Raw genomic sequence first — 70,805 nt, 5'->3', positions numbered from 1 at the left:
AAATTATTGCTTTAAAATGTTCTTGCAAATGCTGGTTGGGATTTGACATAACCATGGAAAGAAAAGAGTAGGGAAGAACCCTGGTAAGTGGGAAGTGCGCCCACAAAACAAACTCCTCTCCCTCAGTCAACACATTATGCCAGAGGGACTGTAACCACAGAGGCTGTTCTTTACCAGGCCCCATGAGCACGTAACTCTTGCAACCAGACTGCGGTTCCCACCTGAGACCTAGTTGCCTGCAGACAACACTGGCATCCCAGTCAGTCCAGTGGTCAGCACAGATGGTGCCCCAGAGTCCACTGAAGTACAGCTCCACACTGCTATCTTCGGCCAACCGCACAGCACCTTCCGAAAGGAAAAAAAAGCTGCCATCTTCTGATGGAGGTTTCAGATCAGCAAGTCTTGGGTTTGAACTGCACCTGGCTTTTCTCATCCCTGTTTTGCTGGTGCTGTCAGTGAAGTGACTTGTATGAAGGAGTGTGGCATGTGGCACCTTCCCAGTTCCAGCAGTGGCTGGTTGGGAGGATGGTTGATCCTATGTTCATTTCAAAGCCATGGCAATACTGGCAGGAAACTTGGCTTCTGACACAGCTCCAGGATTTTCCTCTTGTGAAATGGGTGTGATTTTACATGCCACTTTGAAAAGGTGTATGGAAATGTCAGTCTAATTCCTATGACACTCCACTGATTTATTTTCCATCAATCATCTCACCTATGGGAGTCACTGTTGTTACAGCTAGATGTTCAGGAACAGCAGGTGAATACTCTTTAATTTCTCTAAGAAAACAGAAAGCCAATGTAAATGCACTTTCAGTTCCCACTGCACTACAAATATCTAGCACTGTTTAGAAAGCATATATCCTTGCTCATTTATGTACTAGGAGAAGGGTACACCTCTGTCTGTAGTATAATACCTCAATGCAGGCACACAGCACAACTACACTTGCTGTATCCTTCCGTTTAATGGCACTGGTTTTGAGAGCGCTTCCACTGACAAGGGAAAAGACTTTGTAGTATCATTTGTTAAACTAGTGCTTTAACTGCTTCGAAAAATGCAGGAAAAGGCAGGAAAGTCAGAAAACAGGAGGACAAAGAGAACATTTTCAAGATTGCTGCACTGGAGTCAGGGTACAGCTCTCTTGCATGTCTCAAAATAAGCAGAAGTCCTTGCGTCGGCACTGTGAGGAGTTTTAAAGTAAGCCCATGACCTACATTGGCACAGAAGGTTTACAAACCCAGCCACGGAACATTTTTCTCTGTTACATTTGAACTGCTATAATTACATGAGGAAAGCTCTGATATGGACACTTAAGGAGCAGGAGTGGGTTGTTTTCCACATAACTTGAACTGTTTTCAGAGTGGCATATGTTAACAGTAAAAAAAAGAAGTCTCCTTGTATGAGAATAAAAACGTCTATACAAGGCATTATGGCTACAGCAGCCTAAATCCACCCCCTACTATATACAGACGTTCTTCTCCCACACAGGCTAGCCTCTGGTCCTGATTATTTTGACAACTGAGGACAGTTACTGTACTGTGCTTCTTTCACAGGGTTTCCCACCTGCTGCCTGCAAGTCTGTGCAGCACACGTTCCTGGCCGAGCTCCCCGAGACAGCGCAGCCCAGGCGCTGGCAGGGACACGCAGCAGCCCTCACCTTGGTTACAGTCGCAGTTGGCCCAGCCGATGGCCCCTGACGTGAGCCGGTAGAAGCACCAGGGTGTGGTTCCCCCATCTGGGTTCCTGCAGTGGTTGTGGTCTCCCAAGCCACGGTCTGGGTACTGCTGCACATAATCAGGGAACTCTGCCCAGCTGAGGCACTCTGCCCCAGTCTCCGTGACCGCCAGCGAGCCGCTGTAATACCCAAGAGGTCCGTCACCACACACGCTGGGCACTGGGCAGAGAAGGGAGCTGTTAGCTTCGCTTAAGGCATCACATATGGAGGCTCAGGTAATGTGGGAGATACCAGCCAATCTCCTGGAACACCTCCTGCATCTGCAGTCTTGATTGCCACTTGCTTGATTTTAATTCTATCACTCTTCAAGCTAGCTGCTCAAAAAATGTTTATAATACACACTATCTAAAAACCAAATTGATAGGAAAATTATGAACTTCCCAGACCTTTGAAATGTGTTAACTCTGGGCACAAACATGGACAATTTGATCTGGTTTTTATTACCATTCATTTCAACAGATGTATTCACTTACTCTGGAACAGCACTTCGGCCTGGCACACACTCCTCCACTTCCTTCTCCACCTGCTTTGGCACCTGAATAAGATGTTCTTAAATTTGATCCTAGGCTCTTTAGAAGATTAATAGCCTGTCTAAATTGATTGAAACTGAGAAGAGTTTAAAAATAGCTATAATTCCATTCTGTAAAGCAGGAAGGTGGGAAATGACATTGTATTTCATTGTATGTATGTTCCCTATACGCATTAGCATATCACCTGCCTTATCTGAACCTGGCTAATGTACAGGAAGGGAAAAGGAACCTATTTTGAGGAAAGTGCAGGTGCCAATGTTCTAGGCCAGTGCCCATGTGAATTATCTCATGTAAAGAAACCCCAACAATTAATTTAATATGGTCTTTAACGTAAGAAAAAAACCTCTCCATTCGTGACCCTGAAATAAGAAAAAGGCAAACAGAACAAGACTGTGCGAGGGTGGGCTTTCTAGAATCCATAACATGGGGAAAGCAGACTCAGAGATGGATGATATTTATAGCTCTAGTCAATGAATAAACAAAAAAGAAGCCAACACTTTCAGAAAACCCTTCTGCCTTAAAGGCACGTAGGGCAAACAGCAGGGGTACAAAGAAATTGCCTCATGCCATTTGCCTTCAAGCCACTGCCAAGCCCAGAGTGGGTCGGTGACAGCTGAAGGTTAACTGCAAGGTACAAAAAGAGAAGCAGTTACAGGTAGGTGTCTAGAAAACACACCATGCACTTTGCACCGACTGGAACCCTCAGAGGGGGACGTATGAGAATTCAATAGTTATTACAGAGGAGGAAAGGTGAGCATGCAAAAAAGTCTGAGGCAGAGAAAGAGATGAAAGAACATATGGGAGGAATAGAGTATCAGATAGTATCAGCAAGAGTATCAGACATGAAGAAAAGAAAGCAGTCTGGCCATTTTGGGGAAGGAGATAAACAGACATTGAGGCATGAGAAAAGACTGAAGAAGTAATGGAAAGAAAGGAAGAATGCCAAGAATGCCAGGCAGCAGTGGTTCATCGTACCTATGGTCTCAGATCACCACTGCAGGAAAGGATCTGCCCGATGACTGAACTAACAACTTCTTGTTCTTACCTGCACTCTGCAGATGGTTTTGGTTAGGCTTGGATCCCAGGAAAGCCTGGGAAAAGAAACAGAGCAAAAGCTGAGAGATGATTATCCGATGAAATAAACACGAGCATGTCCTAAAAGCAGCTCGGCCTTTTGCTGCTTTAGGCAAACACACCCTAGTAACCAGCCTCTTCCCCGCTCTGCCCATAGCTCCTCTTCAAATCCAATCACAGCTCTGCCCACTAACAACAAAATGAATAATTTCTGGCCTGCAGAGATTTACCCCTGATCTAAGCATTACATTACAGGGCTCTGCTTGTTCTTTTCCCATAAAATTGGAAGCCTGAGTGAGATACCTAGAAAAAAGTCATTGTTACCAGAAAGAAAAATAATGAATAACCACTCTTTCTCTCTCCATGTAGAGGGTAAGCCATCTAAGGCCACAGCGGTGAACAGAGATGTATCTACATGATGGGATGACGCCTAGGGGTTCCTGTTAAAATAGTAATAAACGTGCATATACAAAGTGAGAAACACCTAAAGAAGAAAATCCAACAAGGCTTTTGAAGGATTTTGTTTTTAATACATGAGAGTGTGCTATGGCCCATGGTATTATTATCCAAATAGGGTTAAATAGCTAAGAACAAAAAACATGAATCAAAGCCCTCAGATTCCCAGCATCCTACCAACTCCAAACCTGCATTTCCTCTTGTAGGCAGCATTTTTGTTGTTTATAACTTGACTTCTGAATGAGAGATAGGGATCTCTGCTTCAACATCATTACGTGATGTGTAGGCAGGTGCAAGATCTTCACAGACTCAGAGTGAAAAGAAGAAACTGTACATGCTTCTGCTAGCTCCATGTAGTTTAATTCATGTTTAAAAACTTTTAGATGAAACCTTATATTTAAGGGTTTCTAATTCAAAGAGCAGACTTGTGCATATAAAGAAAACTAGCTATTGGAACTGCTTCTATTTTTCTTCAAAATATAGTGATTTTGATTCTCTCAGCTTCACCTCTCCCTGGAAAAGGGCAAGAGTAAAACTTGGAATTAAACCAAATCCACCTCTGGAATAAGCAGGGATAGTTCCCATAGACACCTGACAAGAATGACACCTTTTCATAGCAGATGTCATTTTCCAATCAAGCTTATGAATATGGTCCAGCAGGTGTTGATAACCATGGCCCAGCTCCAGCATCACTCTCCAGAAGTCAGAATGTGAATTGCATACTGAAGATTAATTTCTGACATGGTTCAGAAACAGCAGATCAAATCTCAAATGCATATGCACAAGAGGATGCACAGATAAAACAGCATTTAACTGAAAAACACCCTTTTCAGCCAAAATCCATCTATCTACATGCATCAGGCTATTTGGAGCCCACAGAATGGTCTGTGAATCAACAGGGCTGAAGGACTGAGCTAAGGACCTCAAAGTTCTTTGCAAAGAGAGGAAAGTGAGATAAGTTACACTTTTGTGACTGCACCAAACACGTGACTGAGCCACAATCCAGGTCTTTCAACTCTTATAGCTGTCAGTGTGCACCTGCACACACATGTCAGCCTGCAGGCGATAGAGGGATGCGTTGGACTAATAACAGACTATACGTGAAAGCCTGAACCTGCTCTTCTTGGAGACCAACCATAAAGGAAAGAACTGCAGTCCAAGTAATATGCTTCCCTTCTAATGAAAAATTACTTGCTGCCAGTTACGGTAGCAGTTTCCAAAATCCCTCAATGCCGACCATCGCCACCACTAAATTTTAGTGCAAACAGTCTGTACTGCAGTCACTGCCTCAGGTCCATGTGGCTATAAATCATCTGTCCACAACAGCAATAGGGGTAATCAGACAATCAGCAAAGAACAGAAACAAAGGATCTTTCCTGCCAAAGTCACTGCAGCACTTAAGAAAAATAGGAAGCCAGAGCCAAAGCATCTGCAAGCCCTTGTGCATCCTCCTTTCCTGCTTTGTTTCCTTTTCTGAATTTCATATGCATAATGAAATGAATCCCTCCCCAAGCTCCCAACCTTTCCCAGCCACTACAGCTGCCTGGATGCTTTAGAAAACATATTCAAGTAATATCAAGATCCACTTGCAGCAAGGATACTAAAAAAGCCATGTGGCTTCTTACAAGCAGACAGAAGAATAACAATTTCTTACCTCCGTGCATCTGAAACAGGATAACAGACTCGAGAGCTCTACCAGCAGCCCAAGTGCTGCGAAGATCTCCATCCTTCCTGTACAAAGTGGGCAGAAGCTTCTTCAAGCATCACGTTCTCGCTCGGCTGGCGGGCTCAGGAGCTGCCCTCTCCCCGGGCTCTGCAGCTGGCTTTTCCCGGGAGCAGGGCACTAGCCGCTCCGCATCGGAGGCAGCGGGGTGCCGCTTCCATTTCTCTGCAGGGAAAGAGATGTCAGGGAAGGGATGAAAGTTCCCAGCAGCACCCTAGAATTTCACTTTCCCCTCCCTCGCCTCATCTCTTCTCCTTGACTCTTTTCGGAAAGGGGAAAATCAGAGGAGAGAAGGGAGGAGAACATGCCCCAGAATTTCTCTCGCACCCTTACGGAGTGGAGGAGGCAGGGGCAGGCGGCGGGGCGCGGTCCCAGCCCGCCCCCCGCCCTCCCCGGCTCTAGGTAGCGCCGCTCCCGCTGCCGGCGCCGCCGCCCCCGCCCCTCCGGCGGTGCCTCCTGCCCGCGGCTCCGCGTCCTCCGCTCCCCGGGACACACAGGCTACGGCGGGGGCTGGGGCTGGGTCCTGCTGCGAAACCTCCTGCAGCGAAACTGGAAAAGGAAGCGGCTTGTGCGCGCACGCTTGCCAGAGATTAGGGCTGCTGGAAGGAATCTGGACTTTATCCCCCACCGCTGCCTCGGTTAGCTGCCTGCGGCTTCCTGAGGTCAAACGCTCCTCAGGTTTGTACCCAGGTAAACGGGACCCTGAAAACTTTACATTAAGCAGCTTCCAGCGCTCCCCGTAGAGAACCCACAGGTGGCACAGCCCTCTTCAGGGTGCATTCCCAATTTTCAGCCCTGCAACTTGCCCTCATGGCTATTGCCTCCAGAGATCTTTTAAATCGAGTGTCTCCTTGACCTTGAGCTGTAAAGTTATTTTACTCGATTGGCTAGGGCGCTTTCCAGAGGGTTGATCATTATTGCATTATTATGAACAATCCTATGGGGTTCTTTCAGTGTTTTCAGCTTAATGCTCCTCCATATAAACCAGGGTTAGAGGCTACAACAAAAGCTTTAAATATGATTAAATCTAAGAAGGGAATTGGTCAATTTGAAGCTGTTCAATCTTGGATTTTTTTTTACATGTTCCCTGTGCTGCTCCTCAGCATTTCCTATACTTACATTCTGATTTTGGAGGGATTAACTCCTGGTGTTCTGCAGCATGAAGCATGAGGGTCACCTTGAGAAATGAGCTCACTTCTGGCCAAGTCTGCTGAGCAGCAGTTCCAGAGACACCTTCAGCATAAAAACAAGGAATGGGATGATAAAAATCCATTGGCTTGACAAAAAGCGTCTTTATTTCTTCCCTCACTTAATGCCCATTACTCACTTCACATGACAGTTTTGTGTTGCCTCATCTTCAGTCACTCATCAAATGCAGGGAAATTCCACTACATACTAGATCTTTTACAGGAGTCGCTGAATGGTAAGAGAGAGCCCTTTCTTGAGTGGATTTGTACCACAGTGCCTTCTGGAAATGGTGGATTTGGCCAAGAATTACTCAGTTAATTAGGAGCAAATCTCCTATATCCTCCTAGCAAAGGAGGCAGATGATCAGGGCAAGAGAGGATGGAAATAGCTTAGATGCTACAGCACGCTGTAACTCTCAGGCAGCACTGGCAAAAAGGAGCAAGACAAAATTAAAAGATGGGAATCTGTTGGAATTTAGAACCACTTACTCCAGTGAAAACATGAGGAAAGCATATATTGGAGGCAGAAAAAAATCAGAAAAAAACAGAAAATCTACCAGCATTCAGAGATATCTGCTCCTTAGTCAGGAGTAGACAGGTTGTTGATGCCCCTTGAGAACTCCTGTAAGACACTCACCTATTCAGCCCTTTAGACCTGGAAAGAAACAGCCTCTGGCATATACTAACAGGGTTTAAAACCTCTTGCAAAAGCCTGTACCAGATTTCTCTCACAGTAGCTTTAGTTGCTTCCCTCTCAAGGCAAGGCTTTCCTAGATGAAGTGATTTTAAAGGAAACACAGACCAGTGCACCAAAACCAACCGAAGTCCAAGTCCAGTACTCGGTTTCTGGAGGAATGATGAACTGTGTATATATATATGATACAGCATATATATATCTATATATATGTATGTGCCTATATGTATAAGATAGAGCAAGTTTTGCAGTTGTCTCCTCTGTGGTGAATCCTCTTTTGGAACTATTTCTTTCTTGCCAAGACTCCTTGTTTTTCTGGCACATGTAATGACATTTTCTTGAGAGAGGTTCATCTCAAATTCTCAAAAGCTTCTCACCTCTACACAGCCCTCTCCAAGGTGGAGAGGAAGACCAAGAAGGAAATGATAGCAATATAACTATGGTAGTTTAGATAGGCAACATATCTAAAGATAAGGTAAAACAGATCTTGAACTTTCTTGTGTGGGCAAGTTTGAAGTAGTTGCAAATACCCCAGTCCACTGTTTAACACAAATCACCTTCTCACCCCTATACAAGTACAGTTTTATAATAACTCTATGATTCCCAACAGTCTTTCTGCCTTGATTTTTCCAGATTATTCTGTATTGACCCTTCTGAACAAGAAGAACCATCTTCTAAAATGCTCTTGGCTCTCTGGAATTCAACCTATTTCTCCTGAACTGGCAGGAATACTATTTGTCAAAACCAGCTGAAATATCAATGCTTCCTCCATAGAGATCTTCTGTGAAAGCCTCAAAAGAAAGGTAGTTAATAGCAATCATAGCCAGAGCTGGTATAATACTCAAGCTGTTTAAGGAACAGGAGTAAGATCAAGGAATTCCAGCAGATTTGCTTAAATCCTGTAAATCCGATTTAGGAGGGGAGAACAACTAGTCAGCTTTTGTTTAATTCCCCACCACGCAATCACATACAAGCCTCTGCAGCAACGTTCTTAACTAGTGGGCTCAGCACCAGAACCCAGTTTTCTTTTATTCCCCAGCAACAGCATCGTGGGGTGGTACAGACCCTGAACTCAGAGAGGACAATATCATTCACTGCACTTACACACGTGAACTATTAATGGAATGACCCCCAGTACATCACAGAATGCATTTAAACACCCAGTGTAAGCTTAACATGTTAGTGAGATACGGGGAACGGCAACAGCTCAAATTGCCAAGGACAATCAGTAACTGGAAGTTTTTTGGTTACAGCATGTGATCCTGAGCCAAAAGAACCACTAGCCTACTGTTGAAAGAAGCACTATAAGACCTGAGTGCATCTGAAAAGCATTCTGTTTCCTTCCTTCAAATAATTCATTCCTTCAAGGACTGGAGAACCTTAGCATGGTAATTTTAAGCTTACTGTAGACATGTAAAAGGTCAGAAAAAATCCCAAACTACTGAACCTGTGAAGCTCACTGTGAAGAAGTAAAATCCAAAAACTGATGTCCAGATTAGTGGGAGCTGCACAAAATTTAAAAAGCAAAAATAGAACAAAAAAGTATTAGTTTCTCTGTTACAGCCTCTTATATAAGACAGTTCTTCAGACGCTAAAATTTGGTACATTTAGCAGAGCCGCTAGCTTAAGAGGCACAAAATATACTTGTACTGTACATTTTAATACAAAGAAAGAAAAACCATCAACAGAAGTGAATTTAGAATTCATCAGTTCCTCACTCCCAGCTTAGCTTGTCACCTTCAGAAACAAAGAATTAGCATGTAGCTCTCCTTCTCAGAGAGCATCTTTTTGACTGAAAATGCAAAACATCACAGAACTAAAGTGTTTTCCCACACATGTGAAAACCATGTTCTTACTGACCCCAAATCCTCTGAAGGGCCCGTTTATGCCGTAATAGCAACAATAGAATAAGCTACCCTAGGGGATAAGCCACTAATGAGCCACTGTAAGAAACTGTTAAATGAAAATTGCTTCAATAACTTGAAAGCATACACTTGAGCAATATTTATGTGATGAGCAGGAATCAGCCTGGAGCTCCAGATGAGTCGGCTCCAGCTCCATGCAAACTCTATACTCCCACAGTCTGTGTGTGCCTGACTCCCCTCTTACTCTTTGCTTTTTCTTTACGCCCCTAAGAATTACTGATATAAATGGCTATATCCTTAGTTCTCTGAGGCACTCTTGTTTTCTTATGAATTATGTACTGGTCTTAAAACAAGAGGGACCTGCCTATAGTCTTGTGATACTCTAGTGAAAAAATAACATATCAAAACTAATAATTAATTACATTACTTCTGTATCAGTCCATGTTTGAACTGTCTCTCCCCCTTTCAGTTTTTGTTACCAAAACAATGGAATGTTTTGTTGTAGATTGAGTCAACCAAGCCAAACAACAGTCTTGCATTATTTTATTATACTACAGACAACACAATTGATCTGACATGAAACCGTACCTGTCCCACCTGCAAATCAGAGGGCCTAAATCACAAGCTTCTGCACTGAAGTTGTATTTGATCCTTACCAATGTATTGTGTATTAATAAGGTATTTTGCTGGAGATTTCTTCCTCATTCTACAGCCTTCTTGCACAGCAGCAGGAATTGAAAAAATTTCAAGAGGAACCAAATTGTGTATACACAATGTAGGAATACAAGTAATGAGATTACTATCAATTTAAGTTGGCTCAACATCTGGGCCTGAGCACTTTTTGATAGCAGCCCGGAAGTTAGGCAGGAAGCCTGTACATGAGGAAAATTCACCCTCTAACTGCTAGAAAATGCACTTACATGCATTCCTAGAAGTGTTTATCTCACAGTGAGGACGTGACTCCATGATGTGGCTAGCTGAACAACAGATTGCAGAAATCCTAAGACCGCAAGATCCAAGAACCTCCTGAACAAAGGCAGCTGATGGTCAGGATGGGTGTTTTTCACTCTGGAAAGAAGGGTGTGTTCAAGATCTGTACAGCAGTCCTGACAGATACCACTTGACACTGAACACTCACTGAAGTCTGCTTTTCACTTTTTTTTTTTCCAAAACTCCAACTTTCATTGCTTGTCCACAGTCCCTTTGGTAAAGCACATTATACGTAACGTGTGATCTGAGGAAACCTCCTCAGGAGCTTGTTCACTTTGGCTGAAGTGAAGTTTCCCCTGGGTGACAGGGTGTCCTCGTTTTGAGCCTTACGCTCCTTCTGAAACAGAAAAAGAAACCTCACAATATTAACTCTGTTTATTTCCCCATTTGACTCTCACCCACCAAAGGCTACTACTAATTGCACTGGGATGTTTCTTTCAGAAGAATGCTGTTTTTTTAAGGAACACTTGCAATACCACTCAGCTCAATAGTCACAAGGCTTTCAAAAGCTGATGACCTTAAAATGGTGAAGTTAATGAACAACTGACAATTTTCTAAGACAATATTCTTCCATATTCTTAGTTAACAACATTACAAACTTACAGTAACAACAAAGAAGATTTTTTTCTTTTTACTTTCTATTATTCGTTTGTTCACTTTATAATCTACAAAATAAATTGTAGATAATTTTTTATTTATGCTGTCAAACAGCAACAGTAAATAATTCTTTATTAAATGATGGTAGTATTACTGAAAAAAATGAAAACCTGGTATCAGTTTAAGGACAAGTTTAGTCCATGTACTTACCTTTAGTCTGCTTTTGAAACTAACTTGATTTCAAGTTTATCTTATAACTGGAAACCTCTAATTTCCAAACAATATGAAATTTATTTTTCAAGAAAATGACTAGCCTTTTTGTCGGAAACAGCCTAAAAGAACTCCTAATTTTCATGTATCCTGAAAATCCTGTTTGTTATGAGGATTACTGAAACCACTGGTTATTTCTCTACCACCTTGGCTCCATCCTCAGCCCTGCAGGCACAGAACTATTTGTAGATTCATGACAGATTGGAATTTGGGAATCCTAACTTACCACCCCCCCAGTGTCAAGATAATGCAGGTATTGGATCGATAGCTGATTCAGCTATTTCTTAATTTCATGAATCACAGCAGTTGTGGAAACTTACCTACATTCTAAGTCTCCCCAATTACAACATAATCCACAACTCTCACCATACAAATCAATGCTCTACTTAACAGCTCCAAACTGTACTCTCTCTCACTCAGAACTAAAATGGAACATGGAGAACAGCAGTGACTGTTACTGCTTAATTAGTGCTGAAACTTTAGAGATTAAAAACTGGAAGAAATAAAAAGAAATGGCCTAGGTTAGGGCCAATTGACAGCAACTGAGCTCTACTTCAAGAATCTGACAACACAAAAAGGACTGGATGTGACCATAGTTTTATCCTTCGTTATAAGATATCAAACATCCAGTGCCTTCCTACATGCCTTTATTTTAATTTAATTTTAATTTAACTTCTGCGTTAAAAATGGAAGGACTGTATGTTCTATTTACATCATTCTGCATCTCTCCTACAGCTCAAATGAGTTGCAACACCAATCAAATTGTTCAGAGAACATTACTACTATTGGCACACAAAAAATGATTGGGGTCTTCTTCCTTCCCTGCTACTAGCCTTAAAGAACACAAAAGAGGCCTTAATTACTTCTGCCTTTGCCACGCAGTCATAGAACACCCGGATCTCCTCGGCACAAGCGGCATCGTTGAAGTCATTCTGCTTCCAGCAGGCCATCATCACCGACATCTCCGTAATGCACGTCGCCTCTAGAAGAGAAAGACACAACCAAAAATCTCAGGTGTTTGGGATTTCAAGCTAACAGCCACCACGGGGCAGAGAGAAGTTTAAGATGGGGTAGAGGCAGGCGAGAAAAAACAGCATTTAAGTAAAGATCTCATCTGTGCTTTGTGCAGAGAAGATGTTGCCAGCACAAAGATTAGCACCGCTGCAGCCATGTAACATCTCATTGAATTCTTAAGGTAAATGCTATGCTGATAGGTAATGAAGTATTTTACATGCACGATTCACATACCGAACATCACAAGGTGCAAATTGTTGTTGTACGAGAAAGTAATCCTGTCAGAAAATGTGTGTGTGCTGATCCTCCGGCACAAACCGGGCCCCTCTCCCCCCGGCTGCCCTGCAGAGCACCAGACGTTTAACGGCCTGGCGCCGGCAACTCACCTCCCGCCTGCTCCCGGCGGTTCGCTACCTTGTCGGCCAGCACCAGCGGCCGGGTCGGACGGAGAACCGGGGGCCGCTTCTTCTGCCGCCACTGCCCGGAGACCCAGCGGGTGACCCAGGCCGGGTACCCGGGCGCCGCCATGCTCTTTGCGACAGGCCGTACGGTGAGCGGGCCGCGCCCAGCCGGCGGGCGCGTGCGCTGCCGGCCGCGGTGCCGCCGCCCCGCGGGGGGAGCCCGGGGCGGGAGCCGGGGCAGCCGCCGCTCTGCCGGACGCGGGATCGGCGGCCGCGGCCTCCGGGCTGGGACGGTAGCGCCGTCACCCCGTTAAAGGGCAGATCGCTCTTTTTGTGGTGTAACCTCGGTTTTCGTCCCCTGTCCCGTTCTCCAGGCCAAGGCCGCGAAAATTAAATCACTGCTGACCGTTTCAGCATTAGATCCAACCACCCAATATAACCCCAGCAAGTCACTTCTCAGAACTTTTTCTGCTGCAAACCCAACCAGTGACGGCGTGCGCGCTTTTCAGCCAGAGTAGAAGAAATCATGATTGTTTCAAGTCATTCAAACAGAATTCTTTTGAACCGTATGGAAACTTTTTGTGGTGCTTCAAACAGCACCACATGGCTCTCAGCCCTCCATCTCTCTCCACTGCATTCTAACGGCTGGATCTCCCCGGCACTGATCACTGGTGTTCCCAGCCCATCTTCCATGAAGATAATGGAACCGCTGCTTGGGAAATGGCAGTGGTGTTCTCACAGCCTCCTGCTCGGGAGTGCAGAATCCTGCAGTGCCCAGAAGTTTCTTTCCTAGTGTAGGATTTAAATCCCTGGGAGTCCTCGGCTCATCTGGGCTGATTCCGAAGCTCCTATGTCCCCAGCTGAAAAGGTGGGTAATGCAGAAGGCACACTAGCATTTCAAGGGCTGAGGTACAAACAGATTTCTGCACAGCATGTGGGACAAGGTGGATGTAGAGAAACGAGAAGTTAGACATCACAGTGGGGACTTAAAATACCCAGATGCTTGTCATTTAGTGGCCACTAAAGAAGCCATCTTATTGCCATCTCAGGGCTCCTTCAGGCACCACCAGTTTCCCTTGTGCACCAGAGGACACTGCAAGAACCACCTTTCTTCTGTAGGAATGTTGTGACAATTTTTTGCATAAGACATTGCTTTGGATGTAAGGAATATATTCAACCTCCTAGCTGTGCACATAAAAAAAAAAAGGCACTCCACTTGCCTCTGCCTGGTATCATTATAGAATTTAATGCATCTGCAGATTTAATATATATTCTGGCATGTCTGATTCTATAATTATTTTTGTGTTATTGTTAAAATATTATTTTCTTAAGAGTCCAATTTAAAGAATATGAGAAGACATTTTCAAGTAAACAAAAGTTTTCTTTTGGTCCTCTTTAGAAGCAAATTTCCATTTCTTTAGGTTCAAATTCAAAACAGTCTGTCTGGAAGTTCTGAAACATTTTGGTAAGAGGGATGTCACTGTAATTCAATTTTTTCTGATGGGACAGGAAATGAGCTATGGTTCTAGCTTGGCTACCGGTGGAGAAGAAAACCAACCTGACGCCTTCAAATTAGGCTTGAGGGGTTGCATCCTGCAACTCTAAACTCAGAAATCCTGCAAATTCAAGACAGGGAGAAGAAGTACTTTTTAGTATTCCAGTTCATGTGAGGTTCGGCTGCTCTTGGTTTTTCCTCTTCTAGTTATCGCTACTGGTACCCACTTCTCTTTGCTGCACTTGGCTGCTGCAGTTACTAGCTAGACTTGCACAGGAACAGTAAAAAGTAAAGTTGCAAATACTAGGACACAAGAGAAGCTGAACTGCACTCCCCGTAAATCAGCCTCCCTGTTTCCAAATTACATTAGCTAATGGTGGCAGCACCTTCAGGTACATTCACCTTCAAAAGCTGCTCTCTCTTCTAAGTAATTCCAAGAAAAATGGGGGAGAGGCTGAGAAAGAAAAAGGCAAGCTACACAACAATAATTTTAAGAGCTTCCTGTCAGTTACTACCGTCTGCATTAGAATATCTTTTTTTGGCATTCAGCCTGGTATTAGAGCATCAGCCTAAGCAATTCCTGAGCAGACAGAATAAGGTATGTGATGGTGTCTGTGCACACCATGCAGAGATGTCTGAAGCAAGACACAAACATTCATTTTAAGGGAGAATGTGGAACTACAGAAGAGGTGTGTTACTCAATAGCCAAGTTTCTCAATAGCCTGCATTTTGTATAGCTGATAGCACAGACACACTACTGGGGGGGACAGAATTGCTGACTTTTCAGGGACAGTCAGAAACTCAATTCCTTCAACACACAGATAAGTGAACCCCAGATATTTCATTGTGAATCCTGAACGCACAACTGTAAAGAACATGTAAAATTCTAACTGCATTTACAACTTCTTTACTTGAATCAGCATAGTTAAAGCTGAATCCTAGCCTGCATTTCAGCTAGTCAAAACCTAAATAACCACAGAGATTAAACTATTAGTATTAGACTTGAAAAGAATCTATATGACAACTGGAATAAGGGCCAGTTGCGATGCTACGGTAAATGCTATGCCACAATTAATTATAATGCTAACAATGCTGTAGTAAAATACACCCTTAAAATGAGTCTGATGTCTTAAATACCTCTAGGAGGTGAGAAATTGCACCACAGATCCTTCGCTTTCTGGAGTAACTATGTAAAACCTCCAGACACTGCCTAGAAAAAACAAACCAAAACCAAACCAAACCAATTAGGGGATGAGGCTAAGAAACCAGCTGTATTGGGAGAATATATGGATAGAGTTGATATCCATGTCTTTCTGAACTGCTTGGATCCAGCTTTAAGGTAAATTCCAGTATATTCACCCCAGTTTATCCTGAATGCCCCAGTTCTCATACAACCTTATCATCACCTAGCACGGTCTATTTTCAGCTGTCTCACCGTGACCTCCTTAAAGTCCAATTTAATTGGAGATGCCTTAAAAGTTAAAGCACCCCCACTTTAACTTTAGTAGTGAAACTAACCAGTTTGCTAAAATTCCAGTCAGTTCAGACTTCTGTTTGCTGAGCTATTGTGTTTGGACAGTATTAGCACTTAATGCACTTACTAGCACAAAGACATTCATTAGAACAATGACAGATGCAATTGCCTTTCTGATGTGTCTCGCCCCGTCCCAACGCTAGCCTACCTTATCCTGAACTATCTTGGTCACATCAGCCTCCCTGAACTATTCTGTCCACCTGACTAGTTCTGGGCTGACATTCCCAATCCCTAACTCCCAGATCTACTCAAATCCAGCCCATTTCCACTGCAAATTACCTGATGCCTCCTTATTTGCTCAGAGTCGCCACAAACTATCCTGACCTGCTCTGATCCGTTCCAAGATCCCCAGAACTGTGATTCTGTGAACCATCTCTAGCTGAGACACTTCAGTATTCGATGGGTCTCTTCTGCAGGAAAGAAGGTATACAACAGCATGCAAATTAAAATGCCAGTCGTGTCAGAGCTCTGGAACAAATCCTGCAGCTCCATTCTTCTCCACCTTTCCCAACCCCTCTGCAGGACCATGTGTCTCTCACTGCCAGCTCTGAGACACTGAATCATAAGAAAAGTGCAGTTTGTTAAAGCCTGACACAGGCTTTGGCTCAGCTGGTCATATCACTAAAAGGATTTTTGCCTCTGATTAATTTCAACCTGTCAGTAGAGGCCTCTGGGCAGAAGGAAGGAACCTGCCACCCTGTATGTTTCTGATTAATACAACTTCTCAGAAGGTGCCTGGAGATCCATCAACAATCTTAATTAAATCCAAGCAAATGGATGGCAGCTAATCATTAAGGGAGTGGCTCTCTTGGGACAAGGGCTGCAGAGTGGGTGTGCAAGGATGTTAGGCAGGCAGATGGCTGCTTGTCTAACGTAGCAAAGCTAGTTTAAACAGTGATGTCCCTGATGGCTGTGTTTCAATTCAATTTATCCTGTTCCCAGTCCTTTAGGAGTTATTCTTACACACCTGTCAAAACTACCCTCTGCCAAGGTGCAAGAGGGGCATTTTGTCTGTGATTCTCCAGCTGCTGCACTTTGCAGACCGCTTCCAGGGCAAGAATACCATTCTCCTTTCCCTCCAAACATCCACATCCACTGTGGCTTGGCTCTCATTCTACTTCCCGTCAGAGGGGACCCAGAGATCCTTCTGTCTGAAATTACTGCAGTGACAGAACTAAGAAAAGGCAACTCTTTTTCAGTTCTAGAAATTATCAATATTAGGTATCAATATTCTTCAGTGAGATTTTTTGCTTCCTAGAAATTGCAGTCTTTGCTAAAGGACAGAAAACATAGTCTACTAGTTTAGTATATAAAATAGCCAGCTGCTTACTGAAAAAAAAGGCTGCACCTGATATCAGTTTTGGCAGGAAAATGAGAACATTAGCTTGTCCAATGCAATGAAATGGATTGCTAGATTTTTAGCCTTCTATTTGATATTTGTTTTTCCTCTCTCACCTCTCAGAGGACATAAACTTAGCCTAGCTTGTCAAGTCAATTCTGACACACAGCATCAATAAAATCTATTAGTGTTCCATATGAGCAGTAATGATGAGATATCTATTTTTAGAACATTAATGCTAGTGAATAAAGCTATCCTGATGGCTTTGAACTCCTCCCTCTAGCCACACAGTAAACAGGCAAAATGCATGACAAACAACAAAGTGACTCGCCCTAGTTAGTAAAAGCCCACCAAAGGGTTTACAGAAGTCATCTCTTTATCATCTTCAATATTTTATATCTTTGCTAAAATTCCCAGATGTGTGTTTTTATGAGTATGGGTACCTGCACTGTAAGAACTTCATTAAGAAAGATGTTGCATACACTGTTCAGTTGAAGTATTCGTATAAGCCTTCCAACACGAGTGATGACATTCAGCCACCATCTACCTGGTTTGGATTTAAAGAAGTGAAGTGAGAAATCCAGTTAGCAGTCAACACCACAAATCAGAAAACTTTTTCCAAAATATTAATAGTTGCTGGATTGACCTTCCTCCTTGTCTGCATTCACATTACTTGCATTAGGAGAAAGACAACTAGGATCATAAATTGAACTCGCTTTGGCTAAGACTGGCAGTAGTCATTGGACATTACATAGCAATCCTTTCAAATGCATTATTCGGTAAATGAATCGCAAACTCTTCCAGGGTATGAGACCCGGCTTCTCCTCCTGCCTTGTCAAAATAACAGCAGAGAGATAAAAGCAAAGCCGTGGTGGGAGAACCACCTTTAATTCAACATTTTGCAGTCCTTGCTGTGCAGAGAAGTGGATGTTGTGAAGGTTGGTCAGGAGCTGGAACAGAATCGCAACCACAACTCTTTAGCCAGCTGCGGCAGGTTCCCATTTCTCCTGCCCCTGAGGGGTTTGCCTGGCAGCTGTACGAGTCATTCATGCTACGCACTGGAAGAAATATTTCAGCCTTAATTCTTGCACACCACATACAATAAGTGAAACACATTTAGTATATTAATATAGGCAACAGACAAACTGTTTATAAATCATGGATGTACTGTGACATACAGGAGACGACAAAGCTTGTATGATCTATTACTACAGAAAAAACTCTGCAGACCCAAGAGAAATGCAAGGCTTGGGTGGGTATCATGGCTGTGAATAGTGGCAGCTGATACTCCTTACCTTTTGAGAAGTTCGCCACCTGTAATCTACTTAAATTCAGAATAAAATAGCAAAAGCAGTATCTGGTTCTTATTTTTTATGTTTAGTATAAAAAGCAAGATCAGAATTTTCTTCCTGCCCATCCCACCTAACACTTGAATAAGAAAGGGGTTTGAGATATAGCTAACTAACAGAACCACGCAAAGACAACTGAATGATTTTCTGTACAGACACATGAAATGAAGAGAATCTGAAGTAATTGAAGGGATTAATTCGAACAATGTATTGAAAGATCATTAAACTGTTCAGTAGAAGTTGATATTCAGAACTAAAGAAGCCTTAATTTGTTTTATCTTCATTTACTTCTCAAGCACATTGTGGCCACTTCAATCCTGAATATACATATCTGTACTCTTAATCTGATTTGAGTAATCCACTTCAACAATTAATTTGGATCTATTAACCATACCTATAACATTATGAATGGGAATTTGAGAAAAAAAAAGAGATTAAGTGATCCATCCACAGCTAAGCCATAGACAGTGACTTAATTAGGGCCAGAATGTAGATTCACTCCTGTTCCTAACTTTTATTAAGAGGCTTCAGACCTCCCCTAGCAATGCATGAACTGCCTTACAAAATGAAATCACCCCACTGACTCAAGACTTTCATTACCAACATTCTGTCTTAGGCATGGATAAACTGGCCATTTAGTCAGTAGTTACCTCTGAAGAGAGGAGAAATAAAATACCATCATACCACTGGAGACATCACTGCAGTGTGGCCATATTTACCTGTGCTTTTAAACCTGTGACACTAAGTCAATTAGTCTTCCTCCAATGCAAGATCAATTATTTCAGAAAGGTACCCAACATGGCAGGGGACAGTGGACTTTATTTGTATCTGTAGGAGATACAGACTATGCAACAAGGAAGATCTATCTACATGTCATCACTTACTTTTAGGAACTCCAGTCACAGCCCAGGATCATACTGTGTTAAGGTTTGGTAAGAGATACAAAACCATCTCAGTGCACGTGGTTCTGATCATCCCCTTCAGCACAGAAAGACTGCAAGGTTTGTATCCAGACTGCAGAGACCACTGGAAAGGCACCATCACTAAAATGTATTTGTCTTTGCAGAAAGCTGCACATACTCAAAAAGAACAAATCAAAGGCCTCTGAATTGCTAGCATTAAGGAGAAAACAAGAAGGCAAGATTATAGCTGGGATTTCAGATTTGATGGAAACTTAAAAGAACCAAAGCATACTAATGTTACCATAGTTCTGCACAATATCAGGTAATACACTTTCTGGTGTGAAATACTTTGTTGAAAGTTGTGAATTAAATAATTTAGTCTCTCATCCCATCGTAGGTATCACCTGGTAAGTTAGCAAAAAAAAAAATTAGGCAGAGTGACCTGCCCATAAGCTATTCAGTTACCCTGAAAAGTAGGAGTATTTGAGGCATGCTTACTTGGGGAGAAGAGACTTTATTGCTGCAATGTTATAAGGCACAATTGCTCTCCACAGACACTTGTCTTTTGCAATTCCTTCACTGGAAAAGCTATTTGTTAACAGCAGCTAAAAGTACACTATAATGAGGAGAATAAGTGACTGATAAAATACTTATAAAAATGATTAATATTTTTGAGATTAAAAAAAATCCCTGAAATAACATAGGACATTTGAGCAAGAGTCTGAAGACGTGTTCCTCTGAAGTCATGTAAGCCACAAGGAAACTATAACAAATGCAAAACAAGAGTAAATTCCTGTTTTCCCCCACATCTTGACACCTGCAAGTCAGGAATGGCTTCACACCACAGAGCTGAAATTCAAATCAAAGCAGTTGCTAAGATCTCCACTGCTGAAATCCAATCACAGCAGAAACTTACTTCATGCACTGGAAAAAATAGTCTCTGTGAGAGTTTTTCTTCTATTTCAAGGCAAACATTTGGAGCGAGGTAAGAATTTGCAGTCTCAACTTCCAAAGCAATTTTCACATCAGGCTCTTACAAAGACGTGTCAGCGTTGCCTTGTCCTCTTGAGAAAAATCTCATGCATATAGTCCCAAAATCTTCCCTGATGCGACTCATTGCGATGAATCATAGCAGTGAGGGCCTCACCCTGATCGAGGCTTTGCCAATAATCCTGCAGCCACATCTCTTTCCAACTGAAACAAAGAAGAGACACCACCATAAACCATTAAAAAAACCCCAAATGAGTCTGCAGCTGTAATAGCACTGAAACAATTTTTTTTTTCTTTCACCTAAGAGTAAAACAGGCCTGGAGATGGTCATGATAAGGTATATTGTTACCATGCCATTGTGCTCCAAGTCATTTAAAGAAACTTGCTATGAAAATTCTCTACAGAAAATATAAACTATTAGCTTTACAACACTCTAGAAGTATCAGCATGTGACTGTAGTGTTAACCAAAGAGATGAATAAAAACTTCTATTAAAACAAAATCTAGCACAAGTCATTATATGATTTTGAGAGTAGGCTTCCATGGCCAGTATGCATGTAACAGCCTAAGAATCAATTATTTTTTCAGATAAACTGTTTAACAATTAGGGAATGACAGCTACTCATTACAAAATCAGGTTATACATGGCAGAGACAAAAAAATCATTATATCCCTCAACCCTGACTCTATTCTTTATATCCAGACTACATGGTTGAGTATACTCTTTCTCTTGTTCAGTGCATTCATTCTCAAACTTTTCATAGCACAAACTATATCACTGCGATTTTCAGCAACTCCCTTCCCATTCATGATCATGTGGCCTACTTCTCTCATTTGTGTTATATCAAAGTATGGCAATGATTTATTTATCTCTTCTCCATTATATCTGCTACCCAGCCACATAAGCCCATCACAGATTTTGAAAAGGAGGACACTCTTTTTAATCTGATGCTCTTTTTAATCTGTCCATACGAGTTACCCAATACTCGTTAACTTATATACAGAACTTTTTGCTTCTTCTCCCTCCTGATCACAGAAATAAGTACAGTGCCTTCTGTATTTGCTCTATACACCATATATTAAAGCCAGCATGGCTGCACTGCTCAGCAGCAGACCTCACCCACTGCTCCAGGACGACCACAACAGCGAACAGCTTGTCTGCCCTGGGAATTAGTTTCCCGTGGTCAACAGCGCCATCTGTGGTGGGACATTTCTGCAGTGTACAGCAACGGAGACCTCAAAATGAACCTTTTAACACAGATTACAATGTGAAGGATCACACAGAGAGGCTTACTTCTGCATTAAAAGGAAAAAAAAAAAAAAAAAAAAAGCCTGCCAAAAGGTTCCTTTGTAAAATGCAGCACTTGGACATACTGTGAGATCACTTTGCTTACCAGCTAAATTCATTAACCTTTGACCAAGGACTGCCAGCCCTGAGTTACTTGTTTTTTACAGCACTGAATAAGGGCAAATGTTAGGAAAGTGAGTATACTTTCATTAAGTACTTAGACAGGACTCTAAATGGCAGTAGGTGATAGAAAAAAGAAAATGTTTTCCAGTTGAACTCTGCAGAAGCAACACTGAAAGGAATTCCAGTATCCAAGCAAAGACTTCCACCAAAAACATTAAATAAGAACACCTTAGTATTTGTCTTTTTACACTGCTGTTTTTAAGAAAAGAATTTCACTCTGATTCTGTAACTTGGAAAAAATTGGTACCTCATGATGTACAAGATGGTACAAATATCCTGAAACTGCCAACTACATACACCTGAAATGTTATTGCCATGAGATACAGATCTATCATTAATCCTGGCTGATTATTGGCTTCGATCGCAAGAGATGCCCCACAGTGTACACGTGGCAAATCTGATACACTTTTAAGCTGTTTTTCCTCTTGTCATAAATAAACTGTGACAGCAATATAAAACGGAGCTAGCAAAAACATGATGGTTTCAAAATATGCCTTTATCAAGGCACACTGGCTTCTCTCTTCTCATGCTACCACAGATGACAACAGTTTGGTAAATGGAAAGGTATTGTCACTTAGTCTTCTTCTAGTTATCTTGTCAAATGCCACACTTCTGGAAAATGAATCCTTACCAATAATGAAACACACCATTTTTCTTCACAAAGGTGATAGTCTGAGAAGAATTGCAGATTCCTGTTCCTACTAAGCAGACATTCTAGTCATCAGTAGCACAGTAACTCACTATTTTCTGTACAAAGCAGCCAAGAATTCAGTAGATCGTAGTGACCAACCCATAACCTAACACATACAAATGGTTGTTCTACAGCCTTTCTTCTTAAGTTCACTTGGGTGTGAAGCACAGAAGTCCAAATAGAACTGTGGCTGCAAGCATAAGGATTTAGGAACAACATCTCCACGCTTACAGGACAGCAAGGTGAAGGTGTAACAATGTGCTCCAGCTACACGTACCTACATAGCAAGAAATTCTGCTGCAAAAGTTCTGTCAATTCAGCACATTCATCAACCCTAAAAAATTACATTTGGGAATAAGGGTTACAGGGCATGCAGATGCGCAGGGTAGCCATACTGTAATTGGGTACTTGCTCTAAAAATGTATTAACTCCAACTGCCTTTGTTGTTCTCCGAGTTCCAGAAGCTCCAGAACCCCAAATCACAGTGTATGTTTACAGTCAGACCTTGTATGTTGCATATATTCTATCACTGATAACCTCACTAGGCCTGCATCATTTTTCCACAATAATGTTTTCTAAAGTAACAATAATGTTTTGTAAAGTAACAAGATACACAATTGACTGACTCAGTAGATAGTAATCTGAAGTGATCACACTGCTGACAACACGACTGTCAAACTCTGACAAAATAAGAGCATGTTTACCTAATGCTTTGGTGGCAATTTTATGTTACTGTCACACCATTTACAAAATCATTTTCCATTTTGGAAATAAAAATGGTGAAAGCTCAGATGCTTACGAGATAGAAACCACTGTATTTCACTGGACATCCCCTTGATCACACCTTGGAAGGTACAGATACATGTCTTTCTAAAGTAGATAGCAGACAATGTAAAAGCTTCCCCGGTACAATTTTTCCAGACATATGTCTATGACCAGAGGAAGAATAACACGCTGTGGTTCAATGAGACCTGGAAACTTCCGTGGGATGCAACTGCAGCTTGGATTATGGAGCAGCTGTTCAAATCCCCTTGCTGATGGCCACTGCACAGAATGGTGGACTACCTGAGCTTGTCATTGAGTGGCACAGGCACCCGTGCTGTGCCTTGAAAGGTATTTCTCTGCTGCCACCTGCTGCTCAAGCAAAAGAAAAGTAGAGAAGAGTAGGAGGATGCTGGAAGGGAAAAGCACATTTTGCTACGACACTGAAAAAAGGTATTGCTATAAAAAAGCTCCGATAAATCAATCAACCAACAGAAAACAAAGGATTATGGGCCCCTTTTACTTATAAGCATAACTTTTCAAGTAGTCAATATGAGAATTATTGTACTGTGAAAAATGCTTTTTAATGACAAGTTCTGTGAAACAGACGTTTCCTAAACAAGCTGGATGATCCCAGGCTTATTTTCCTTTTTTAATTTCGGTTGGCCATTTTTGAAAGCGTACAAACATAAGACGAAGTAGTTCTCCGCACCATAACATAATAAAGTTTTTAGAGCTTCATATCCACAAAGAACTTAGTTCTGGGTTAGTGTACTTGAAACGATGGATTCTACATTGCCAACACACTGTTTCTTCTAACATTTTAACACTCCTAAGCATTCAGTTCTTTGGTCCCAAAATTATTAACAAGGCTATAAACTGGCACAGAGTATATTAACAACTTCCTTATGGATAGTGCCTGAGATCTTCCCAATATTTTCAAAAATTCCTTTATTTAATACCACAGTAGGGCTGACATCGGAACATCGAAATCTTTGGTGACATAGATATGAACACAGGCAAGATCTGCCATAGCTGAGGGTTCATCTTTATGATGGCTGTCTGGTGGCTTATAGAAAGTCAATTGCATGCACTTGAGTAATTACTTAAAAAGACAGAAATGGTTGCAGATAATGCAAAAAAAAATGACAACCCTGGGGGATTCAAACATGTTACATCAGTAATACACACTACAAAAAGTGCACACATGGTTTATGGACTGCAAGAACCCTTCCTTCTAGAAAACTGCAACTTCAAACACTGTCAAAGGAAAAACTCAAGGTTTGGGAACCCGAGCACTGACTTATTTTGTACCAATGCATGTATAAATACTAAGTAGACCATGCAAGCGAAACTTTGTTCTGCCCATCAAAAGTGGTTGCCTGGGGGTTGGTGATGCTAGTTCCCTGCACACAGACTGCAGGGCAGCTGGCACTAGGCATAGTGAACTCTGGGCTGTGGGCCTGGGAGATTCCAAAACCACCAGCAACCCCTGCCTGCAGAGGGGACAAGAAACTACTCAGCCTATTCTCTGTCCTGTATGGTCCCTCTCCTAAATAAATGGGATGGCATCCTTCAACAAAAGCCAGAATTCTGTCACACAAAGCAACAAAGGGTCTCATAAAGTATTCTGGGTGAGCCCAACTTCTGCTCTGAAGTCAAGAAGAGTTAAGGAGGCCTGCACTGAACAGTGGCAACCCCAGTCTTAACACAGTCCTTTGTGATGAGGTATAGAGCTTCTTTCCCCCAAGGGCTACCAAGTGCTTTACCATCACTGTACTGAAAAACATCCCACAAACAAAGAGGCTAAGACAGACAAAGGATAACCACATTGCCCAGCGCCACAACACATTTTAGACTACGGGCATCTCAGGCTCCTCATTCAACCACTAACAGATACCACCGCTCAAGCTACTTTTTCAGCCTCAGTGTTACACAGTATTAGCAGAACTACCATACACTCACAAGACATAAAGTGTAACTGGAGATGTACTAAGAAATCCTTTAAATAAAAAGCATAATCAAAAGCTACAGTTTCTATTTATTTGAAGCTTCTTTTCCCTCAAAAAGCACAGTATTGGTACATTACCTATCTCCTCCAGGGAGGTCTTCAACACTTCCAAACCCAGGGCTTGGCATAGGACATCCCATGTGTTTGGACTGAGCTATGCGAGGCCTGGGAGCTGGAATTTTCCCATGAGACTTTTTGTGTTCCTGCTCCTCTTTGATCCGTGTGTTCTCTCTGTCACAGATGAAACACTCGAAGCCATTCAGGTAATTGGGCAGAGTCATGTCATTCACACCCCACTCCCGCCTCTCCAAGCTCTCTAGCAAGAACTGGTTTTTGATTCCACCAAGGTTTTTATACTCTAGATACTTCATATATTCCTCTCCATTCTTGTCCAGGAAATCAAGATACTTGGCGAGCTCTTGGGGGCTGTCAAAGTCATCTATAAGAATGATGGAGAGGTTGTTTGGCATCCAGTCCCGCACAGCTGGGGAGCCTCGGTATACTGGAACAGCACCCAAGTGCATTGGACGCCACAGCTTCTCTGTCATGTAGTCATCACATATGGCATTCTCCAATGCCAGATGAAACTTGTACCTGGCGATAAAAGTCATAAATTCAGAATCTTCTGTAGTGGCTGTAGAAGTGTCTTTCAGTCGCTCACTGGGAAGCTCACGGTTATGCAGGCATTTCCCATAGGAGTCAACCTAAAATAACAACCAGCATCTTTACAAAGTGATTTGTTTGCCCGGAGCTTGTTTTCAGAGCTGATAATTCTTATAAAATTCCTAACTTCGATCAGTTCCCACCTACCTTAGTTTAGTTTTGCTTTCACTCCAAGTTTTTTCCTTTGGGACTATTCCTAGAATCCCATTTTCTAATACCTCCAGAGGAAACTGAGTGCTCAGCTTCAAAAGCAGCACAAACTATGCTACAGATTGAAGGGGGATGAGGGAGCGCAGAAAAAGGAAGATATCACCCAAAAATGTATTTATTAGCAGCTAAATCAGAAACCGAGAGCTAAGAAAGGGCATTCAACTATCTCTATGTTAATTTAAAAGTCATCTTTCTACTTAAGAAAGACCCAGTAGTTTTCCAGTTATTACACACAGCTCCTGCCAGTCTCAGCATGGCTGGAAAAAAATCTTCCATTTGTCAGATTGAGAAAAATTGATGCAGGGAGATAAAAGAATACTGCCTAAAAATGAAAGGCAATACATTTGACCTGGAATCTGCTTCACACTTTGACAATACACAGTCATGTTTTAAGAATTATTTTGTCTTCGCTTTACTACTGACTACATAATGAACTTGCACAATAAATTAATCACAACCAACAGAACCAGAAGAAATCACTAGGAAAAAGATGTTTCAGATAAAGACTAAAAACAGACACCTTTTTTTACTAATCCACTATCCTTCAGAATTTTTAAGAAAAAAAAGAAGCACTGAACTTTTTTTCTGCTTGAAAGAAACAATGTTATTTCAGCTTATGAAGCTACTCTCCATCAGCTGTGCCACAGCAGGACAAACCACCACAGAAATACCATGGTCCTACCACAACACAGGTAAAGAGCAGATTCTCAAAATGCAGCAACCTGTCTTTTTATTGCCTGTCCATACTTTCAAATGGGAGCAAGGCTTGAAACAGACAGCCTTCCTGTACACTAACTTAAAGATCCAGAGATTTCAGCAACTTCTTGGTCCACAAGACCAAGCTTATCTGGGCTTAGCCCAACTTGTGACTGATCCCGAGTGCGGCCAACTCCACAACTCACAGCTACCCCCAGGTGTATCTACGGGCAGCGGTGCAGTCTAGACCGTGCTTTAGGGAGGAATACAACTAGTTTTTCTGTCCAGCTTGCAGCCGGCATGCATCCCGCTATGATTCACACCCTGGCTAAAACCAGGGGCAGACGGAGCCCATTCAAACGCGGACGTGCAGGGGCGGCCAGGCGGGCTCGGCTCCCGCGGCAGCCCCTCGCCCACCTGGATGTACTTCATGAGCTCCCGCACGTAGCGGTCCCGGTCCGAGGGCACATCGCAGTGGGACTGCAGGTACAGCACCGGGCCGTAGCCTCTCCGCCGCCACGCGTCCTTCTCGGCCAGCGGCACGGCCGGGCCCCGCAGGTACCCCACGCCGGGCAGCCACTGCAGCGTCAGCGGGTAGTCGGACTCCCGACGGAAGGTGGCCGTGTAGTTGAAGAGCTGGATGCCGGGCGGGTGCGAGAGGACGTAGTTGTTCATGGGGGACTCCTCGTGGAAGAGCGCCCAGGTCTGGTGGGGCAGGCGGGGCAGCGGCGCCTCGTAGGCCCTGAAGTCGGTGCCGTAGAAGATGAGGGCCTTGGTGCGGCGGTGCCGGGCCGCCCGCCGGCTGCGGGTGGCCAGGCAGGAGCCCCGCGGGCAGTCGATCCGCTCCGTGTCGCCGGGGAAGTGGGGGAAGAGGCTCCCGCTCCACCACAGCAGGATGGGCAGCGCCTTGTTGCTCCGCGTGTCGTTGTTGCCGGGGCCGCGGTACGACGCGGCGGCCACGAAGGCCGCGCCCGGCGGGACGGCGTCCTGCGCCCACCCCCCCGCCGCGCACGGCTCCTCGGCGCCCGCCGGCCCGGCCGCCGCCGCCGCCGCCGCCGCCTCCTCCTCCTCCTCCTCCAACGGCGGCCCGCCCGCGGCCCGCGCGGCCCAGGCCAGCGCCAGCATCACGCAGAGGGAAGCGCAGCCCCACCGCGGGCCGCGGCCCGGCCTGCCGCCCCCCATGCCCGCCGCCCCGGGCCAGCCCCGCCCGCCCCGCCCCGGGAAGCGGCCGCCGGGGCCCCGCCCTCGGGCCGTGCTCCGTCACGGGCCGCGCGCCCCGCGACCGCGAGGGGCGGCAGAGACAGCCGGGCCCGGGGCCACAAACCCTCCTGCGGTGTGAGCCCCGGGGGCCTGTAACGCACCTGCGTCCGGCGCGGAGGACAGCGGCACCGCCTAGAGCTACGGAAACCCAACAGCAGCGGGCTAGAACTGCCACTCGCGTGTGGAATTGCTAAAAGCTTCAAATTCATTCCTTAGGAGGGAACTTAATCGCAATACCAGAATTCATAATACAAGTTGTTAGTATGGAGACAAGCAAAGACGCATTCTCTATACATACGAGGAACATGTTAAAACACTGGGATCTTCTTGCTTTTGTTTGAAAAGGGGGGTCCTGACGCTGCTGGGGCATGACCAGGCAGCAGCCCAGACCACCCCCTGCCCGTCCATCCCAACAGAACACCCACAGGCTGGGGCTCAGCAAGGCCATTTCCACAGCGATCAGGGGAGCTGCCACAAAAACACCCGCAAGCACAATTTACTCCACGCGATTAACGTACAAGATGAACAAGGCCCATCATCATCATGACATACCAGTTCAGTAGCAGATTTTGGACATAATGTGCATTCTGTAGAACAGTTATTGCAAAAATATTCTACAGCAAACTTAGTAGTCTTGGGTATTTAGCAATGATTGTCTTGTGCTTTCATACAGATTGTTGTAAGGTTAAAACAAATTGTAAAATATCAATGTTCTACGCTACAGAGCAGTTACACTGCTAGTTCACTCCGAACTTTATTTTTGCAATTAGCATCCTCCCCACCAAAAAAAACCCCCACCCAAGTTTCCTGCTATCTTAACTCTGAAGGAGCCCTATTTCTCTGAAAAGACTACAGAAGTCTTTAAGTTAATATTGTGACAAGATAAAGGTAACGTTTTCCAAAGTAGACCAAAAAAACTCCAGACTCAAGTTGTGTTAGAGAAAGGAAATCTCTTTACAAAAATGAAAAAGAAGGGGCAGAAAGTTAAAAACAACCCCTGATCATTTAAGCAAAGTAACACTGCTCTGGTTAAACAGCACCTTTTGTCTGTTGGCTCTTGTTGAATTCCCTATTCACTGTGACTGATGAAAAAACCAAAACCAAACCAAACCAAACCCCAAACCAATTAAAAACCAAAACCCAACTGAACTTGGTCAGCAGAAGATTGGATTGTAAAGGATCAATCAGCTAGACTTCAGCCCTTCCCATGTCCTCCCTCCCGCAAAATACAGGGTTTGGAAAAATAAGTAGTGTTTATTTACTAACAATGACATAAAATACATCTTAATATATTTTTATTTCTTTACAAATTAAAAGATGCATTGGAAAAACAAGTGAAGAAAATGAAAGGTTCATTTACGATTTCATTTCCACCCCCACGCCCCCCCCCAATATTAATACTAGAAATTAGTATTTGTGGAAGTCTGTGGTTGCTGTGCCTTATATTCCTGGGAAGTTGTTTTTCCCCCCTGGGTAAAAATCCTCTAGATTTTTTGGTTGGAGGCAGTACATGGAGTAAAAAGTTGGCCACATTCATACAAAAACACTGAAGGTTCTGTCAACTACATCTTGAAAGAGTTTCTCCATTACAATTTTCATATTCCCCTTTCTGTGTAGTGATGGGAGGGAAGACAAACTAGCAGCATTAGAAGAAAAATGGATTTTATATACATGCTACAGGATATGGAACTAAAACCACAGCCAGATATTTTTCTGATCTTAACAAGGACCTTCCTCTGAAATATCAAGCCCAGATAATATATTGTCTAATCCATCCACATTCTTCCTTCTGCTTTTAGTGCTATTGGTAGCCTAAACTCCTGGGTATGTTAAGAACACTTGTTAAGCGTTCAAGCTAAAATATAGAAGCCCCCTTTCAAATGTGAATAAATGAAGCCCTTAGAATTCTGAATTTGATTTACACTCGCTCCCTCTTCGCAGGAGTCTTTCATCCACCTTTGCAGAATGGAGTAGCAGAGTGGCCAAAGTGGATGGATTAATCTGTCTGAGGTATTACAGTTTAACAAACAGGCTTATAAAAAGGTTTTGTGCAAGCTGAGCAGTAGGTAGAATGGGGGAGGGTAAAAACATCCAGTAATGAAGCTCTTCACTCTGGCCCAGATCGCCAAAATCGGATACTTGCAATACCTATTACAGGAGAGTCTAAATCTTCAGTTTTGTATCCCCTTCCTTGTATTCCAGGGTACAAAGCAGTCTCAAATTTGCACCAGTATAACTCAAATTCATGCTTATTTGCTATGATCCACAATATGGTAGAAAATGGCCACTTCCCTATCATTCAGTTCCTACACACTCTCACATCACCTTGTTAAAAGTATTTTCTGCTTAAGGTTAAGAGGCTTTTGTTCCCACCACCATCTGGGCAGACAGGTAAGCTCTGCAGGAGAGGCCATGGAACATGGATCGAGTAGGAAATCACGGAGCTGTGCAATGAGAAGGAAAGGAGTCACCACACACACCAACAGCAAGCACCATCTCTACCCCTACGCTGTTCAGAAGCCGTTGATTGTTGCTCACTGATCTAGTACTTACTCCATTACACACCTGCACAGCAACTTATGGTACAGGGAAGATTGTGGAAAGAAATTTGCCCTGCTGCCTCCTGGCTTGACAATAATTTCTTTTTTTTAATGGATTTCTGGTTCAGATAGCCACATGATATATCTGTGCTCTGCAATGTCATGTTTCCCTCTTAAGAGGAGGAGACACAAAATGTTTGGCTGCTCCAGCTCCCATCACCTGCCCCGCCTCCTGTCCTCGCACCTGCGCCTCCTCTTCACACTTGGAGCATGCACACGCGCCCACACAAACACACAGCAACTACCACAAGTTTTGAAGAGTTATCGCTTTTTCACTCAATGTTGAATCATGTACAGTGAACTGAAAAAAAACTACATTCATTACGACAGGATTAGCGAGCATGGGGTGGAGGGTGAACTCCTGCCAAGCACAGGAAACAATTTAGATACAAGTAAAAGACCTGGTATCAAAGGCCTTTTTTTTTTTTTTTTTTTTTTGAGCCCTCACCAGGAAAATTTTTCATCTCTCGTACGGGACTGGGAGAGGTTGAAAGGATTTCTGCTTATGCAATGTGTATTAAAAATTATGGAATTGTACAGATTTCTACTTTGTCCTTTTTGAGAGCGCAGAGCCTCCTGATCAGGTCGTTAGTGGAGACCGAAATGTCACTGCTGAGTTCCAGCACCACTCCCTCCTCTAGCTCAGTAGCTGCCGAATCTCCTTGTGCATGTGACACAGGAAGTCCACATATGAAGCCCCTCCACTCAGGCTCTTGTCTTCCACTAGGAAGTGTTTGAACAGCATTTCCAGCTTATCTTCTTGCTTCACAATTATTAACTACAAAAAACCAAAACAAGAACAAAACCAACAGTGAGCAGTCAGCAGAACTGACGTTCTTGGAAAAAGAGAGCAAAAAGCTAAAGAGCTCAAAAATCCAAGACACGTAACTAGGATCAGAGCATATATGGCTTATGTGCTTTGACTTCTGTAACTACGCTGGGAGAAGTCTCAGACCTTTCTAAACAGAAGTAAAATAGCATGTATGTGGTTTGTGCAGTCATGTATAATAACAGGTCTGAAAAAAATTAGTTTTAGAACTACGGTAAGCACAGAACTCCAAAACTGGTAAAATTTTTTTTTTCAGATTCTTGAAAACTTTGTTTGAATCACATTTATGAGATCAGGAAGAATAAATTCAGCATTGCAGCATTACCAGGAATCACCTGCTCTGCTAAAAGGGGAGGGGATTTAAAGTTATAAATGGGGGACAACATTTTTACCTTCATGTAGCGGGATCTCTGCATTTGAAGCATGTCAATAATAGATCGTACTTTCTTTGAAAAGGGGTTTTCCAAGACTGGCAGGGTACTCTGGAATGAAAGACATCCCGTCAGTCACATGAAGCAGAGCAACACTAAACAAAACTCATCAGTTGTTTTGTATTACGTAATGGTAGAGATATATGTACCCCCAATAACATTAAATCTCTTTGACCTCAACTAGTTAAGAGAATATAACATAGTATCAGAACTAAAGGTCAATTGTTCATTCCATTTACAAATCAACTGTTCTCCTCACTGTCAGTGGAATTGTGGCTTGTCAAATAAAGCTAGGCAAAAGCATGTCCAGCATGCCCAGAGTACGGACATTTCCACTAGTTTCACATACCTGTGCTTCCCTTATTTCTAGCATGAAAAATTTAACACTATTTTCTCAACTTGCTTTCTCATTGTTCTAAGTTTTGGGTGACTTATCACAGACACTAGCTCCTGCACTGCTATCCAGCTCACCAAGGTGTTGCTAATCTGACTGAAGGATGACACTCCAAAGAGATTCTGGATCAGGCCTTGCTGCACGTTGACTCCAACCCACACAAAGATGTTCAGCCCATTCTCCAGCAGATATATGTCACCCTTGGAGAGACGTTCTTCTGAGTTCCGGATTGCTGCTGGCAAGGAGTCACTGTCAACATCTGCTTTGGTCTGGTTTAGAATGAAAAATAAATAAAATAAAATAAAATATAGTTATAAAGGAAAATTGTCTTATGAAGTCCTGAAAATTTCTGCCACTATGACCCAAATGGTTTTCTCCTTTCTAGGACTTGAAACACTGCAATATCTGTGACTGAAATATCATCTTCCTTAGCTTAGTTTTCTTATGGAACATGACACAGAAGCAGATCAGAGACTCTTGGTTAGCAAAAGAGAATATAAGGCTCCTGTGAAATTACTCTGCAGTTCCAATATTGCCTCCTGGACTAGGAATGTAATTAGTTGTTAGAGTTATTCCACTACTGAAAACTCAGAATAGTATGTGGTGGTACCCTGCAATGTTGAAAATGACATGAAGTTACAAGAAGCTTTAAGAGTTTTAAAAGACTACAACAAGGGTCAAAAGTTTCATCTTTGCCACTAGTCATATGTTCACAGCTCAGAAAAAAATCCCCCAGCAAATTCACAAGATGCAGTAAAGCATCTATCACTGAGTGGAATGAAGTGAAGTATCCCAAGAGATGGCAGATCTCAAATTGCTTTCCCTTGCTAACATATAAACACCAGTCGTTACGACGAGTCAAAAGAACAGCAAGTCTCATGTTGTAAGAATATCCTGAATTACTCACCAGGGGCAAAAGCCTGGGATAAAAGAAAACATTTGTTTCTGCCACATCCATGGATGTCACTAACTGACGAATGTAGGCACGGTCATCCGTTGTGACCTCCGGCCCAGGCTGAAGGACGTCACTCTTCAACACACAATTCAAGTACACAGGAAGCAGCTTCATGCATTCAGGGAGGATCAGCTACAAGTCACAAGCAGACAGAAGCTGGTCAGCTGTCTTGCTAGGTAAGCTTATGTTCAACAAAATGAGGCTTGCATGAACCAATGAGGTGTGGTACAGCTGTGAGGAGTGAAAGCTGACAGTCTAATTATATCATGGACTTGCAAAAATAACATAAAACTTTTCCTTGTAGCAGGCAGTGCTTTCTGGGCTCCAGACAGATGTCCAAGAAGCCATTCTCAACTGTAGTTTTACTTGCAGTCTCTCTACTTCCTTGGGTCTTCTCTTTGCAAATTTCTGCTGAGCAAAGCAATTGACTTTTTTGTGTAGGTTAAATAGGAAGAAGCTCTCATCAACTTTTAATACCTGAGCCTGTGATTCAAGTGAAAGCATCAGAGCTTACCTGGCCAGCAGAAGAGGGACTAGCACAGTTCTTTCGATAGCAAGCTAGGATCTGGGCACACTGGTTGATCAGTGCATCTCGTACAGTCTTTACTGGACTACTCAAAACTCCACGATATGCTGCACAGAAAGAGGACAGATGGACAGCTATCAAGTGATTGCTCATGGACAGTAAAAAATGCAACACTATTTCCACAAAGTAAATCTAAGCAAGTAGTGTTTATGAAAGCCTTTTTTCCTCTCCCCTTCGAACATGTGGGAAAGAGATGACACATTCCTATTGAAGATCTGAAGAAGCTCATTTACTCCGTTTTATTATATATTGTTCAACTCTCTATCTCCCATGTGCTCTAAAATACACTCAGTCACAGTTGAAAGCATGAGGTACTACAAAAACTCCTTTACAGCCTGGCCATCTTTCTTTAATGGACTGAAAATGGACCATTTGTTACCTTTTAATGGCGATAAACATACACAATTCTATATCTATGCTGGACTTGTAGGCTTTTACTGCAAACTAGAATGCGTAAATAGGGTACAGTACATAAAGTATGATATTTAATCCAGTTCTACGAGCAAAGGCCATCAATTCCTATTCCTGGAGCAAAATTCTGAAACAGTTAAAGAACGAACCAAACCACTCCAAAAAAAATACAAGGATGAATTCAGACAGCTGTCAATACAAACCTCTATTAAAACAATTAGATAAGAATTTGCATGAAGGATAAGCTTACACCCTCTATCTGTACCTCTCGTCCTAAGCAACAATACTATCACCACAGCTTTATGGTCTTTCCCATAAGTGGCTGAAGTCTCAGGATTGCAACCTGACATTTGACGCAAAGAGAATAAACGGGTGTCATTGGATGACAACAAGCATTGTAACAGCAGTTAAACGTTGCAATTCTTGTTACCATATTTACCCTTACCATATTTAGCCAAGTAATTGATGAGGGTGTCAGTCTCACAGTTTCGATAGAGGTCAGCAAGCTGCGTGCAACAGTTTAGGGAGAGGTTGTGAATGCGGAGTCGTCGCTGTCCTGCACAACTTGTATATAACAGAGCACACTGTAGGAGACAAAAATGCCAGGATATAGAAAAATGATGTCCTGCTACAATAAGAAAGGCAGGGTTTGAATATACTTCACTAAAAACTAGGACTCAGATGCCTAAACAAATAAGATAATAATGTAAAAGACTTGTACAATAAGCTAAAAGTGTATGCTAAGGATCAGGATCAATGAAAGATATCAAGCAGCCATGTTAGCAGTTTGCATTAAGGGAACTGGTCTTGGAAAACAGACTGTAGCTTGAAGCAGTCCAGGTCACTCTGAGAACAAGTATCCTGAAAGGTTAAGGGTACAGTAAGGGGCAGAAAGAACGAACTAACAGTTCCTTGAAGGAGTGTTTAATATTAAATTCAGAGTAACCTCGTCCTCTTCTGCAACTGGCAGTCTCCCCAGATGAGATTTGGTTCTGCCTTGACACAGTTTTGTTAACAATTCTAAATTGTCAGCTCAATTCTTTCTCCTAGAAAGCCTACCCCTCACCTGAAGGAGCGCACCACTGTCTTCACTCAGCTTGTCATCGTGCTTGAATTCCACTGTGATTGTTTTATCACAGTCCAAACCTGCCATCTCTACATCAGTTGTGTTGCTCATATAGAAAGCTCCAAAAAAGTCAGTTGCTCGAATACCTAAAAAAGAAAAATCCCCCAACGTGAACCACAGCTTTCAACAGAATAACAAGAGACAGCCTTTGGAGCCCTGAAAATCCTGTCACCAGTGACACTAAGTTATCTTGACAGATTCAGCAGGGATCTTTGCTCAGTCTTGACAAAAGTCTTAGAACCTGAAAGCTTTAGTATAGCTTTTTGCATAGCCTAGTCTCAAGACGTTTTAAACTAGTGAAAAGTCTGTTACTCCCCATATGACATGTTCCGAGTGGCCAATTTATTAAGACTCATTCATGCTAACACCCACCTGTGCTTGTGCGCACTCTCATGACAGCATCAAATCCCACTTCTTTCTGGACATCTCTTCTCAAGTCATTCAGAAACCTATCCTGGTCTGTCTCCAGCTAGAACACAAGCAATAATTCAAGTTTCATACTCCCACAAATCAGAGCTGCTCCATAAACCATAAAATAATTTAAAACCAGATTACTATATCCTGCAGTCTTACTCTAAAAATCAGCCATCATACAGAGCTCAGTGCCATGCTAATAAAATACTATGCTAAAAGGTAACAGCATAGCTTTTCTTGTTGTTTTTGTTATTAATAGAGATAGTTTGTGTAAAGACATAGAGCTAACAAAATTATTTTGGTTAAAATCTTGACATTTAAGCACCAATTTATTTCCAAAGAAGCACTTGTTCACTACGGCTCACACTATGAAAAAATAACTTTTAACTAAACAACAATCCTTATTTAGATCAAATACCAGTCTGAGTCACTCTTACCTGGAAGTATGCATACTTATAAATGGAGCCTCCTGTCTGGTAAGTTACTACACCTAGTGTGGCCACATCCAAATACTGGTTTGGAAACAGGAACAGATCCACACAGCAGCCCTGGGCCACACAGTCCTTGGCCAAGTTGTTGTAAAAGCTTGTCTGTGGTTGAAACAAAGTCTAAGAAAAGAAGTCAGAGATGACCATCAGAAGTTTGTGGTAACAAAACGAAAGTGAGATCCAATTTAAAATCTCAGTCAATACACTTTTATACTCCAAGTCTCTCTTCAGGGGAAATAAGGCTCACATAAATTCTTCCTGACCCTGCCTTTGAAGAACGTTGAATATTACAAAAATTACTACACATCTCGCTTCAATTTTAAGTTCAGCACATTTAGTTTAACCCAGCTATGGTATTTTATCCTGTATAAAAATCTAGATCTATCTCTTCTTGTTCTCATACCAGAGTTGTCCTTATGATGTCAAGTCTACACAGCTTTTTTTGAGAACAGAAGATAAAGTGCAATGGTTAAAAGATATTAGCTGGGATGGTTACATTACATGCTACCCTTGTATTTTTTTTTCAATGTTGCTTCAGAGTTGTTTTATGTCATAAAGAGTACAATATAGACCCGTAACGCAAGCATCATGCAAGTCATTATTACCTTCTCCTTATCTGTGTTGATCAGCTTCCTGTCATCCCTGTTCTTTACCTTCCCTGGGGCCTCTGCAATGGGCAGAGAGGTGTGGAAAATGAAGAGCTTGCCAGCACACTCAGCTGCCTGCAGGAAAGCAAGTGCAACAGCACAGGTTAGAAACATTTAAAAAAACTAATGGAAATCACGATTCAAGAGCAAGCGTCCAAGCATCCTCATTATTTCACTTCTTTATGTCGGGAAGGCACTCTGTCAGACACACAGGCTCAGCGATCTCTTGGTTACTTCAGTGGTACCCAGCACAGGGAGCACTGCTTACTGCTCAGGTACAGAAAAGCACATTTCAGTTCTGCTGGGCCTGTGTTGGTCCCTGGCAGGGAGAAAAGGACTGGCTTCAAGGAGACACGGAGTAGTAAGCAGGACTCAGCTACAAACAGTTTTGAGCAAATGTATTAGATTACTTTCTTCTCTGGTTTGCAGCTACTGAGTTTGTGGGAAAGGAGAAGTCAAAGAAATGGCAAAGGATTTTGCGATATGAGCTTCAACAGATCATTAATTTTAAATTAATAACCTATGTCAACACTAGCCAATGTTTAGTAGGTTATTTTCTCTGACACACACAGTACGTAAACAATCAATTAGTAATTTATGTTATTTCTTGATGGAACAATTGTCATGACAACTGAGCTTAAGAGAGACTTCTAAGGACTTACATGATGGAGAAACAGAGCTACACGAACAGTTTTGGACGAAATCATACAGCTGATCAATTCAATCAGTATATACAAGTTAGCGTTAGATCATGCATGTAATTATCTGGATGAAGTACTGGAATGGAAGAACCTTAGGAAAGGTTTACTTGGTTAGCAGATTGGTGTACGAAACTTCAACAGATTGCATTCTCTCCTTTTATTTAAGATTATACCAGAGCTTCAAGTGCAGGATTAGAAAGACACCATGTTATAGAACTCCTCGATGAGGCATGACAGACTTCAACACTCAGTTTTAATGTTGGAGGGTCTTTTATTTTATTTTATTTATTTTAACTCAATCAGGTAACTGAGATTAAGCTACATGTCTTGTACTTTGAGCAAAAATATATATATTAAAAAAATGGGTAGAGAACAGGTAAATAGCTACATAGAACAGGAGGTAGATGCTCTTGAATGAGCCAAGTACTCCCTACATGTAGTGCATCTACCACTAGGAGACTTACAAAAAGCTTTAGAATTGTCTTATTAGTGTGTGTTAGCAGAAGATGAAATTCAGAGTATTCAGACTGAAAACAACTTGCCACAACAATGCATGTACTAACCTTCAGTGCTTCCAGCCCTGCCTGAATCACAGGTGCAAAAACAGTTTCTGTTTCTCTTGTGTCTGCAAACATTTCTGGAATCTGATCCAGCAAACTAGCAAAGAACAAGAAAAAGGAAGAATTCAAGATTCCATTTAATTGGAAAAACCACACAGTTGCAGTTGATGACCTATGAGACTGAAGTTGTTTAAAAAGAAGTCCCTAACGTGTCTGTAAGTTTGCATAATTTTTACAGTATTTGGAATCTCATCATTTGTCTGTGGAACAAAGTGATGCTGTGTCATTCTTCATTGGCTTCTCTCATCCATATCCTCAGTGCTTACTGTACAGCTGATGCCTACTCCAATAGCTCTTCTGTATTCCTTATCTTTTAGCATTTTCCAATATATATTGGTAAGTAAACACTTAGGCAAGACTAGTAACACTTGGTCGCTGTTTGCCAAGTATCCTGCGTACTATTCAAAAATTAGTAAGTTTAATCCAGTTTTGTATTTATGTTTCTTAACATATCACAAAACAAATTTTCTTTAAAAACATGCAGGGCCAGGTCTAATTCCCAAAATGTAGTTAGCTACACACCATAGTTTAGCTACAGTTCAAGTATCATGTTGAATAATTTGCCAAAACTTCGCTAATTTCTCTTTCCTTCTAGATTTTATCACTTTATTTTATTCACTTCTAGGTGAATAACATGACAAATATGCATGCAACAGTTGAATCTACCAAACAAGACGTTTACTACACACACTATAAATCAATTTATTTTACCTGGCAATAACTGTCCTGGACTCATTCACGTTTACCAGGAAACCATCCAGGAGTGGCACAAACATATCTGCCACATCCGAGACAACCATCATTTGTGGCTGTGCCAGTGAGCTCTTCACGTTATAGAAGTGTAACACTTTGTTGTAGGTGACAAAGCCTACTCGAATGGCTGATTCTTCCATGTTGCCTTCCCTGTAAGAGACATACTTGCCTTCACATCTAAGTATATAGTGAAATCATTACACAGAACACAACGCAACAAGGGATACGGAAAAAATGAAAGTAAGGAAAATTTATTTTCACCTAGAAAGATACGCGGAAATATGTTTGCTTGGCCTTTTTCTGAAGGGAAGGTTGACAGGATTAGCAAATAATTTTTTAATTTCTAGCTTTTTTAAAAGGGAAAAAGTGAAAGTTTTCCCCATTTTGACTGGCTACAGTAGTACACAATTTACCTACCTGGGCAGGTAGTCTAGGAGTGACTTTAATTCTTCACATATTAACCTCACTAAGCCACTCTTCACAGCATTGTAAGATACATCAATCATGAAAATGAAAGCAGGTGGACTGGGAAACTTGTTATTCTGTGAAAGAAAGGAAAGAAATCATATTATGGCCATGTAATGCAGCCCATATAATAGCTCTGTAACACAAACAAGTGAATGCTGGTCAAAACTCAAAAAGCTTTCATGTACTTTTCTACCCATGAGCAGTATTTGTTTCTTCAGCTCATTCTCTCATACCTGCCCAACTAACAGACATGTAAATGCACTGTGCTTGAAATGGACTGGTATTACGTGCCCTAGACTGATTTTGCCATTGCTCAGTGAAGAACAGGCTAGTCACAACTAAATCACCCATTTAACATGACTAGGCCAGATAGGGAAAGCAGACATAGAATCATAGAATGTCCTGAGTTGGAAGGGATCCGCAAGGATCATTGAGTCCAACTCCTGTCCCTGCATATGACAACCCCACAGTTCACACCATGTGTCTGAGGGCGTTGCCCAGTCTCTTCTTGAACACTGTCAGGCTTGGGGCAGTGACACCTCCCTGGGGAGCCTGTTCCAGTGCTCCACCACCCTCTGGGTGAAGAACCTTTTCCTAATGTCCAACCTAAACCTCCCCGGCACGTCTTCCTGCCATTCCCTTGGGTTCTGTCATTGATCACCAGAGAGAAGAGATCAGCACCTGCCCCTCCTCCTCCCCTTGTAAGAAAGCCATAGACCGAGATGAGGTCTCCCTTCAGTCTCCTCCAGGCTGAACAAACCAAGTGACTTTAGCTGCTCCTCATACAGCTTCCAGTATAAACCCTTTGGCAACTTCGTGGCCCTCTTCTGGACACTCTCCTGTAGCTTTCTATCCTTTTTATACTGTGGCACCCAAAACAGGGAAGTTTCTTGCCAGTTGTCAAGACTTTGGAATCTGATCAGACTTGGTATAAATGATTTCACCAATATAAAGCAATAGATTTTCCTGTTGGAGAACTGCAACATTTCCCTTCCACTTAAATATCAGGTCTTCTTTGGGAAAGAACAACTTGTTTCAGTCAACAGTTTCCTGAAGTCTATAGGTCATACTGGAAGGAGCACACAGAACAAAAGCAAAACAGAAGAACTTCCAAAAAAGCTGGGAAGATTGCACCTTGTTTGAATTAAAAACACTTCTTACACTGTTAGAAGCAAGATAATTGGTTTTTACCTTAACTTGACATAAAAGTTGAGGCATCAGAAGGCAACCAGTATAAAGCTGCCATGTTTAGGCATCTATGTACCCAGCATTTATTTCAGCAGAGATATAAGTTGCTTTAATAAACACCTTGCACATATTTTTCCTATTCCTTAGAAGTTAATTATTAAATATTTAATTTAAAAGTGAACCAGCTCTGACAATATATATTTCCACATTATTCTTGTGGTTTTAACTGCTGTGGCTGTATTTGAAATTTAAGTTCAATATGTAAAGTTTGTCTTGGGCAACAGGTGACACATTGCACAGTTCCTATTGCACTTCTCTTGAATCTCTCCTACATTCTCCTTCTGCCCCAAGAACTGCTGCAAAAGAGTCTCTCTTGCACAACTGTTAAGGTAAGAGCAGCTATAGATGGTCATATAGCTCCAGAAGAGAATGGCAGAGGCAGCTATAACAAAATTATATTACGTCATTTGTGATCAAGACTTCCTCTACTTTGGGAAGTAAGCGGACAAGCACATTATACAATGAAGTGGGTTGGATTAATGCTGTTAATTATCTCTGCCAGCTAGAAAGCAGCCCCAGACAATTAATATTGTTCTTATTTTTAGGAAAATAGGCTTTTTATTTAAAAACCAAAATACAGTAATAAGCACTACTGTACCTTGCAATAGTCAACTGTTGCTAGAAACTCATAAGACCCCAGTGATAACTCAGGTCGATCATAGAAGTCTACTCGCTTTCCAGTATGATCCAAATGCTGGAAGTAGTGAGGTGGCACTGTGGAAGGAAAAACACATTAAGTTCAGTGACACACCCTTGATAAACACTGTGACTAGAGAGCTAACATGACACCAGCTGTTTCAAATAAAACTCCAGGAAAGCTAGCTAGCACTGTGCTAGCATGCAAGCATTACTAAAAATATTCATGCAATCTAAGAGCATCATTAAAGCCAAGAAATACAGACAAACTGCTTCCAGTTTGTTTTATGCACCAGGTGGCACACTGTATAGTCGCTATTGTACTTTTCTTGAATCTCCTTCACATTCTCATTTTATGTTTCATATCAGGAATGTCACCACAACATGCTCTTGGGATTCTTCTGAAGGGTTTAGTCCAAACAAAAAATATAACCATCTTGTATAAGTAGTAACAAATGACTTACAATAGTATCTGAGGCAAACCATGGGCTATAACATTACTGACTCCATTCAGGTTTACCAAAAGATTGAGCTCCTTATTCTGCTGTCTGAGTTAGATTTTTCCTTCCCTTCCTGTGCTGCACAAGAGCAAAGCCTTCTAGGCACCCTCTGGTGCAGAGACTGCCATATTGCTTTTGTCACAACAGACAGGGCACTTCTTACAGTGCACCGTAAAGCATTAAGGAGGAACCAAAAATGTAATCACATGCCTGGTGCCCAATACTTTTTGTGCTAGTGCCAGGCATCAGAAGGTAAAATGGGAGTTAAGCTAAGTTTTTGCCTGTGGAATTCAGCTGCAGAAACAAAGAAAGCATTTCCCTTGTGCCCCAAGAGCTACCATCACAGAGAGTCCCTCCTACAGAATTACTAGGGTGACAAAATGTATTCCAGCTACAGCTGCCTATATAACTCCAGGGGAGAATAAAATGAGATTATCTGTAATGGTAGTATTCACCACCTTTAAATTATTCCAAATATTGAAAGTTTCAACAGTTCAAAAGAAAACAAAGTGATATCATTAAGACTATATATGTGTGTGTATACATATATACACACACACGCACATATATATATAAGCAGCTATTACTCTTCTCTCCAAGTACACATCCAGTACAAGCTAACTACCTGATTGTTTTTGCAGAGACCACGGAAATTGTTCTCAAGTATTAGGTACAACCACATAGTATTTTCACAGCATTGCTTTCATCAGCAGTCTCTGAGCAACCCTCCCTTTTCTGCCCCTGCTCAGTTGTTACAGATACAGCCATTCATACAGTGCTGAGTGAGCAGAGACAGGGAATGTATGCAGGCTGAAAATCACTAAACAAAAAAGTTTTTTAAAATTGGCCATTTCTAACCCCGGTCAGCTTCCCATTTTGTTTTGTACATCAGTGCTACCAAATGGAACGCTGAAAACACCACCTAAAGTTTTCTTGTACCTTACATTCCACTGTGCGTTCAAAACAAATCTATGGATGATAGGCACATAGTGACTTCTGCTTAAAAGGAAGCATGTTTTATATTAATTTAGAAGAACAACTACGAACATTCCTATTCAGCTGTAGCAGGTCTAGCTGCAATGTCATCACTAAGCAGTGTTTAAACAGGCTTTGTGAGAAAAAAAAAAACCTAACTCATGCTACTGACTAGATGTTCATCTCAGTCATAGAAAATGAAAGTTTGAAATACTCTAAGAGAATAGTATAAATCCTTTTTCAAACCACGTTATACATTACACTTTATAAATCATCATAACATGATGAAGATTTCCGTGCTTGCATCTTGTTCAAACATCACGCCGACAGAACTTAGAGACCGATTTCGAGAAGAAACCTTACCCTCAGTGACACAGCTGCAGAAACAACACTGGAACCTCCTTCCACCCTCAATGAATTGCATAAAAGGGCACATGTAAGCCTTGCATCTATTACATCGGACAGGACCAGATTCTCCATGGTCTACCAAATAAGGAAGGGTCTGTGGAAGCAGGGGAAAAAAAAAAAGAAAGGTCACATGATGATGAGAAAGAAGTGACCACACACAGCACAAAGCTTAAAACTATCTCCCTCTACATTGCACAGGATTTAGCATTTTGGCAGCTGTGGGAGAGAGTGCAGCGGATGGGAGAACCCTGAACAAGTATTTTGTAAAAGCTTTTCAACACAGCAGCTCTTTGTGGGCTGCAGTCATTAATGGGCTATCCCACTGTCCTGGTTTTGTTAAAAAGACCAGTCCTTCTAGACACAAACAAGTCCCTCTGCATGGTGCTGCACCACCTTCTATAGCAGCCTGCACGAGGAGCATGAGCTCTAGCAGGAGCACAACACTGCACAGATATATTCCAAGGAAACACAAAAGACTGAAGCCATGCAAAGAATGGCTGTGACAACCTCATGAGCGAGCACACAATTTACACTTTACCACAGGTTGGGTGTTTTAAAAGCAATTCTTCACCTCTTGTATCTTTCCCTTGTAAAAAACAAGCTTTTTGTCAAAATAGAAGCCAGTCATTGCATTCCGTGTTTTCAAGAACATAGAGCACCCACAATATTTTAAAAAATTTCACCTGATAAGACTTATTTTTGAAGTCCATCATGAAAAACAACATATCCATAAGTTCCACTTGTCTTGACCCCATTGCATAGCAAGTCCTCCAAACTCCTATGTAGTTATACCATTTTTTAACTATTACTGATAATATATTCTTTTTGCAGCCAAACCACAATAAGATGTTTGGCAACTTCAGCAGCTTGTGAACCTCAGAATGAGCAGGAAGCACTTCAAAATGATTAAGACAGAACTCATGCAAGCTACAGGCTGCATTCACAGTTCAAAGCACCTTCCATAACTAATAATGTGGCTCAAAAGAAAGTTTAACTACTTTTAAATTTTCTGACACTAAAGGTATCCAGTCTTAATTCTCTCTGTCACCCTAAACCTCTAATCATGTTTAAGAGACAAAATATTCTTTGAGCAGGGGCTGAGTGAATGCTCCAGTCACTTTCTTCCTCTTCATGCCACAGATGTGTCACATCTCTCATTCAACCCCACTAATCATTTATTGACAATACAATGGTTTTGTGGCCAGCATTTCTCAGCTCCTACCACCCAGGCTGATCTCCTCAGAAGAAACAGAATTTCAAGTTTTCTGATTGCCAGGCAATGCTGGTATTGTACATCCACACAATAAGCTTTTTTCCTAAGCCTCTCCCCAATAACATTCATGCAACCAAACTACAAGGGTGCTGTAAACATGCAGTGCTATGCATAACTTGTCACTAATCACTCCCAGAAGGCACAGAGATACTTTCTTTCTGAAGCCTCAAGATGGTGCATTAACATAGAGCAAAGGCCCTGTATCTAGCAATCAGATGCTAAACTTCTATATATTCTAGATTTATCTGAATGCTGTATTTTCATGAGATGTTTATCCTGTCATTGCTCTAATTTAGCTCTATTTACAGTATATTGCTCTGAACAGCTGAGCCTTCGTCTCCTGGAAGGGTCCCTCCACAGGGAGTTTGCCCTTGCCATTAAGAACTTTCCAATGCTAGAAGCTGACTGGTCTCCAGGGCAGTTTTCCAGTGCTAGCCATGTTTTTTCTGGATACCACAAGTGTTTGTTCAAAGCATAAACACATCAGGAAACCTAACAACTAGTTCATTGTAAAGGTTCTCTAAAAATGTGCAGCTCCACAAGCCTCCAGGTTTCTCAAATAAGACCACATTCTCCTGTTGTGCTCCTTTGAAACTCCAGCCACAATACAGCAGTACAGGAATTAGCTTCACAAGTCAGTTTTATCACAAACCAATTTCAAAATCCAAACCACAGTTTAAGAGCATTAATAAAATGCAACAGGAAAAAACCACACCCTTAAAAGCCCAGAAGACATTGCTCTAACAGGTGCTGAAGTTAAGCTTAACAGGGCACAGAATACTGCAAACGCACATATTCAAATCTAGCAAGCATACTTTTCTTTATGTCACTGCTCCAAGCAGGCTAACACTACACAGTAGCCAGACTATTTAGAATATTTTATAAAATTTCTAGCTCTGTAATATTCTCAAAGCTTTAATGTTCTCAGAAACCAGACGGAGCGGGTAAAAGCTTAGCAAGCCAGACATTACACCTAGAAGGAAATAAGTGCTGCACAGAACAAGGGCAGAAATACAAGTGCAGCTCAGCAGTGCCCAGTTCTCAGTCTTGTGCTGTCATCCCACACAATGCTGTGCATGGACATGCACATTAGACAGCTTAATCAGTGCAGCTTGATACATTCTCATTCAATTCCGCAACTTAACATCCTAGAAAATACTTAACATCAATGATTAGTAACCATTTAAGTCCTTCAAGCCAGGAAAGAGACTGAGGTAAACTGGAAGTGTACTCATTTGTGACCTTCCTTGTACTTTGGTCATTTGGTCACAGTGCTTGACAGTTACTGCAAAAAACCTGAAATTATTATGATGATCAAAATATTAAATGTTTTGAACACAACATTCTCCTGCCTTACACATCTCTACCACATGGTGTGGGAGAATTAACATTTACCTAGTCTTCATTACCTACACATTCCTTCTTAATGTATCTGTTAAATGTTGACATCTAATAGCACTCTCCTGACGAGTTCAGAGTGCATACAGTGCACATGTAACTCTGCATACGGTTCTCACCTCCTCTGGGGGTAGAGTGGCCAGCGGTTTTATGACAGCAGCCAGGGGAACTTGGGACTGTTTGGCCATATCTGATGTGCAGGGAATATTGTAAGATGTGCATCTTATGTAGCGGGGGCTTGCATTACCTGGTGAACAAAGGAAAAATCCCCATATATTTCAGTACAAGTTAAGTTTATACTCAAGAACAAAAATAAAGATACCTTCAGACAGACTAAGAGCTTATCTAATCAATCAATTTCAATCTATGCAAATCTTGAATTCCAAACAAAATGCCTCCTTAGGATTAACTACATATAATAAAAGCCCTTAACGCAAAACAAATGAACTTGACTCCACATCGACTTAAACCTCTAAAAAGGCATTCCCATTTCACTCTCTCTGCAGATTAAAATGTATTACAGGCAGAAAATTCAACTCAAACATTTCTGCTGCTTGATTCTGTAATTTTGGCTGACAAGTAAAGCACTTGATTGTAGAATCGGATTCCAAAGTTTTAAGAGAGCTTAGAATCTCCAGCAAAGCGTGGGAAATTAAAAGATGAAATATCCTTTCTCTGTGAAGCCCATGGATCAATTGACAACCCATCCGTGATTTAAAAAATACAGTTCCCAGTCCAATTCAAATGATATTGCTACTAAATTTCAGTTCTTAACTGTCCTTGATACAGCTCTACAGAGGAGGCTTCATTTGCTGCTTTCTGATATCCCTGCTAATGCTGGTCCCAGGTATTTCCCTTGGAAAACATTTTTTACTTGCTAATTGGTTACTAACTACCAAACAATCAGAAGAATCTAAATTGAAATCAGATCAACATAGGACTTGAAACTAAGTTTATGCTGGTGAAACACACATCCCCAGCCACTGAAATAATTCCTCGAACTTTTCCTGTAAAGATATGGATACTTCTGTCAATGACTCTTTGGGGTTTGTGCTTTGTTTATTTAGGAAAATAATAAGATTTTACCTTGATCCTTGACCAAGAAATTTGTAGTAACAAGAGGTGGAACCTGCCCTCTCACTCCAGTGACGAATGGCTCTGACCCACGGTTACTTCTGTCATCTTCAATCACTTGAATCTATGATGGAAAACACCACATTAATATTTGGAGGCTTGATTTCAAAGTACTGTAAAATATAAAATTTATATTTGTAAGGCAGTTAAAAGGGGACCTGAGGCAAACACTACTTTCTCTAAAAATAAAAAGTCTAAAGCAAATAAGTTTTGTCAAGCAGTCACCTCTCAGTTTGATTTCGAATAGTACTTAATGACTAACAATAAATTACAAGTTACAAATAGGATTTCTCCTCAAGTATTTTGAGTAGTAGCATATTTTGTGTTTTGAGGCCTGATCTGAGCTCTTCTAGCCAAACACAGATCAATAAATGAATTTTTGGTAGTACTCCCCTGTATACTGGTCCTAGCCAAATTAAAATTACAAGCTTCTGTAAGCCTCAGGGTGAAGTTCTATAGATAACCTGACTTTTCCTTTCTGTCATGTTCCCGCTGTTGTCATAGTATGAGCTTATTTCTAACCACTATAACTCTGACCTAAAGAGAGATGCTTGCAAGCTCAGGTGGAAGTCCTCATTACTCTGTGGTGCTCAAGAGTTTATGACTTGAATTCTGGGGATGTGGAAAGTGAAGTTTCAGTAGAATTGTCAACAAGTCAAGCTTAAACTTCACAAACCAGTAAAAATCTTAAATTTCTTGAAATTTGAAATTCTTCATTAATGTAAATATGCTTAAGATAATGGAAATCCATTAAACAGTTTTCCTTGACCAAAATATCCACTGACCTCTGTGTGAGAACAGAAAATTGTAGTAATACACCGTTTTAACTATATTTCCATTCCAGTACCCGAGTGAAAGCATTAAAGTCAGCAATCATTTTTCCAATCTTATTTTGCCACCAAACACATACACCTTTGCCTAGAGTGAATTATGAAATGCAGAAGTTTGCATGGTAGAACTTCTACCCTCTCACTAAGAATTCCAAGTTGCCAGCAGAAAGCCTCCCATAGTGTCAGCAGTGAGTGCTCCAGAATAAACCTAGTCCCACTTCAAACCTCTACAGACTGACTGACGTTGTGATCTCACCACTGGTACCTCTTATATGATCAACTTTGGCTAAACGAGGAAGAAGTGATATGACAGTAATGGAAAGTCAAACGTGTTTTTTACTTCCAATCCAAAAGGTAGCTGCTTTTTTCTTTCTTTAGGTAAGATTCTCTACACATAAACATTAGATTTTAAAATTCAAAATTTAATGGTTATGTATGAGTACAGATAATGAGAGAATGTTCATAGCTCCCCATGCCTCATATGAATCTACTAGAAGATTTACATCAAGAATTAACATCAAAACAAAACAGTTCATCTGCAATTTTAGACCATCAAAGCACTAGCTCAGTACTGGTATATCAACAAGAAGAGTAATCAAGTTCTGCTCAAAACTGGTAGGAAACATGGCTACAAAGGCTCATGCTCTGTGTATGTTAACATGAGACACACATTGTATGGACAATGATACCGATGGCTTACACTAAAAATGCCAGGTGGAATCTGATGAAGAAGGTATTTTATAGATCAGACACAGTGATGGGGAGACATTCTTCATGATCTGTTTTTGCAAGTCTGCTTTCTATTGCCTCGCCATTCATCATGGAAGAGAAGATTTTTAACAACCTCCTGCGGTGTAACGTTACTCATTTTTACAAGGCAAGAAGAAGACAGCAAGGAAAGGGTAAAGGATTAATGATGGAGGGTTAGTGAGGTGAAGTTCAGGTTGCAGGCATGCACAGATGGTCACCAACACACAGACTACAATTGACACATATACAGCACTTACTGGACTAGGAATTGCATCTGGGTCTATTCTGTGCCTGGGTTTCTGCTGGGGTGGCAGCTCATTAAGTTGCTTTTTTTAAAAAAAATAAGAGTGCCACAAAAAAAAAAAAAAAGAGAAAAAGGAAAAAGAAAAGAGAATAATAAAACAAAAAGTAACAGTGTTACTTCTGTCTACCCACACCTGTAGCACTGGAATTAGATACATTTGGATATTGGTTCATGCAACAGGAAACATCAGCTTCTGCAGCACAGGCTGATCCCAAACCCAGTCTTGCCAGGATGTAGGGCCTGGGCTCTGAAGACGTTGCCAACAGAGGCAGTGGCTCACGTGCTCATTTCAGTTAGAAATTCGGGACTTATGCTTTAAGAACATGCTAAAATGAAGGCAACTGACATAAGCCATTTGAGACCTCATTTAGTGGGATGAGAAGGGAAGCAGGCAAGCAATTAAAGACTACTTTTATTCTATTAAAAAAATATGGTCATAAACTTTACATAAACCTGGAGTCTAAACAGATAATCTTTTTTGAATAGCAACAACTTCTGAACAGCACCAGTCCAGATCTAAGATGTAAATCAAGGTAAAACTATTTTTATAGTTTTGAAGTAAACTGATTGTAACAGGAAACCTTTCTAGGCTACTGCTTATCAAACTACTATTTGCAATAATACCTCCAGGCTTAATATTATGCATTGTTGCTAACCATTACACATCACTGCTCATCCTTTCTCAGAACCTCCATTCTGAAAGATAATACCAATCTGAGAAGTTGTCTATCTGACTGTTTGTTTGACTGAAGTAGTGTCATGATTTAATGATCAAAAAAATGCCAACAAGCTTCTTGACAGATTATAGGAAAAGAGAAAGGAAAAACACTACAATCAAGTCCTATTAACCATACTTTAAACTTGGATCATACAGTTCACAGGTGGTCACCTCAAAACCTGAAATTAGTTCACCTTGGACAGTCATCAAGCAAGAATCCAGAAATGGAGAAATAAGCTTCATCAAAGCCCTCAAGGATTCTCAAAATGTAACATAGTACATAAAGAGACCTGAGGAATTTTAGCATTGATTTGCATATGCAGTGCCTTTCTTGAGTCGACAAGAAAAATACTACTTCAGGCTTACTCATAACAAGAGACTGAAGCTGGATATACGAGAGAAAATAAGCAGGAAAACAGACTGATGTTCTCTGGAACGATAAACCTGTTTTCAGCTTTGGTCTTTGTCAGTTCTGCTTTATGTAAAGACACTATGGAAGAGTTCACACTAGGAAGAGTAAAGTAAGCTTACAGGGCTAGGAATGGAATCTGGATCCAAGCGTTTTGGTGGAGGTGGTTGTCCAGGCTGACTTCCATAATTTGGTGTTCCTGGATAGGCTCCTCCATAGTTTGGTTGAGGACCCCTCACTTGCCCAAAGGAACCTTAGAAGAAAGGGAGAGCAAAATCAAACAATGGCTAATAGCAGGTATTTCCTCATTAGGCATTTTTCCTGTCAACAAGAAATTCACATGTTTTTCAGTTAATTAGGATTAAACGTATTTATCACAGTGTTTCAGCTTAGACCTGTACACCTTTATCAATGAGCCAATAAACTGAAGGATACAGTTCTCCTTAAAACCAGACTTAACGAAACACACTTTTTAGACTAACGTAACTGTTTTTAGAAAAGTATGATTAAAATATGCATTAGGATCATGCACTATGAACGTTTAAGTTAAATTGCAGAACTGCCTAATAGAAAGTGAACACAGAACAGCAAAATAGCTAATGGGTGACACATAATTCCTCAAACCAAAGGTATGCAAGGAGTTCTCTTGGGCAGTTTTGGCTTGTCTGAAATTACACATTAATAGGTTAATGTGTGGTTATCTCTTCTGTTTTGTAATTACGTGAAGTTATTTCATAAACACTGTAGACATTTTCTATCCGTTATGGAATAACAGTATGATTTACTCCATTAGGGTTTTTACAATTCATAGCAATTCGGGCAAATATTTTTAAGTAAATTACCTGGCCAGTTGTGCAAACTGCACGGGGAACGGGATTCTCAATCCTGACACTTGCATATGATTACTTTATCCTAGCTGTCTGTAAATGTTATTGATTAAAAATCAGCCAAGACTCTTATAATTCAGAAAGCTTAACTGATATTACTTCTAAGCATACACAAAATGTGAAAGGTTCTACAAGAAGATAAATACACAGTTTTGTGAATTAAAGAAGAAAAAGTAGCAACTCCTCAACATTTAACAACTCCTTTCATACACATTGCATATGCACGTTGGCCACAAATTTAAAAAAGATAATAAAGCTCTTCAGGATTTCCAGAGTCTACTTTTGAACAGATGAGGTTGCAGACATTAAAGTTCATAATAAAATTTTGACCACAAATTCTTGTAGAATTATGGCATTAATTCTTAAACAACTTTTTGGCCAAGTAAGCTAGGATTCCTTTCATTACATTAATCTGATTAAAACCTGTATAACAAATATCTTAGCATGACACATCCTGTTGTTTGTCTTAGATTTGTCCTTCAGATATGAGCAAAGGGAAAAAAAGAGGGAAGCTGTGAAGTGCAGCCCGAAGCCTTCAAGTTAAAAACCTGAAATCCAGTTCCCACTTTGCAGCACACAAACATCACACATAACTTGCAATTCCTATAGCAGGAATACTCACCGTTCTGCTGCATTTGGTATCCTGGCTGAGGAGGATGAGTGGGAGGAGGTGGTCCATGGAGGCCACCCATGGGAGGCCCAGGGTGCGGCCCTGACATAGCTGGTGGAGGTGGTGGTGAGGACACATGATTAGGCTGGAAGGCTGGTGGTCCAGCAACTGTCTGCCCAGGCAGCGGTGGGCCAGGCAAGGTAGGTGGCCTTGGGGCACCTGTGGTAGGAGGGTAAGAGGAAGGTCCAATCCCTGTAGAAGGGGGAGGAGGGGCAAAAGCAAGGACTTGAGCAGGTAGGCGTTGACCAGGAAACGGAGGCTGTGCCAAAGGAAGACCCTGAGACACACTGGTAGGAGGTGGCCCTGGGCTTGCAGTGTAAGGTGTGTAGAGACCAGATCCTGAGACTGGAGGAACCGATGTTGGGGGACCTGATAAGAAAAGAAGATATAACACCATTTTCTTCTATCCTCAAGACAATTAAGATGCAAGCAAAACCTGTTTGCTCTAGATCAGAAGTGTCCAACTCATTTTCGTCGAGGGCCACATCAGCCTCATGGTTGCCTTCAAACGGCCAAATGTAACTTTAGGACTGTGTGAATATAGGAGTAGTTACATTTATACACTACTAAAATTACATTCGGGCCTTTGAAGGTAACCACAAGGCTGATGTGGCCCCCAGTGAAAATGAGTTGGACACTCCTGCTCTAGATCATCTAAACAGGTCCACCACTTCTTCATCTTCAGAGACAAACCTTAACTGAACACCCTCCTAAACTGATCAGAGCTCCTCCAAGGGACCTGAGACTTGATAGATCCTTCATAGTCCTCTCAAAGTCTGAGCTTTTTATTTTACATAATCAGAACACACTTCAGGACTTAGGGCCAGAAAAAAGGGGCAAAATAAGAACAACCACAAGTCTGTCTACTGATTCCTTGAGTTCAAGAATGGTTTCAAGCTTCGTGGTTTTAATAGCATGGAACCAGAATCTACTGTATTTACCACTGTACTATTTCAGAGGATAATTTTAGACAAACACATTGCCAAAAGGCTAAAGAAATTTGCATTCCCTACTCCTAATTTTCCTATAAAGTCTGCATTGAAGTATGAGAGATGCTTGTCAAAAACTACTTTACCAAAACAATTTTTAAAAAGCATAGTCAGATGAGCTTACACATACTAAAGACAAGTCTCTAGTCTTCAATTATAAAAAGTCCTACAATCTACAGCAGTGGGACTGTAGATGTAATACAATAGAAAAAAAATGGCTAAAATCAGCTTATACTGTTTAAGTAAGTTTCTTCTCAACTTCCAGCAAAGCCCTTCACAGAATAATTTCGGTCTTTTCTGATTTACTGAACTCTTTTTCTTTTGACTGGGCTGCTGCACAACAGTGGCAAGGCATGTAGACCCTCCAACAGCTTACTTCAGGAAAGACAGTTTCCATGTTTCACACCAAGATTCACCTGCCTGAGGAGAAATATTGTTACTCTCTGCTGTTACTCTTGTCCTGCAGTACTTCCTGGACTGTTTGCTGCAATGGTCTCAGTTGTGTTTTCCCTAACAATGACCCTATTAGTCAACGAAACTATCGTTTACTACGGCAGATGTCAACATCCAGAGAATTTTCATCACTGCATGGTAATGAATCACTGACAAGAGCAAATCTTTTCTGAAATTCCTAGCGTAAATGAAAAGAAACAGCATATTTCTGTAGCCAGGAAACCTCACCATAGCCCAGCCCAGCTGGGGGAGGAGCAGAGGCTGTAGTACCAGTAGTAGTGCCAATCGTCATCCCTGCCATGTGATTGCTGAGCTGCTGTACACTGGCTGGGCGGGGACCATATTGCTGGACAGGCGCGGGTGCTGAGCCTGGCAGAAACGGCTTAGAAGCAGGTGGCCTGAGAAATAAGATGAGAAACTTGGATTCCCCATTATACAAGCAGTTACAATTCTCTGTGCATTTTAAATTTTTTCTAGCACATAAACACTACCTGGGTCTCAATTATTTACCTGAAGCACTGTAGCTCAGTTTTGGAAAAATAACCACGTATCCTGCATGAACCTGAATCCCCTTGATAAAAAAAATCCATTAGGTCTTAAATTACAAATTCTACATTTATAGCATTTTTTTGTTAATTCCATTTTAGTTAACGCAAATCAGAAATACTGCAACAGAGTCTACAGGGTGAGCAACAGTAAGGCCTGCACAGCTATGTAAGAATGCGCTGTTGCTCAAACGATTTGGACCCTCCAGCTAACAGTGCTGAGCTTCACCAGAAGGAAACAAAAAACACCTTCCCCCATAACCAGTAATCAAAATGAAGCAGTGAGAACTGTTGCCACTTTCACCACAGAGGTAATGGCAATATCTTTCTGGAGAAGATACGCAAGAGCTTTAGATGAAGATAATTTAGGGATCCACAACGGACAGAAAAGGACCTAGAATCAATCCTAAGGAATTACCCAGTAATGACAGACAGCAACACGCTCCAGACAGATCGGTTCACACTGCCAAGGAATCAAATGCTACAGCTGTGTCAATGTAATTGTTTTAAAACAAGACAGATTATGGGAATCAGAAAATTCCTTATGGGAAAATGACTACTCCATAGAAAGTCTTCAGAGGAGAAGTGGTTTTGATGAGTCACTGACATCTGCTCAAATCCTTCCACAAGTTTTTCATCTCCAGACATTCTTATGGTCTAACGAATACTCCTATGGCAAAATGCTTTTTAAAAACAATAAGGAAGCAATAAACAAAGTCAACGTCCACCACAGGAAAAACAAAGTGTTTAGTTTGTTTCAGATCCTAAAAGGTCTAGACCTAGCACAGGTTTACCAAGGTAGGTCTTTGTTATGATTTGCTCTTCTTGTATGTACCTCTGCATCTGGGCTGCTGAGGCTGGAACCCCATTCTGCACGTCTTCGTGTCCATACTGACTGTATGCCAAGTGGCCAGAAGGAAGAGATGCTTCAGAGGCTGGAGGGGGAGCTCCAGATGTTGGAGGGGCTCTTAATAAACCTACAGACATAAGAGGAAAATAAAAAAATAAAGTCACAAATTACTCACAGAAACAAGGGCTTGAACCAATCACCATGAAAAATCCAGGAAATAAAAACAGTGCAGGAACAACCTAGCAGTGGCCAAATTGATGTAGCAATACTCCATGAGCAACAAATAATTTATACAACCATATTCGAAGTAGCAAAACTGAAAGCAAAAATATTTTTAGCCAATGTCACTGGTCAACATCTCTACACAGACTATGCAGAAAATATGTACTGTGGAGGGTCTTCAAAAGACAATTTCACCTTTTGATGAAGAAAAGAACGGTATCTTGTCAGTAAGGTATCCAGACCAAGAAAAGTATTCACATGAAACCTTATGTTCATTACAGGTCCGTTTTCCCTACTTGAAAGGTAAGTAGGTTATCTGAGTTTAAAATGCTGATAATTAGAACAACCATATGACCGTGACTGCGAACCACAAGAGAACATACTTCATGTATGGGGTATCGTTAAATATAGATGACTAAACCGAGTAAACTGCCTCATGAGACCACGGCAGCACATAAACATTGCTGTGTCTCTGACAGTGACCAGCATGACAAGTTTAAAAGGGACACTGCAACCTTATTGTGATGAACCATTATGAAATAGGAAATAAGATAAACCTTTTTTCAATTCTACAGTATAATTTATATAACAAAGCATGATGTTTCAACTCATATATTTTTATCTTATCTGCTACAAGTAATTCATAGTAAGCTTGTCAATGTAAATTCAAAGAAGGGATTAACTAGACCTTGTATGAATAACCAGTAATTTCTTGGGGCTTTTTTCTTTATTACTAAACCTCCTGCTGTTCTTCATTTTGAGACTTAGGACTTAATTATTTCCAGAGACATTTATCATTTTTATATACCTTTACCTCATTAAATCTTGTGTTTTCTAAAGTGCTGTTACAGCATCTTCATCTTACTGTTTCTCTGGCTAAGCATTTCCTGATCTCTAATGATTTGTATGTAGTGTGGTATTTCTATTTCTGAACGTCTTTTGTGATACCTTTTCAGTTAATCTTATAAACTTTCATCTGTTTGGAATCTCCTTCCTTTGATAGTACATGTAAATTGTTTGGTGTTATCTTTGTCTTTGAAAGCATATTTAATGCAATACCTGGAGGGATCCTACACTTCTTTTTGCTTATGTTAACTTCCTCCCTGCCTTAATTTTAAAAGGCATGCAATTTGACAAATACATGCTTACTTCAGAAAAAGCTTCTGAAGTCTTCTTTTTCTTGTTCTTGTAACAAATATAGTTCTGCAACCATTACCACAGACTGCTCAAATAGCCACTGAAAAAAATTCACTTGAACAGGCATGAATACTTAGCGGTTTATTATTTTAAGGTCATTACTCTTGAGAAATCCTGAAGTTCCCCTTCAGCACCTCTGAGATATTTTTCTTACTCAGAGACCTCAAAAGGGAGGTAGATTACAGCAAAACAGGAAATGCCTGTGATTTTACTTAAAGCCTCGAGCCTATATGGTCTTGGCCTAGTTCTGACTCCTCACTCTTTTAAACAAATTGACACTGCTAGAAATCGCTCTTCCAAAATACTACTAGTTGGAAAGAAGGAAAAATACAAAATTATTTCTTGCCATGTTTCTAATTCTTACATCTTTCTTGCTAGCTTTGCAAAAGTGTTGCTTTCTTCAAGCCACAGCTTTTGGAATCATAATTATTCCTGACATTTATTTGGCTTAGTCCAGGAAGCTAAAAACTTATTTTTTCTCTTAAATGAAAACACAACTTATAAATATTCCATGACTTCCAATAACAACCTCCTGGTGCTTGGGTAGATTTTTCATTTCTTCATGGCAATGCTATCATTTCAAACCTCATGTTTTAGTTCTCTCAAGTGGGAGACTGCATTCTTTTAAACTAAGGCTTCTCCCCGACAGAACCTGATTCAGCCAGTTCAGGTTTTGAAATCAGACTTCAGAAAACATTAGTCACAAGTCAGGTTTTATCTATGAATCTGCAGGCATAAGGGATTTCTACTAGGATTATTTCTTCATAGCCTATTTATGTTTCTGCAGTGCTACCTACGAATAGATTGGGAAGCGTCCCACCCACCTCCCTCTGAATAATCAGGTACCCACACCTTGAGATAAATATTCATATTAAATGGGAACCTGGCACAGAAGAAGCAGCACAGCACGAATACTCTCACAGAAAGGACACCATTTACCTATGAAATTGGGTGCAAGAGAAGTAGTATCAGAGTTGAGAGATACAGGAGAGCCCTTTGAAGGGAACCCCAGGGAAGGAAAGTAACCTGGAAAGACAGAATACACCAGTAAATCAAGCCTGAGAAAAGGCACCAAGAAACAGTGTTTCCAAGGCTGAGAACAGTACCTCGTGCAGAAAATTTCATATACATAAAATCCATGTCACATTTACCACATTATTCCTTAAGCTATACTCCCTCTCACTGTTCTATTTCGCACAACGTATATTACCAACATAGTTAATACATTACCAACATAGTTAATATATTAATGTTAATACAAGTGGTAATAGTATCCTAAACTGAGTCTATGTAAAACAATCCAGCAGCAGTCTAATTGTTACTGGTATTCGGATAATTGTGTTTGCACTTTCAACTGCGTGATCTCATCAGCAAGAAACTGATAGACTGGTGCAAAATCGTCCCGGTTCTTTCAACATGCTCATAACAAGAAGCAGCTATTTTCAGCTGGCAGCACAGTACTCCGCTCCTGGTCCCCAGCAAGAGGAGCATCACTGGCACAGCATTCCTATGTTTCCATTAGTTAGAGCTAGGGCTTGCCACATAAACCAGATGCAAAAGGCTCCTTGACTGAGGATGGCACCTGCTCCCAACACTTCTCCACTCAATCCTCCAAGCAATTTTATTGTTAAAAATAAACCCCTAAGACAACTACTTTGAGATCACAAAATAACATTGACAGTTTTCCTTTTACCCCTCAGTGTTCACTAAATTCCTATCACTTAGGGCCTCTGAAATTAATTCTCTCTCCTCTATATTATGCAGCTACAATGGATCTTGCTACAAAGACGAGCAATAAACGGAATGCATTGGAGATGGGAGTAGAAACTGTCACTGTCTTCACTATCACCTATCTGCTCTCTTTGACAATGCCTTGCTTGTTTGCCTGCTTATTTCCACCTGGATGCCATATTCAGCAGCTACTGACAGGTCAACTTCTGGCTGTTGTGCTACTGCTCTGAATTTTACATTCCTTCCTTTTGGATTTACAGTAACAGGTCTAAAATGCACAACTTGACAACTGAGATCTCCTTAATACAGTCTGCTAAGTCTAGGAAGGATGGTCTCATAAGAAAAGACAGAAGAGAAATCTCCACAAATGGGTGGCCTTTCCCTGATATATCAATACAGCACATGAGATAGTACTTAAGAGTAGTGCAATACACTTTTGTTGTCCAAATGAGATCACCTTGCGGCCCTCAGTGTCACACTACTTTACAATCATTACTAGCACAAACAAAATCTGCATTTTTAATCTGCACAAGTTTATATGCAAGCTATCAAGCTTCCTAGGTATGTCCTTACTGAACTGTTATGAACCACATTTCTTTTGTTCTGAAGTTAAAAAAGGCAAATCAGAAATAATTCAGAAGGAAAAATTTAATTCCCTTAACAAGAAATGCTTTTCAGCCTTGTAAATAATTCTTGAAGTATCTAATGCTCATCAGTTTCTTTTCACAAAGATCCTAAACATTCTTCACGCTGTTATCAGCTAAAATCTGTTTTCTATAAATAGCTGCACTGATTAAACTTGTTGAACAAATCTGTAGTAATCTTTGTCCTTCTTGAATCTCCTCTCTCTCACTGAAGCAAGTTCAATTTCTCCCCATTCCTTCCATGGGACAGGAAACTCTTGTTGTTCAATGGCTACACTGAGCAGCCCAAAAGAGCGCTCCACGGCAGAGCTCTGCCCCTCTTCCCAGGGACCAGCATTCCTTTCCTCTGCCCACTGCTGCTTTTCATTACTTTTATAGCAATTTAAACCCTCTGTGAAATTAGTTCAAAACTCGCAGATTAAAAGTGCTGTTGAAAGAGATTTATTGAGAGGAGGGGAAGAGAAGATTAAGGAAAGAAAAGGAAGATGAAGCAACTGAATAACCCATTCTTTATCACACCACACTAACTCTTCTACTCCACTACCCTGATAACTCCAGACAAAAAAGCAAACAGGGCAATCATTCAGCTCCCAGATTTCAGTCTCCCACTTCTGTTAGTTTCAAGACAACTACAAATACTTTGTTTCTTCTGTCCTTCTTGTTGAGTTCAGTTTAAAATTCAAGAAGTTGCAAAAAAATTCAAGATGTATTTGGAGGGGAGAATAATACAGAGACTATTAGCATGATTAGCATATTCCTCATTCCTCAGAATACCGATCTGAAATCTAAACAAACATTTCAGAGTGAAAGTTTGTGTTGTGCTTATCTCAGCAGAACTGAATTCATCCACGTGATTTTGAAAGGTAGAAATACTTCTACTGACAGCAATAGTATTTTCTCCTCTACATTTCAGATGCCAAAGTCACTATTAATCTCCTAAAGCAATTCAGGTACTTGGAAACAAAGACTCCTACAGTTCTTTAATAATTTTAAGTTAGCCTTTGTTTTGAAAACAGAAAAAAAGCAGCTTTTTTTTTTTTAACAAACAAAACCAACAAGTGATATGATCCTGCAGAACCAGGGAAATTCTGGAACACATTAGCTTGCCCACATGTCCACAGGCTCTCTATTGATTTTAAAGGCATTAGAGAAAACAGCTCCAAATACACTTTCTGCTTAGAATTGCAGGTCTTAATCTTTCAGGAAGGAGAGCAGAACTTTCTACATAATAATGTTAGGCAGTCTCAGTTATAAATCTGCTACAGTCCCTAACTGCTGCCCCTCAACATAACCTCATCAGGAAGACTGTCCTGGTCATGTGCTTCAGTACCATGGAGGCAGGGACACACAGGGAAAAAAAAGCAGGCTGTGCTTCTCAACGTGTTAATTTTATGAGCTATTACAAGAAGAGTAAGCCCTACTAAAATGGACAAGTGATAGAATAATAACCTCAGAAAGTACAGGAAGAACATGATTTTTAACATTATGTAAGCTACATACAGAAGAGAAGAGAATTTCTACTACAAAATAAAGACTAACAATAGGAAGTATACAGAAAAAAATCCATGTGCGCAACAATTCACAGGTTATCAATCATTAGGTTTTGACTGAGAAGTACCTTGTGGAGGGACTGGCTGTTGATATCCTGGCATCGGCCCATTATAAGCTCCATATTGCGACTGAGGAACCCCTGGCAATGGCTGTCCTCCGTAGGCAGGCTGCTGGTATCCCTGATATCCAGGCTGAGGTTGCCCATAAGGAGGCCCTGCGTGAGCTTGCTGGTTTACACTCATTTTATTCACATCCCCAAACTAATGTCACCTGCAAAAAGAGGGGGGAAAATGGCTTTTAGCAGACATAAAACCAAACTGGCCAACTTCTCTACTGTTTTCGCAGAAATAAGAGCTCCTGAGATACTCAGGAAAGTAAAACATTAATGGTTATTTACTCTTGCACAGCAATTTTTTCAAGTAAGATAAATGCTTTACAAGAGCTAGTTAGAAAACAGTACTTTCAGAAACTATGTCTTCTAATCAACTTATTCACTGCTTCATCTTGGTTAGTCTTGTGATCATCTTCTTAGAAAAAATAGACCATAATTTGCCACTCCATAGCAGATGATTATCAAGCTTCCTGAGACACCTTACAAACTACTTCCACCTCAGAGAACATCAGACCAACAGAAAACAGATTTCATTACAAGATGAGAGATTCCTTAACATAACAACACTTCAATAACACTAAACAAGTTCAGTTTTCATCTCTGTGCTGGTCTATATGATCATGCTTCCTCACTACAAGCAACACACACTCCACCATCCACAAAGCTGCTTCTTGAAGTGTTTGATAGAATGCAGAACAGGACCAATATAGACTTTTTTGTCTTGTTTGTTTGTTTTTTAACAATAGATGATTTAAAGTCCTTGTTATGTAGATAAATTTCAGAAAACTAAGATATTCCAAAAGCAGCATGTTCATCTGAGAAAGATGTTCAAAGTGGAAAAGCATCCCAGGCAAAGACATCACTAAAGGAGTTATACAAAAGGAAAAGACCTAAAACAGAGCATCAGAGACAGGAGAGATGTTTCTTAGCAAAGTTGTGCAAGAAATATTGCTTAACATACAGATTCCCAGTTCCTCTAATTAACTGTATAAAGCGGTTGACTCACTATCAAAACAGAAATGGCACTAGGAGAGCCCAAACCAAGCAGACGATTATTACAGCGCCATGGTACCAAGCAGGCAGATAACCCTCAGAGCCCTTGAGCTGTGGACAGGCAAGAAGCAGCCTTCACAGGCAGGAGATTCCCTCATGGTCTATTTCCCAAGGATATTTTGCATCCCCTGTCTTCCTTTGGACACTCTGTATGTCTGTTACCCTCTTCAGCTAAGACTATCTACACTAACACTGTAAAGAAACGTGTGTTTAGAGCAATTTTCTATTAAAAGACTGCAGTTTATACAAAAATGCAAAGTTAAAGTGAGGCAAATAACTCATTTTTCCCTCATATTTTTCTCCAAACCCTATGATGAACTTGTGCATTAAAGATACATAGTAAATCTTAGCACAGAGGAGACATACAGCTGCAACAGCCATCAGCCAGTTGAGGCAAATCCCCATAAGGAATCTACAGCTTAACTCAAGCGGATAACAAATGCCAGCTGTTTTGCCTATACACTGATTTGAGTGTGCCAACCAATGCTAAGGTTGGTTCTTCACATTACCAAAAATACGATGTCAAAGAATTATTTCAACAAGTGACACAACAGTTGTACAGCTCCATAAGAACCATCCACACAGGAAGAAATTCTTTCAGATCCAAATATATATATATCTCATAAAGGGAAAATACATATATCACAACACAGCAATCTATTATTTACAGAAGAAAGCCAGCATAATCAATACATACATACTACATTCCACCTCCTACAGGTAGCAAACATGACAAATGTCAATACTAAGAATGCTAATGGTTACTGTGAAATTGGATCTTAAACTTTATATGAAAGGAAATAAATGAAGTTTCATATTTTTATTCTTCAAACTGTATAAAGGTAATGATGGGGCTTTTGTTTAGGAAAAAAGTTATCTTAAAAGATTTAAAGGTAATTTGGTCTTGAAAGTAACATCTAATGTCACTTGGAACAGCTTACAACCTCACAGAATTTTTTATTAGCCTGCAGTGTTTTTAAACATGATTACACATGATAAACATGACAGCAAGAGAGTCCTTGCTAAAGATTCTGGTTTCCAACACCACCTTTGACTTAGTTCTGCAGAACAGTCTAACCTGACCAGCCATGGGGCCAGGAAATTTGGACTTTGGGACCTGCTCCCTTCCCAAGTTCTCCTGCAGGTTAACCTCTTCCTCCCCAGGCAGGCAACCAGCACCACCACATTGCAATTACAGACCTACCCCAACCATCTCCCATCAGTGCAAACAGTAAAGCAGTTCCTCCTACAAAGGGGGAGTAAAGGGAAGGGACAACACAGGGAGAAGACTCCTCTACCCACACATCATGGAACACCCAGGCAGGGCTTCTGCCAAGGAAGGAGAGCTGCTTCCTCTTCCTCCTGGCCCTGACTATTGCTTATTGGATTGTGCATGAGGAACTTGGCTTCTACTCGCTGCTCTTACTAACAGGTCCTTCCTCCAGGAAAAGCTGGAGGCAAAGGAGCAGCATCCTGCAGGATACCATGATACCTCCTGGGCTATAACCATTAAGACACTCTTCACAAGTTACACCTACAGAAATCCTTGAATAGATCTTTGAACAAGGAATTACTACAGGACAGGTGAAGATCAAGCTTTCACGCTTCTTTTTCCCCCTCCCCTCTTTTTTTTTTTTTTTTTTAAAAGCATGATGAGGCAAAAACCCAAGCATGACCCTTGCAAGTGTATACTCAATAAGTGACCTTACCCGATGATCTTTTGAGTCTTCCCTCCTCTCCCTCATGTGAATACCAGTATTTCCCGCTTGAACAGGTAATATCTGTTAGCTTGTTGCGCTCTCTGTAATGATACTAAAACCAAAAGATAAGCTCATTTAATGCAAGTCTTACAGAGGAAAAGATTTTTGAGATAATTTCCTACACTTTCTATGGAAAAAGTAGCTACACAAAGGAGATGGCTCTAACTCAGTGTCCCAGCTGATAGAAAGGTAGATACACTGGCGTTGAAGCTGAGGACAAGGTTGCTTCATTACTTTGGTTGCTTGACTTGCTCCAAACGTAAGGCTGGTGACACGCTTGCTCATCGCTGATGTGGAATACTATAAGGGGCAGCGCCAAGAGTATCCACCTCTGAGAAGGTGGAAGACAGTTGTCCAGGAATGAGCCCATTGTTCTTCTCCCCCAGTACAAGTCACAGAATCACAGAATGTTAGGGATTGGAAGGGACCTCAAAAGATCATCTAGTCCAATCCCCCTGCCAGAGCAGGAACACCTAGGTGAGGTTACACAGGAAGGCGTCCAGGCGGGTTTTGAATGTCTCCAGAGAAGAAGACTCCACAACCTCCCTGGGCAGCCTGTTCCAGTGTTACATCACCCTCACTGAGAAGAAGTTTCTTCTCAAATTTAAGTGGAACCTCTTGTGTTCCAGCTTGAACCCATTACCCCTTGTCCTATCATTGGTTGTCACCGAGAAGAGCCTGGCTCCATCCTCATGACACCCACCCTTTATATATTTATAAACATTAATGAGGTCACCCCTCAGTCTCCTCTTCTCCAAGCTAAAGAGCCCCAGCTCCCTCAGCCTTTCCTCATAAGGGAGATGGTCCGCTCCCTTAATCATCTTTGTTGCCCTGTGCTGGACTCTCTCCAGCAGTTCCCTGTCCTTCTTGAACTGAGGGGCCCAGAACTGGACACAATATTCCAGATGAGGTCTCACCAGGACAGAGTAGAGGGGAAGGAGAACCTCTCTCGACCTACTAACCACCCCCCTTCTAATACACCCCAGGATGTCATTGGCCTTCTTGGCCACAAGGGCACAGTGCTGGCTCATGGTCATCCTGCTGTCCACCAGGACCCCCAGGTCCCTTTCCCCTACACTGCTCTCTAATAGGTCATTCCCCAACCTATACTGGAACCTGGGGTTGTTCCTGCCCAGATGTAAGACTCTACATTTTCCCTTGTTATATTTCATTAAATTTTTCCCTGCCCAACTCTCTAGCCTGTCCAGATCTCGCTGGATGGCAGCACAGCCTTCTGGCGTGTCAGCCACTCCTCCCAGCTTGGTGTCATCAGCAAACTTGCTGATAGTACACTCAATTCCCTCATCCAAGTCGTTGATGAATATATTGACTAATACTGGCCCCAGTACCGACCCTTGAGGGACCCCACTAGATACAGGCCTCCAACCAGACTCCACCCCAGTGACCACGACTCTCTGGCTTCTTTCCTTCAGCCAGTTTGCGGTCCACCTCACTACCCGATCGTCCAGTCCACACTTCTTCAGTTTAGCCGTGAGGATGCTGTGGGAGACGGTGTCAAATGCTTTGCTGAAGTCAAGGTAGACCACATCCACCGCTCTGCCTTCATCAATCCACCTTGTTATGTCTTCATAAAAGGCTATGAGGTTGGTCAAGCACGACTTCCCCTTGGTGAAGCCATGCTGACTGCCCCTGATGACCCTCTTATCCTTGATATGTCTTAAGATGGCACCAAGGATAAGGTGTTCCATCACTTTCCCAGGGATGGAGGTGAGGCTGACCGGTTTATAGTTGCCCGGGTCCTCCTTCTTGCCCTTTTTGAAGACCGGAGTGACATTTGCTTTCCTCCAGTCCTCAGGCACCTCTCCCGTTTCCCAAGACTTGGCAAAGATGATGGAGAGTGGTCCAGCAATGACTTCAGCCAGCTCCCTGAGCACCCACGGTTGCATCTCATCTGGACCCATGGATTTATGGATGTCCAGATTGCTTAACTGGTCCCTAACCCAGTCCTCACCAACTAAGGCAAACTCCTCCATTGCCCTGCCTTCTTCTGGGGCCTCAGGGGTACGGGACTCCTCAGGACAGCCTCCAGCAGAGTAGACAAAGAAGGCATTCAGTAATTCTGCCTTCTCTGTATCTTCTGTCACCAGGGCACCCATCCCATTCATCAGTGGGCCTACATTGCCTCTGGTGTTAGTTTTATGTGCCATGTGTTTGAAGAAACTCTTTCTGTTGTCCTTGACCCCTCTTGCCAGGTTTAACTCTAAGGAGGCCTTAGCTTTCCTAGTTGCCTCCCTACATCCTTTAACAACAGCCTTATATTCTTCCCAAGTGGCCAGCCCCTCCTTCCATGATTTGTAAACTCTCCTCTTCCACTTGAGTTTGCCCAGCAGTTCCCTGTTTAACCACGCAGGTCTCCTGGCTCCCTTCCTTGACTTCCTGCGTGTCGGGATGCACTGATCTTGAGCTTGGTGGAAGCAGTCCCTGAATGTTAACCAACTATCTTGGGCCCCTTTACCTTTACGAGTCATTTGTATCGAACAGCGTTCATTTTGTCTCCACTCAAAAAATACATATGTAAATTAGAACCTGGTCACTTGAAGAGATATGGGGGAAGGGAAGGGAGAATTTTATGCGCTCTGTCTTCTGACATGTAGAAAAAAGAAGAAAGAAATAATAATCACAGAAATAATGAAATATATACACCTGATAGGGAGAAATGGAGAAAATAGGCTGTTTCACTAGATAAAAATGTTGAGAATATTCCTTTGCATGTAGCAACGTATTACCAAAATGAAGCCAAATATAATATTAAAACATGCTGTTGAACGTTGTATTACTACTCAGCAGTTACAATACACAAAGCTCAAATAGCAGGACTCCTGCTATTGGGAAAATACTATGACAGCAAGTGATCATTACTATAAATAACAATTTTCTTGCAAAGTATGAAGCAGTCACTCTACGCCGTTTTCTATTCCTCTGTATAAAGGCAGTTGACCATGGAAGTTTTGGTCAAAATAATTAGACAGTTAAAATTCATACTGGAACACTGTTATACGAGACAGACAAACAGTGCTCATCAGCAACAAACTGTTGTGAGAAAAATACACAGGAATACGGGAGGGGAAAAATCTTTTAACTTTTACAATAGTTTCCAGATTCCTTAGTATCCAAACAAAGTAGAAAACAGTGCAGTTTATATGGGCTGGTTTTTTTAAAAAAAACCCTTAGTGATTCATATGAGCTTGTTTCAATCAGCAAATCTCCCAAATCACTGAAAACTGCATATTCATCATTTTTATGGTCTGCATTCACTGTTGAATTCCCTTTTGAAACTGAAAAGCTTGATCTCATCAGTTCTTGATGGGTTTCTAAAGGAAATGCATGCAGCAAAATTACTTTCCTTCAGAAAGATGCTAGTGTCTTTTTTACTGGTCCTAGAGAAATAAAAGGCTTGTTTGTTTCATCTTCTGGGGAGACTGATCCTTAAAAAAATGACAACAACATTGTCTCCTATATTATGCTGAAACCGAAGGAAATATGTCTACTTAATTTCTGAACACAGAAATCAAAACCATTTCCAAAAGGTGGGAGAGAAGGGGACAATCAGCATGCTCAGAGACCAATTCAGAATATTACCTACAGTGCTTTTAATGCTTCTGCTCTGCAACTTTCTGGAGAAGTAGCAAAATTATGCCATTCTTATAAAGACCTAGACTCTGGAGCTAAGAACACTCTTCTAAAAGGCAGATGTCCTTGCTTTAGTTTCACCAACTGCTTGACTAGGTCCTCCACAAGCACTCATGGAATACTTGGGTCTCTTCAGGTACTAGAAACTCCTGTTTTGTTTTTCTACAGAAAATCCTGGAAAAGCAGCTTATATCCTGGAAGTCACAGACAGATCTGGAACCGCTCAGGCCATTATAACAGGATGCCTCCCATACATTTGTCCAAATCAATCGAAACGGCGCTACTGGAACTGACTTTCCAATTCAGCCGTATTTTTGTGGCACTCTGTCTTTCCACCTGGGCAGATTCTCAACTTGTCAAACCATAGGTAATACTTTCTTCATCTATGCATTTTGAGCCACCACCAGAAAGATCTGTTTTAACTGTTCATGAGAGGTAAAAGACACACAGTTTTCAAAATGAAACTTTATAACTAAATACCAGTGAAAGTCCAGAAGCTGCAATATTTTCACTGAAGACACTATCAGGAGAAGAAAGGATAGATTGACTGCTAGAACTTCTTGATACAACAGGTACTGAGGCAGTGTTCTGCAGCCCAGTCTTTCCTGGGCTGTTGTGAAGAGGTCTTTCAGGTTTCAGGACCTAAAAAATACAGTTCACATCTAAGGTGTGATCACTTCTACATTCTTCTAAGGAAGTGCCACATTAAATCCTGTTTTGTTAGGCTGATTCATCATCTTGGGCAAGGTCCAATACAACATACAAGTTACAAGAGAGTGAAAGTAGTTAAAAACTGAGTGCAAAAAGCTTAGTCTTGACCTAGCCTTAAACCTACCACTAATTCCAAACCCTGTAACCACCGCCAGGTTTATACATAAGTCAACAAAGAGTATAAGATGTGACTGAAGTCTCCTGGTGGGACTGATTTACCTGTCTTTGTAACAATGCTCTAAGAAAAAATTTCAAAAACATTCAGTTATGGGCATCGCTTCTGGACAGCAATCCTGTGGAGGCAAAAGTCACTGAAAATATAACACTGACGAAATGACAGTGACAGATTTCTCTCTTCCTTAGCTACCTCCACATACATGTTACAATGTGTGAAGTCATCTGTCCCATTTCTGTGAACTTTGCACAAGTATAATCGATTAGGAAGAGTTACAAGAGTAGTTTAAAGTTTAGAGAAGAGGCCAGAAGGAAGAATGGATGAGTTGGAATACACAGAATAAGACTAAAAAGCATGTTATAATGCTAAATAAGATTTCTCTGCATACATTGTAACACTGACCATCTTTCATCCAGAATTTCTGTACTCTGACTTCCGCTACACAAATATGCATTACGCAATTTCCATCACTCGCAAGAAACAAAAAAGCTCAGAATTAGCTTTTCGTAAGGCATACTGCCCAGTTTATACTGTCTATTAGTGCTTTCTATGTTAACAATGAATCTTGCTGAACACAAGAACAAGTCCTATCTTCACAATTCATTGTTAATAAAGCTTTTCAAAACTAAAGAACAAGAAACATCCACCTTCTGTCCTCTGTGGAAACCTTGTTGTTGATCATATTTAGTCACTCTTTGTACCTTGCCCTTCCTTAGCCAACCATCAATTCTTTCTTGGATTTTTGACCCTCCTGATAATAAGTGTTACAGGAAGAAAATATAGTCCCTACAGTAGAAGGAGAAAACAGTCAAAGAGGTATAAGCATCAAACGATTCTTTAAATAAATAAACCTTTAGGCATCCGTTCACTGCTATAACTCAGCTTTCAGCCATGAAATTAGATCCTAGAGTGAATGTCGCCACATATTAAGAAGAAATATTCCTTATATCAATGTCCACTTCACGGTCTGTCTACAGCAATAAAGAACCCTGAGCGGTACAGCTTCAGCAGAAAAGGGTAGTTCCAGAAGCAAGAATCTTTTCCACATAAAAACAGATAGAAATGCTTATGCTTCCACAGTGTATATACATGATTGAAGGTAAGACTCCTCTAAAGACAGACGCTCTGGAGTATTGGCTGCATGTATTTCCATCCACCCCATAACCAGAACACCTATACTCCAAGAACAGGGGTTGAGGAGTAGAGGGGGGTAAGGAAAGGTTAAAGTCAAAGTTCTCTAAACTTACTCATGACAACTTCATATTAATAAACAGTGGTGTGATTTTACACTGCTTGTAAACAACAACAACAACAAGACATTCCATGTTAAATGAGAGATGGTAATTTTTCTCCCTCTAACATCCCCTCCTCCAGCATTAAGTAAAGTTGGCTAAGGAACCCTGTAATAGGAAAGGATCTAGAAATATTTTTATGGAACTATTGCAACAACTATCAACACTGAGCACTAAAGTGCAAAAACCATATTTTAACATGATTGTACAAATGTTAACTCGGATGGATAACCTCTGATGTGGGTGTAAGCAACTCACCTGTTTCAGAAACCACTTCCATCAGCCAGTAAGATTAAACAGAACTTCAACTATGGTGTGATAGTGACCAAGGAGGCCCAGTTTGGATGGTTTTGCAAAGCCTCTCCGATGACAGTTTCAGAGATAAGACACCACATGCACATACTGAAAAATACTCAGATACATCCCAAGAACAAAAATAAATGAAACTAACCTTCATCCTACTCCAAAGAGGATTGCTCAGAACGACTGAAGCAAACTCCAACAATATAAAACAAACATGTTGAAAGCACCATCTACACGGAAAGCAAGAGTCCACTACTCATAACTACTTTGTCAAGACTACATTTGTATTTTGGTCATGCTATCTCCATTCCCTTCCTTCTTCAAAGCCACAGGCAGACAATCGCTAAGTTTTACTATCAAATCAAACCAAACTCAGCCACCGGGTCTCCGCACAGGGTCACCGTCCTTTACAAGCCTCGAATGAGTGGAAGCTTGAACAGCACAACACAAACACCGGGGGAAGGATCGGCGGATTACAAGAGATCAGGGACGTTGCCGAGGGGTATGTGCCTCACAGCGCGCCCGGGCCGATATAAACCACTCGGCTTTCCGGGAGGGAGCGACGGCCCGGCTCATAGCGCCCAGGACTCGCCGCACCACGCCGGGACACCGACAGCTCCCCTCGGGGCGGCCCATGCCCTGGAGAACCAGGTCCCGCCGCCACCGGCAGCGAGCGGGACACGTTACCGGGTGAGACCCGGGCCCCGGCAGAGGCCGGGCGCGGCGCGTAGGCACGGCGGGCCCAACGTGTCACCCGGCCGGGCGCGGCCAGGCCCCAGCTCCGTGGCGGGGAAGGCGGCAGCGCCTCAGCCTCGGGTCCCGGCCGAGCCGCTGGGCACGGTACCGGCCGCACAGGGCACCTGCGCAGCCGTCACCGGCAAGCGCGACATCCCCCCATGATCCGCTCCGCGGCCTCACTCACCGCCGCTGCCCGCCGCTCCTGCCGGGCCCGCTTCCGGTTCCCGGCCCCGCCGCTCCCCGGAAGCCGCTCCCCCGCCCGCCGCCTGCCACGTCCGCACTCCCCGCCAACCCCCGGCCGCCGCCGCGCCCCACCCGGCAGGACCCGGATGCAGCGCAGGCGCGACGGGAGCGCGCCGCGAGCGCTGACGTCACTCCGGGGGCGCACGCCGGAGTGCGCCCTGCTGGGCCGCACGGGCTCGCGCTCCGCCGCGTGGCTGGGCGGTTGTCCGGGGGCGGCGGGCGCGGCCCGGCCCGACCCGACCCGGCCCGGCCCGGCCCGGCCCGGCCCGGCCCGGCCCGACCCGGCGCGCCGGCGGAGCTGGGCCCGGTCCTGGTCCCGGTCCCGGGCCGGCGTCCGGTCAGCGCCGCTTCGGAAGCGCCCGGCGGCGAGGCGCACGGGCTGGAGCCGCGCTTGCCCGACAGGCGCCGTGCACTTCTGCCGTGTCCAGGCGAGCGCCGAGCGGGGTGGCAGAGCTCTCATGGGGCCGCTGTGGGGCCGTTTTCTCACGTTGCTTGCACGGTCCCAGAATCGGCGTCTCACCGCCAGAGCGGCTCAGCGGTGGGCTGAGGGCCTGCACTGGCCATGGTGCGCTTGGCTGTGACAGAATCACAGAGTGTCCCGAGGAGTTGGAAGGGACCCACCAGGGATCATCGACTCCGACTCCTGTCCCTGCATGTGACAACCCCACAGTTCACACCATGTGCCACGTCCTGGCAGCGGCCTGTGGGACACCGCAGCACAGGAGGACCCAGGGCCGGTTTTGCACAGAAATGCAACGGCGGTGCAAGAGTTGTTCACTACCTAGTGTTGGTGTGCACCCACCAGCACCGTGCAATGGTGCTGGATGAGCAGTGTTACAATATTTGCAATGGAGTAGTCAGTTGAGCAATGGTGTCATAGCAAAACTGCATCCTTTGTTACAGTACGAGGGTATCACAGAGGCTGGTGAGCTACTTGTTAGTCACTGAGACCTGAGCACACACAGAATAAGGAAGAGAGAAGTTTGTCCTCAGGATCTTAACACAAAATTATGTTTCAAGCTCTGCAGCAGAAGAGAGAACATGGACTTTATTTCCCCTATAATTCCAAGAGGTCAAGGTGGCTTGGGGTAGCCCTGCCATCATCCTAAAGAGAAA

The 70,805-nt window shown here is 42.0% G+C and overlaps 4 protein-coding genes across 9 annotated transcripts in view; all 4 read right to left on the bottom strand.

Annotated features, from left to right (window-relative positions):
• The window catches only part of LOC135990788 (neurotrypsin-like), a 17,705-nt gene extending 10,821 nt beyond the window's left edge, over nucleotides 1-6,884 (bottom strand). Inside the window, exons 1-6 of the mRNA XM_065638830.1 lie at nucleotides 6,844-6,884; nucleotides 6,636-6,749; nucleotides 5,448-5,681; nucleotides 3,309-3,354; nucleotides 1,656-1,892; nucleotides 222-345 (exon numbers count right to left, since the gene is read on the bottom strand). Of these exons, the coding sequence (XP_065494902.1) occupies nucleotides 222-345; nucleotides 1,656-1,892; nucleotides 3,309-3,354; nucleotides 5,448-5,519 (479 nt within the window). The 5' untranslated portion in view covers nucleotides 5,520-5,681; nucleotides 6,636-6,749; nucleotides 6,844-6,884. The remainder of the gene's footprint in view (nucleotides 1-221; nucleotides 346-1,655; nucleotides 1,893-3,308; nucleotides 3,355-5,447; nucleotides 5,682-6,635; nucleotides 6,750-6,843) is intronic.
• Nucleotides 6,885-9,788: 2,904 nt separating this feature from the next.
• On the bottom strand, nucleotides 9,789-12,683 carry CHCHD1 (coiled-coil-helix-coiled-coil-helix domain containing 1). Its single transcript, XM_065639247.1, has 3 exons — nucleotides 12,520-12,683; nucleotides 11,983-12,101; nucleotides 9,789-10,589 (listed from the first exon to the last, which is right to left on the bottom strand). The coding sequence occupies exons 1-3, from the start codon at nucleotides 12,659-12,661 to the stop codon at nucleotides 10,479-10,481; spliced, it is 372 nt and encodes a 123-aa protein (XP_065495319.1). The 5' UTR covers nucleotides 12,662-12,683; the 3' UTR covers nucleotides 9,789-10,478.
• A 5,863-nt stretch (nucleotides 12,684-18,546) lies between these two features.
• Nucleotides 18,547-27,828, bottom strand: FUT11 (fucosyltransferase 11). The gene is made up of 3 exons (XM_065639007.1): nucleotides 27,064-27,828; nucleotides 25,156-25,781; nucleotides 18,547-20,347 (listed from the first exon to the last, which is right to left on the bottom strand). Exons 1-3 carry the CDS (start codon nucleotides 27,826-27,828, stop codon nucleotides 20,200-20,202), a joined length of 1,539 nt encoding a protein of 512 aa, XP_065495079.1. The 3' UTR covers nucleotides 18,547-20,199.
• A 1,262-nt stretch (nucleotides 27,829-29,090) lies between these two features.
• On the bottom strand, nucleotides 29,091-70,190 carry SEC24C (SEC24 homolog C, COPII coat complex component). 6 transcript variants are annotated; one of them, XM_065638896.1, is made up of 26 exons: nucleotides 70,177-70,190; nucleotides 62,526-62,628; nucleotides 59,719-59,921; nucleotides 56,665-56,751; nucleotides 54,292-54,433; nucleotides 53,140-53,309; nucleotides 51,422-51,838; nucleotides 50,035-50,165; nucleotides 48,739-48,807; nucleotides 46,854-46,965; nucleotides 45,887-46,014; nucleotides 43,052-43,190; nucleotides 41,176-41,291; nucleotides 39,279-39,403; nucleotides 38,820-39,011; nucleotides 38,052-38,145; nucleotides 36,746-36,862; nucleotides 36,090-36,260; nucleotides 35,611-35,707; nucleotides 35,179-35,324; nucleotides 34,558-34,696; nucleotides 33,630-33,748; nucleotides 33,068-33,247; nucleotides 32,238-32,429; nucleotides 31,728-31,817; nucleotides 29,091-31,284 (listed from the first exon to the last, which is right to left on the bottom strand). In XM_065638896.1, the coding sequence occupies exons 3-26, from the start codon at nucleotides 59,891-59,893 to the stop codon at nucleotides 31,144-31,146; spliced, it is 3,489 nt and encodes a 1,162-aa protein (XP_065494968.1). In that variant the 5' UTR covers nucleotides 59,894-59,921; nucleotides 62,526-62,628; nucleotides 70,177-70,190; the 3' UTR covers nucleotides 29,091-31,143. The 6 variants fall into 6 exon arrangements, with proteins under 6 accessions (XP_065494968.1, XP_065494966.1, XP_065494969.1 ...); XM_065638894.1 differs by lacking the exon at nucleotides 70,177-70,190 and adding an exon at nucleotides 69,631-69,685; XM_065638897.1 differs by lacking the exons at nucleotides 62,526-62,628; nucleotides 70,177-70,190 and adding an exon at nucleotides 69,631-69,681.
• Between the last annotated feature and the right edge of the window lie 615 nt (nucleotides 70,191-70,805).

The sequence above is a fragment of the Caloenas nicobarica genome, chromosome 7, assembly GCF_036013445.1.
Source record: "Caloenas nicobarica isolate bCalNic1 chromosome 7, bCalNic1.hap1, whole genome shotgun sequence".
NCBI lineage: Eukaryota > Metazoa > Chordata > Aves > Columbiformes > Columbidae > Caloenas > Caloenas nicobarica.
This window is presented reverse-complemented; position numbering and strand designations above follow the sequence as displayed.

What these genes read in the sequence shown, in the direction of transcription:
- CHCHD1 (XM_065639247.1), bottom strand. Translation starts at nt 12,661, where the DNA reads ATGGCGGCGCCCGGGTACCCGGCCTGGGTCACCCGCTGGGTCTCCGGG. An exon ending in CCGCCGGGAGCAGGCGGGAG is followed by an intron (nt 12,102 to 12,519) that starts GTGAGTTGCCGG and finishes TTTCTCTTCTAG; the next exon opens with AGGCGACGTGCATTACGGAG. An exon ending in ACTGCGTGGCAAAGGCAGAA is followed by an intron (nt 10,590 to 11,982) that starts GTAATTAAGGCC and finishes TTTCTGTTTCAG; the next exon opens with AAGGAGCGTAAGGCTCAAAA.
- FUT11 (XM_065639007.1), bottom strand. Translation starts at nt 27,828, where the DNA reads ATGGGGGGCGGCAGGCCGGGCCGCGGCCCGCGGTGGGGCTGCGCTTCC. An exon ending in AGCTCATGAAGTACATCCAG is followed by an intron (nt 25,782 to 27,063) that starts GTGGGCGAGGGG and finishes TTGTTATTTTAG; the next exon opens with GTTGACTCCTATGGGAAATG. An exon ending in GACCTCCCTGGAGGAGATAG is followed by an intron (nt 20,348 to 25,155) that starts GTAATGTACCAA and finishes TCTTTGTTTCAG; the next exon opens with TTGGAAAGAGATGTGGCTGC.
- SEC24C (XM_065638896.1), bottom strand. Translation starts at nt 59,893, where the DNA reads ATGAGTGTAAACCAGCAAGCTCACGCAGGGCCTCCTTATGGGCAACCT. An exon ending in TCTTGCACCCAATTTCATAG is followed by an intron (nt 54,434 to 56,664) that starts GTAAATGGTGTC and finishes TTATGTCTGTAG; the next exon opens with GTTTATTAAGAGCCCCTCCA. An exon ending in TCCAGGACAGTTATTGCCAG is followed by an intron (nt 38,146 to 38,819) that starts GTAAAATAAATT and finishes GTTCTTTGCTAG; the next exon opens with TTTGCTGGATCAGATTCCAG.